This window comes from Alosa alosa, chromosome 11, assembly GCF_017589495.1.
Source record: "Alosa alosa isolate M-15738 ecotype Scorff River chromosome 11, AALO_Geno_1.1, whole genome shotgun sequence".
NCBI lineage: Eukaryota > Metazoa > Chordata > Actinopteri > Clupeiformes > Clupeidae > Alosa > Alosa alosa.
The window spans coordinates 13,476,415-13,546,961 of NC_063199.1; the positions used below are offsets into that span (position 1 = coordinate 13,476,415).

Consider the following 70,547-nt stretch of genomic DNA (forward strand, 5'->3'; position numbering starts at 1 on the left):
CCTTTTCCACACACCACTGAATCCCAAGACTTCTCTCCACAGGCAATTCACTATTTTCCAGGTCAAGATCTTTCACTTGTGCTCTGTCTGCCTGTGGGATGGACATAAGAACATTTAGGTTATTGCATATATCCATTTGTGCAAGCGGAAGCCTCCCATTGCACATGCAGTTTCTAGCTCCTTGCACAAGGACATTGCCTCGTTCTCGGTTGCCACTGATTTTAAGCAGTCAGTAAAATTGGACTTAATTGTCTCCATTGCTTCCACAGAGAAGAGATCTTTGAAGTCCTCTGCTGTCTGTCTGAGTGCGAAGCTGGCACAGCTTGGTGAAGATGTTGCACCAAATATGTGCACGGTCATTCTGTACTGTCTGAGTGGTTGACTTGTCACCGTTTGGCCACCAGAGAAAGCGCAATAAGTTGACATGTTTCTCAGCTACCCTCACCTGGTGGAACATGCTTGCTATGTCTGCCATTAATGCAACTGGCTCTTGACGGAAGCACAGAAGAACACCCACCAGGTTGCTAGTGAGGTTTGGGCCTTGAATGAGAACACTGTTCAAAGATGTTCCTTGAAATGATGCTGAGCAGTCAAAAACTACACGCAAAGTGCCCTTTTTTGGGTGATGTACAGCATGGTGTGGAAGAAACCAGACTGTTCCACTTTCCTTGTTCAAATCGTCATTTGGCACCATTTCTGCATAGCCACTTTCAATCACACCCTGTAGGAGGGCTGTGTATTCTGCATGGTATTCTGCATCTCTTTCTAATTTTCTTTTCAGGGAAAGAACGCGTTGCTGTGCCTGCTGGTAATTGTTTGGCATGTTTACATTCTCCTCCTTCAAGGGTAAAGGTAAGTAATAATGACCAGGTCTTAACAGCATACGGCCCACTACCTCTGCTGTTGATTACTTTCCAGGGTTCCATGAGTTTGGCAGCATTGGTTCCAATTAACAATTCTATTTCAGCATCCAGTTGTGGCAGTTTGACTTCTTGTAAGTATGTCCATTTCTGTACTGACTCCAGTTTGGGTATGTGGTGTTTCGACACTGGCAATTTTGTTTGTGTGTAAACGTCTGGGAGCTTGTGAAACTTGTGATCCTCCATACTGCTGACCTCCAGGCCATTGACTACACTGCTGCTGACTGCCTTCTCCTGTCCCATTGTTCATAGTAGAATTGTGCAGTTTTTTCCACAGGTGTTTAACTTTCTTTTCAGGGAATCAGTGCAGAACGTGGAGGAGCTACCGGGATCTAAAAAGGCGTAGGTATGTACAAATTGTTCTGAGTTGACAACTTTAACCTTTACAGGGACTATGGCTAGAGTGCATTGTGACTCACTGTCCTGCAGGTGGTCTTTTTCCACAGACACCTGTTGCAGATAAGGCATGATCAGCTTGTCCATCATCCTTTGGCTTTCCTGTGTGGATATGCAGAACAGTTGGGTGAGATAGTGAACATTTGTCACAGGTCATTCTATTGGAGCAAGTCTTACTCATGTGTCCCTTCTCCAAGCATCCAAAGCACATTCCATTTGTTTTTAAGAATTTAATTCTTTCATTGTTTTGTTTTCTTGCAAACAGCTGACAGTTTTCAAATGTATGATTCTTTCCACAGAATAAACATGGTTTGTCAAATGCACTCTTGTTTGTTTTTTGTTTATGTCCAGGTGTGTCATTGCTGTTGGCAGGTATATGATCCGACAGTGGTTGCAAAGCTGGATCTGGCATTGGATTTGCTGGTCACAGTTTGTTTTGTTTTAGGGGCCCTTTGGGTATCCACTGTGCTACTTATGTCTCCAAAGACCGGGTCTAGCATTGTCCTGCACTGCTTGTCAACAAAGTCCACTAGATCTTTGTAGGTCACTTGTTCATCCTTGTCATGTAAGGCACACACATGTCCACGCCACTTGTCTCTCAGTCTGTAGGGGAGTTTAGACACTAATTGTCTGAGGTTGGTGGAATTCTCTAATTTCTTTAGGCCATCTACACCCTGCATGGTATGATAGCAGCTGTTTAAAAACAGAGCGTAAGACCTCAGCCCATTACCATCTTCAGGTTTTATGACTGGCCAATTTAATGCCTTAGTCATGAAAGCAGATGCTATCTTGTGGCGGTTTCCAAACTTTTTTTCAAGTTGCTTTTTTGCTTCTTTGAAGGCTACTTTTGGGTCCATGTGCAAAACACTGCTTATAAGATCTCTAGGTTGGCCCTTGGTATATTGCTGCAGGTAGTAAAGACGGTCTGCCAGACTAGTTGTGTGCCTTTCTACACACTGTTCAAATGCATCTCCATCAAAAATTGGCACATTCCTATCTGGCAACAAAGACAGTGTTTGTTGTTTAACAAGTAATTCAGTTATTTCCGTTTGCCTTTTTAAAACATCAGCAATTTGGTTGTTGCCACCAGCAGCAGGAACAGACCTTTGTACATGAGCCGTTTGACTTTGGGGAGTTATTGGTGTCCGAACTGGTTGTTTCACTGGCCTCTGCGCTGTTGTGGGCATTTTATATTCGGTCGGTGTATCATATTGATATTGATATAGGCGCCAATATGTGAGCGTCTTTCCTCCGACTCACGCAATCACTCACCTTTGCCCTTGCTTCTGCAGCAGCTCACACTCCATGTCAAGTTTTCTCTGCGCGCTTTTATTTTGGCCTCCTCAATATCCAGTTATAATTTTTCATTTAACGCTTTACTTTTTGCTTTCAATGCTGCGCAGCCTGCCTCTGCGCGCTGCCAGTCTGCCACTACGGGCCGCGCGTTAGACCGTCTGGATGCAACACTCCCATATTCGCTATAGGGGCTTTGCTCTTTTCCCTTTGACCAGTTTGAGATACACCGTCTTCTGGGACTACCAGATCTTCTTCCTCCTGCACTTCATCACTGTCCATTTCGTAATGCCTTCCAGAAATGCGCTGAAACTGGTAGATTTCGGGATGAACCAATCAACTTGATCAGCCTCTCTCGTATTCATCCTTCATCAAACTTTGCACTGTGGCTTGCAATCTTAAACTCATTAAAGCTTCTTTCAAAAATGTCAATTTGCTTTAGCACATTTTCCCTTTCTTCTCCAGCAGTAATTAAAGCATCAATTTAATTTATTTTCCTTGTCAAATATCCAAGTTTTCCTCTTCGACTGCCTACTAACTGTAAAAGTTTCCTTTCGGCTTCCATGTTCTGTTGTTTTACTAAATTCTGTTCTTCTGTGCTCGGTTCCTCTTCTACTGGGTCTGCCATGCTCAATACAAACTCAAAAAGGTATTCACTTAATCAACTCAAAAAAGTTCAAAATCAGTTCTGTAAGTCTTAAGTCCCAAACACAAAAATGGCAACGTTCCAAACCCAAAGCGCAAAGTCTTTGCGAGCGCGGCGGCCCGTGTGTGCAGTGCCTTTTTATACTCACTGCACCGGTGCAACTGATGAGTGCAGTCTTTTCCTTTGAAGAGAATATCAAAACGAAAAGGAATGAATGAAATATTCGCAGTCCAGTTCTGCTAAAGTCAATTAATAAATCCTTCCAAGCATGCGCGGATCTACGGGGTAGCAAAGGGTGGCAGCTGCCACCCCTAGGACACAGTCTTGCCACCCCTGTTGCCACCCCATTTATGAATCAGATAATATTTTTTTAAGTATATTTTATGTTCATACATGTTGGTCTGAGAACTGTGAGAAGGTGTGAAACCCGCACCAAACTCCTCTCAAATAGAAATCGCAGATTTAGAATCCCCTGCCCCCTCCCCTGGCTTGCTTTTTGACACTATAATTACACAGAGAAAGAAATTCACATATTAAGACCCACATCATCCAAAACGCTCCGATTTGCCTCCCACCCTGTGTAATGTAGTGTAGAGAACAAAACATAATTGAACAAAATATTCAATGAAATCCGTAGAATTTTAAGTTTTGAATAATGTCCATGGCCCCCCTCCTGGAACCTCATGCCACCCCTTCGCCACCCCAGGAAAAAAATTCTAGATCCGCCCCTGCTTCCAAGTAAATGAATCCAATCTTCCAAACACAAGGAAGTAATTCCAGTAATTCCAACGAAAAAGTTCACGAATCCAAGTTCCAATCCAAACGAAAGAGTATTTCCAAATTTAAGTATCCAATGCAGACGATTTCTAATTATGCATCCAATGCAGGCGTTTTTCAAACTATGTAGTGTCCTTTTGTAAGCACTACATTGTGACGCCAAGAAGGTGTTTCAATTGTTTAAGAGACGGTTTATTCCAATGTTCCATTAAACTTAAAGTTTCTTCCATTTTCCAAAGTTCATCATCTTATCATAAAACGTCCATTTCCAAGTTTCCAATACAAAAATACCGTTCAGAAAACTACATAAATAAATATGCTACATTGAAAAACGGTTTCCTGCTGGCGTCTCTCTGTCCCTTTCCAAAAGCCCACGAGCCTCATGCTCCATGTGAGCTCTTTGTTCAAAAGAAAAGAAAACGCTGGCTGATTATTCACCTGGGCCAATTAAGCCAGGTGCCCAGGTGAATCACCAGCCAGGCTACCAAATCCAATGTGCAGGGACAAATTATGCCAGCAGGTGTCACACTTCCAAGAACATACATCAACAAACCAACTGTCAGGCCAAAAAGAAAATACCAAAACAAAACCCAAGAATGGCTCCTACACTTACATATTACATATTATATATACCCATATGTTATACTAGTAGCCTATAAACAAGACAATAAATACTGAACTGTAGAACCGTCACACAACTGATGGTGAAATCTGCTTTTGATAGAGCAGCTCCAATCATTCAAACTAAATCTAAAACCGTCATTAAGAAGTGTAGCCCTTAATATTCTTGTTGCCACAAATTCTCTGACAATGTTCTTGTGTCCTATACTTGTCTTGTCAAAATGGTAAAAACAATCTTCAGGAATGCATCAGACTATTTCCTCACCCCCAAATGAAGTTATAGTCCGCGCTGGACTGATGCTCATTGTGGATGTGATTGTTGTAGCACTTAATTTCAGATGAAAAATAAGATTCCGATAATTTTCAAACAACTAGGCTTTATGTAGATGAAAAACAGTGAAAATCAAGATACATGTTGCCAATGTAGATCTGCAAACCTCAAGGAGCCACCAGATATTTTGTGTTTGTTCCTTCTCATGTATCCACTAGATGGCAGTCAAAGTTTGAGGAGTTCCTCACAACTTCATTGACAAAGCTGTATTGGCAGAATAAATAAGGTGACATTTATGGAATGAGATTGAATGAGATATCTTTACTGAATCAGACCACAGGTTTTACACCATGTATCACTGAAGAGAGACATACTGGCTCTTGGATTTGCACTTGTGAGTAAATGTCATTAAAATGTCCTTCAATGTATAAATGACATAAGATTCACAGTATGTTGAGCATTTTCCAACTACTACTGTATACTAAGACAGCAAGAGTTGAATCTGCATGGTTAGGACAGTCTTTTATATGGAGCTTGGAAGTAAATGTCAAAAATATAATATATGGCCATTTATTCTCCCAAAGGTATATCACATGTAGCAAACCAAATGCCATAGAACATATGTTTGTGCAGATGTAGGATCAGTCACTATGATGATTGTGTTAGTTCCCCATTCGGCTTTCAATATTGAATCTCCTCGTTCTCCTATTCCCCTGCATTGGTATCAGATAGGAGAGGCCATAGAAGGCGGGGTTTGGGGGGGTAGGTACCCAACATCCTCTCAAACTCTATTGTTAGCCAGAGAGGTGAGCATTCATGTGGTCCGTTACTCCTGCTACGGCGACAGGCGCAAACTGAGCAACATGTTGATTCAGTGAGAAGGTCTTCAGACATCTGTCCTTTTCCTCCCTGTCTCTCTCTCTCTCTCTCTGTCTCTCTCTGTCTCTCTCTCTTCTCTCTCTCTCCCTGTCTGACTCTCCCTGTGTTTCTGTTCTCCTTGCAACACCCCTCACCCATTGGAATTTCAGAATTTGGAATACGGTCATTTAGAGATTGGACCTAGATGCTTGGTCTGTAAGGGACAGTCTGGCTTTCACGTGTCAGGACTACCTGAAGCTCCATCCTCCCTTCTCTGTGTGGTGTGTCTCTACCCTCAGGGGAGCCGTGGGTTGACACAGCCCGACTTTTCCGCATGGACACACCTGCCAGAGAGCCTGTCAAGACACCCACGTCCAGTACCGCAAGGATGTACCATCACAGCCTTTAGAGGATATCACGGATAGAGTCAGTCTGGTCTGGGTGTCTATTAGGCACAAGAGAGCTGGAGACATTAAAGGGTTCTGTGTGAAAAGCGGATAGACAAGAGAAGGAGCGAGATGCCTTTCGGAGGATTCGCAGGACTGAAGGAGCGGGTGCTGAAGCCAGGAAAGGAAGAGGTGAAGAATACTGTAGGAGATTCACTGGGGAACCTGCAGAAGTAAGTGTGTGTGTGTGTGTGTGTGTGTGTGTGTGTGTGTGTGTGTGTGTGTGTGTGTGTGTGTGTGTGTGTGTGAGAGAGAGAGAGAGAGAGAGAGAGAGAGAGAGAGAGTAAAAAGAGTGAGAAAATGTGCTTAGAAAGACAGCTTTGTCAAAAAGCATGTAATATTAGGAAGATAATAACTCCAAACAGAGAGGGGTGATGTACCAAAGGTCCTATAATTCTACTTAAGAAGTTCATGACACTTTATTCAGAAAGTTTTGTAAATTGTTGAAATATTGAGGAGATAAGGCCAATATCTCCTTTACACTGATGAGAGTGTAAAATGAATACAGATTGTTCACATATTATATTCAAATGGCTTTTTATCTCAAAATATTAATTACAAACACTTTATGACCATAGCTCACCATCACAAAAGAACTACATTTCCAAAATCAGTGGCAGTTCTTGGCAGATGCCTAGGGTGCTGAAGTCTGTGCATAATGTGGGCAGAGGGATAGCACAGCACACATGCATTTTTCAAAGCCGTTGTGATGGAGGGGGTGCATAAGACTATGCTTGCCTAGAGCTTTAAGTCAGACAGCACCACCCTATCATGATTTAGATCTATATGTGAAATTCTCCTGTATGTTGTGTTGCTGTGGAGCAGACTGGTGTATTCATTACTCTCCTCTGGTGAGGTTAAAATGAATGTTTTTTTTTTCAGTTTTGTAAAACAATATGAAAACATATGTCAAAAGTATGCCTAATAATCCTCTTTAAGCAACAATCTGATACATAATTTCACAAGGGCACAACTAATGTGGAAATTGCATTTAATAAATCGATTGCTGTCTTGTGTAGGAGATAAACGCTGATATCTCAGGTAATATCCGGTAGTGGTATGAAATTACTCCATGGGTGATTGAGAGGTCTTCCAAACACTCCCATATCCTTTTGTTCAGAGATAAAACACTTGCAAGTTCCCATCTGTGAAACTGGAATGAAGAAAATATGGATAGACTATAGCTTTAAAGTGATGATTACCAAAGGAAGTGATTATAACAATTTCTTTTGAAGGATCACCCCTCTGTTATATGATGTGAAATACTTTTTTAACTAAATGCATAAAGATATTTACTTGAAATTGTGTATTTAACAACCATGTCAATAACATGCCCTGTGCAGATGTAAAGACAGAGAGGCTGAAGGAACTATATAGGGAAGAGAGGAATTTAATGCCTTTAGGGTGACCTGGTCCATTTCCAGAAGGTAACTCGGAATTTATGGTGACGACCTTCATTATTTAGAGACTTATTCATTATTGATTATGGTATTCAGACTTTAAAATGTGTTGTAATTTGTAACCAAGATCTTAATGATAAATTCCATTCCACTGAACAGACAAAAACAAACAATACACACAATTTCACATACACACTGGAATGACATGTAATGCAATGCAAAGAGGGAAAGAGACAAATAAAATAAATACTGGATTTGGACACTTTTGACACTAACAGGGTTTTCAAAATTTGGTCTGTTATCATTTTTGTTATGCAATTACACAAAATTATTGCACAAATATACAGAAATAATATTGCTAGATGTAGAGAACACAAGCTGTCACTCTTAGGGCATTACATATGTAGTTTGATCCCGTTATGTCATTATTTGTAAATAATTAATGATAATTCATCACGTCTTTACATTATCTGTGTTATTCATACCTCAGTTAGAATTACAAAAGGAAGATTAAATATTAAACATGGACGTTAATGTTTTGAACAATCTGACAGGTGTCTATTGGACAGAGAGTCTTTTGAGCTGTGTGAAATACATAAGGTGTGAGGCATACTACTTCAGTTGGTTCTGTTACTGCTGTTTTTCTGTGTTATGAATAATAGTTAATAGTCTGATTTTATTTGACAGTTATTTTTGTACATACAGTTTGTTTTCATTTAAACCTTTTTACTGTGTGCTTTTTAATAAAGTTATTAATTTAACAATTTCAACTACTTTTTTTACCTTTTTTACCTTTAATGAGAACCAAGAGTGAGACTGGTGAGTGGAGAGATGTGGCTGTGAGCACCATTTCCTGTTCCTGATCACAATCAACTGTTTGGTCTATTCTCAGATAGGGTTCCTAATAAGAGTGTGTAAGTGTAAGATTGGTAGAGAGGCACAATCATTTGTTGAGAAAGTAAAGTGTTGAGAAAGCAAAGATGTAAAGTACAGTCTCTTTGTTCAATCAGCTTTGACTGTAACATTTCAACACAAATCCACTATTGTATGTGTGATGAGAGAGAGAGTGCACCAGGGAAAGTGCCTCACTCTTGCTTCATGAAAGAGCTGCCCTTTGACAGGGCCTCCATCAGCTCCCCTGCTCCACCTCAGTATGTCTGCTGAGGGAACTCAGGTGTGAGTGAGGGAGATCTGATGAAAGTCATTCCCGCGCGTAGCTGCAGACGATGAGAGCAGTAGTGAAACAGGTGTGAGGATGCAGGCGGGTGGATGGAGGTGGAGGGCTGACTCAGAGACGTGCCATGACCCTTACAGGAAACACACGTCATGATCGAGTCTCCTGGTCTCTCTCGACACTCCAGAACTCCCTCTGTATTATGATGAGAGAGTCAGGAGAGTGCATTACTTTTCTATGATTACAACTCCAGAGTAGTGCCTTGGAAGAATTGCAATAATTGCATTGTTTATACATTCACTGTTGTTCATGGTACAATGACATCAAATTTATGGTAATCAGGTATGTGTTAAACATGTTCGAGGATACTTCAGTGAATGGTGCCTGCTTAATAATCTTAGTGTCATAACAAAGTGAAATAATATGTTTGTAGTTGAAGTTATGAAGTATGATCAATTCACACTTTAAAATGACTCAACATGGGGCTTGCAGTGTTACAATGCCCTGCAGTCTCACAAAGGATAGCCTAATTGATTACTGTCCATCACAGGAAGATTGATGGGAGTAATGTGGATGAGGACCTGGTAGAGCTGACGGAGGATGGGCGGCCAGTGTCCATGCCAAAGCGCAGTGCCCCGCTGCTGGACTGCGGCTGCTGTGGGCTGCCCAAGCGCTACATCATCGCCATGCTCAGCGGTCTCGGCTTCTGCATCTCCTTTGGCATCCGGTGCAATCTGGGCGTGGCCATTGTGGAGATGGTAAACAACAACACCGTCTACATCAACGGCACAGCTGTCATGCAGGTAATGATCTGAGAAGCACAATATCAAAATAGTCAATATTCAGCACATTCAAAATAAAGTTTAAACTTGGGCCCTATAGTCTAAAGTCTAACTAAAGCTTGAACTTAATAACTGCAAAATCTAAATCTAAAGATCCAAAGCACAAACAGTGATGGGTCAGGTAAAAACTGTCGATGCTATTCATGTAGAAGAACTTTGCACATAAGACTGACTTTGCAGTTCGCCCAGCATTTAGATTAGGGCCTGAAATGTTGACAATGATGAGAAATAGGATATGATTTCAAAATGCACTGAAGTCCATCATGACTTTCTTACTCCTCAAAGTGTAATTTATTAAAGATCATGCTATCTGTGTGTTTTCCTCTCTATGTAACTTCTTCCTTTGTTGCCCAGCCAGCACAGTTTAACTGGGACCCTGAGATAGTGGGTCTGATCCACGGATCCTTCTTCTGGGGTTACATCGTCACACAGATCCCTGGAGGCTTCATAGCCAACAAGTTGGCTGCCGACAGGTGAGATCACTGCGTGGTGTGGCACTGTACTGTATGCCGTAATGATCCAAACACACCGATGGAACAGTAGAGTTAAGCACCACAAAGATGCATCCTAAGAGCAGCAGTGGAATAGCTGAGTGCTCTGAGAGGGTTAATGTTGAGCAGCATGCAGGTGAGGGGAACTGATGGCGAGATAGCGTCTGTGTAATAAAAGCTTCACAGGAGAGGAGGACACGTCATTGACAGAGTTAATAATGAAAGATCCTGCCTCTGATTTCGTCCCGAAACACCAGCCACGGCAATATTACAAGTCTCACTTACACCTTGTTTTGGAAAAAAAAATGGGAGAGAAAGTGAGAGAGCAGGAAAGCAGCAGAGGGAGAGATAGAGTGTGGGAGGCGATAAAGAGATCTCATCACCCAAGACCACCGGGGACTCAGGTTCGAGGCTGGTCTGGGCTGCTCTGCTAACCGTAGCCTACCGGAGTCAAATGTCCAATCAAGCTGACAGTGGGAGAACGGGACAGGGCGTCAAAGAACAGGATATGAGTGAGAGACGGCGAGGCGTAGTCATCGAGCAGAAGCTGACAACTGCTTCTCTGTTTGGTTTTAATTTGGTTTTAATGTGCCAGGCATGCAGCTAGAGACTACAGCATCTGGTGAAAAACACCCTCTGCTGTCATTCATGCTGATGCTGTCATATGGAAACAAGCTTTGTTATGCGCATTATTGAAGATCAGAATCAGAAGATCCCACAAATAACCAAAAATAAATGTATAAAATACAATAAGGAAACAATGTGGAAGAAGCAATTAAGTCTTTCTTCAGTGTATTCCACTGTAATAATTGTGTAGGTTAATGAGAATGGTCAGATAGCTAACCTTGTTGAATGGAACGCTATGGTATATATTTTTACCTCATACTTCTAAACCAGCACTCTTGTGCCCTCAACATATCCTCTGTAGGGTGTTTGGGGCAGCCATTGTCCTGACCTCTATACTCAACATGTTCATCCCGCATGCTGCGAGGGTGCATTATGGCTGCGTCATGTTCGTCCGCATCCTACAGGGCTTGGTGGAGGTGAGGACACAGAACATAAGCACTAGAATACTGACAAAATATTCATTAGTACTATTTACTTACAGATTATTGTTATTCAAGCATGTGTATGTTGTGCATTTGCTTGCACATACATCATACGCCATGACCTTGATCATTATAATCTGTAAATCTATATTAGTAAATAGAAGCTGTATATGGATATTATAATCTGCAATGCAATTGTAGCCTAATTGATCATAACACCAGATCATTGTAATTGATCATAACACCAGATCAGTTACATTGACTGAGAAATCGTGTGTGTCTTTCACATCTTGTAATGTATTAGTGGTGCTCTGGTGCATCAGACAAACAAAGTGTCCTGGAGACATAGTGTAAGCCTGCCAGAGTTCCTGCCAGAGTCACATGTATTATAGATGAGTGGTTGGTGTCAGTGAACACAAACATGTGCTGTGAGGCAGAGAGCTTTGCCATCAGTCAATACAGACTAATGTGTATGCAAATGTCTTATAAACACTGCACTTTCAACATTTCCTTTCAAGAAATGCCTACAACTATATCTCATATTTTAGTGAATTTCTTCCCTTCTGTCTTACATCGTGAAGACATAATTTTATTTAAATACTCTTACAATGAACTGATCAATAATATATTTGAGGCTTGAAAAATAATACTGATAAATTATACATTTGTTCTGATTAAAAGCACTGACAATTGTGACAAGTTCATTACCTAATGTTCACGTGGAATAACCCTCCCAGCAGGACTAATTTGCCACATACTCAGGTAGCACAGCGCCATGACCTCTGACCCTGCTCACATTGCTGTCACAGGGTGTCACTTACCCAGCATGCCATGGGTTGTGGGCCAAATGGGCTCCTCCGTTGGAGAGAAGTCGTTTGGCCACCACGTCATTTTGTGGTGAGTTGGAACCCTCCCTCGCCTTCCAAGTCTTTGCATGAGTGGAGAAAATCTACAAGTTTTGAAGCAAAAAGTGTTTGAAAACAATTATGTTTGTGATATGAATTCTATGCAGGGATCTCAACTTTTCTACATGAGGTATTTCATTGCCATATCAAAATCAAATGGAAAATAACAATGTTTTGAGCTTCGGCCTAGTAATCCATAAATAAGCAATTATGACTTCAGAGGATGCATTAATTCTGTTAAGGCTGTTTTCCCAACTGTTCATTCCCACTATGGTCACATGATTGTCTAGTGTGCTCATGAGGAGCTTGTAGGTGCATAATGATGAGACTGGACATCGAAGTGTCACTATTACTAGTGAAACCGAAACTTAATGCATACATCAAAGCATAGACTTATGGGTAATGTAGTCTACCGCTACAGTAGGTGCATGAAATGTGCTCCAGGGCCACATAATCTGACCTCTCCCTCCCAGATGATCCGTCCTGGCTTTAACCCGCCCAGCAGGCCGGCTGTGTGTTTTGTTTTGCAGATGACTGTCTGTCATCCAGCTCCCCCTCTCCACTTACCGCCACCACCGCCCCATAACACCCAGCCCCTCAATAAACTGCTACCATGGCAACCCATGCTTTTCAAAACCCTCTTGACATCGCGTCTGAATGGAGAAGGCCACACAGCGGTTCGCCCGCTCCTGTGGAAAAGGCGCTCGCATATTCAGCCAAATGAAGTGTCACTCTCCCCGCAGCCCACAGAGCACACTTGTGGTGCCATCCCACTCCAAACAGACATGAGTGTGTGTATGAACGTGTGTGCGTATGTGTATGTGTGTGTATGGACATGTGTGTGTGTGTGTGTGTGTGTGTGTGTGTGTGTGTGTGTGTGTGTGTGTGTGTGTGTGTGTGTGTGTTTGCACCAAGTAATGAAATATACATTACAACAGCTTTTCATTAAAACCTCATTTCCCTCACAAACACTTACCGTACTGTGGGGTGCAGGTGACGCCACCCTCGTGGGTTCTCCTCCGTCTAGCCTAGCCAAACAGCTGCTCTCTCACAAACTGCTGTGCCGCTGTTTTCAACCACATCTCCATTTTTACACAGTTGCCTCCTGATTAAAGTCTGAACATACAAATAAAATAGCATACATCTGTCATCAGTGAGAACCTGCCAGTCTTTCCCGTTCCTCCCCTCGCTGATGACAGCGTGGCTGATGTGTTGTGCCGTGCTGATTGACTGACAGGCCCCTGTGTGTGTGTGTGTGTGTGTGTGTGTGTGTGTGTGTGTATTAGGGTCCTACGCGGGCGCAGTGATTGCCATGCCCCTGGCGGGAGTGCTGGTGCAGTATGTGGGATGGCCCTCAGTGTTCTACATATACGGTGAGAGACACAAGACAAGAAGCAGTGCAGACACACAGTACCGGTACACACAGTACAGAGAGGAACTAGTCATGCCTCTGCCTGCTCTGGAGGACAGTTTTTACAGCACTGAACACTCAACTCTAATAATAAACATTGTATTTATACATTATGTTGCATATGTTTACACACAAGAGAGAAGACTTAGATATAGATACAGAGAGATTGAAGGAGAGAGAGAGAGAGAGAGAGAGAGAGAGAGAGAGAGTCTTCTACATTAAATTAAACTACATTTAAACTGCAGGTGCAGCTGTAACCACATTGTTCTCAACTTCTTGTCTTCGTCTTCCACATCGTATCTGATTTAATCAGAAGATTAATTGACTCAAATGAGCTTTCTCCTGCCTGTTCTCCTGGCTCATTCATCTTTCAGAACATTTACTAAATGGAACATCAGATAAACTGCAGGGCAGATCCCAAGCACTTTTAATTTACTCCCTGTATCTCTTCACTGAATTTCATTCTTTTAGAAGAGTCCATATTTCATGCCTTTGATAAATCACTAGTGTAAAAGTGAAAATGAATGATGCATGTTACAGTTATTACTATGTGTTACAATGTAATTACAGCATATTGCAGCATCTTTATGCTTTGGGCCCACACCCAGCATGACAGTGTAACGTGTGTGTGTGCTGCTCAGGTGTCTTTGGGATCCTGTGGTACATCTTCTGGCTGCTGCTGTCCTACACCAGTCCAGCATCCCACCCCACCATCAGTGAAGAGGAGAGGTTATTCATCGAGAGCAGCATCGGGGATGGAAACAACATGATCAGTGCCACTGAGGTGGTACCCCACAGCATAGCACAATACAACACAGTCCAACTTATGTAGTCCTAATAAACCAAGCTCATTTGATGCCTAGTGAAATCCAGTAAATACATTTTGTGAATGTGGCTTAGCACTTTACTTTGGCATGGTTAGAACATAGGGTATCTAATGAATTGATTCTGTGAACGTGACTCAGCACTTTACTTTGGCATGGTTAGAACCTAGGGTGGTTGTCTTTGTTTTCTGCCAGAAATTCAAGACTCCCTGGCGCAGGTTCTTCACCTCCATGCCTGTGTACGCCATCATCGTGGCCAACTTCTGCCGTAGCTGGACCTTCTATCTGCTGCTCATCAGCCAGCCAGCATACTTCGAGGAGGTCTTTGGCTTCCCCATCAGCAAGGTACATGATATGCATCACCAGACATTCCAACCTGCAAAAAGTAATCCCCGGCCCCTTACTTTTACTATTTATCATCAGGGAGCTGCTATCAATATGCAGGAGACTTAACCTTACATGTCAAGTCATGTCATCTCAAATTGAGTTACTAAAAAACTTAAGTAACTGTGGGTAGTCATGTATAGTAGATAGCATTTGTGGGTAGTAAATTGTATTTAATGGGTTGACTCACACTGACTGACTGAGCTGTCGGTCTTTTCCAGGTGGGGATTCTCTCTGCAGTGCCCCACATGGTGATGACCATAGTGGTACCCATTGGAGGCCAGCTGGCAGACTACCTCCGCACCCATAAGATCCTGTCCACAACAGCTGTCCGTAAGATCATGAACTGTGGAGGTGAGTGAAGTAAACAGCGCTGTGGATTCACCAGTGATGATGTGAGCAGTTTTCAGACTCGTAGAGCGATAAAGTGAAACAGGCCCATCTTTGTCACAGAAGCTTTCTGACAGTCCCGTAGTAACTTGTGACTGCTGCTGTACCACATATGCATGTCAGTGAGACTATTTCATTGAATTTGTGTTTATTATTGGATTATCTCTCTATATATAATAAAATTAGTCCCTTCAATTAGAAGTCTAAATGGTATTACTTTACATATTAAATACTCCACCCAGGGACGTTGAGGTGTTGATCTTGTGTGTGCAGGCTTCGGGATGGAGGCCACCCTGCTGCTGGTGGTGGGTTTCTCCCACACTCGAGGAGTGGCCATCTCCTTCCTGGTGCTGGCCGTGGGATTCAGTGGCTTCGCCATCTCAGGTAGGACAGGCTCTCATGAGGATGTCCAGGCACATAGTAAACTGGAGCTTGAAAGGCTTTTCTTATATGCTTCCTTTGTGTGAAAGAGCAATTTGTTTCTGAAAATGGTGCTGATTCATGTTAATAATCTAAATGTAAATGTGGCCTTTATGGTTCTATTATCACCTGGTGGAGTGTTACATGAAGTATGGTGTGTGGGCCTGTATTTCTACTGAAGTGATTTGTCTGAATAAATCCTCATGGTCATAGCACCCAGTAGGTTTAAACAGATTTATTATACCCCTTGAAAAAACAGTAAACTGTTTATATGCTCTAACTCTCAGTCACCCTTTATGCAGTAAATATTGTATTTCATGAAAATATAGATGTCTGTCAGAAGAATTTGTATGAACTTGTCATTCTTCACATTACTGTGCAAATCAGGCTTTAATGTGAATCACTTGGACATTGCCCCTCGCTACGCCAGTATCCTTATGGGGATCTCAAATGGTGTCGGCACCCTGTCAGGAATGGTGTGTCCACTCATTGTGGGAGCACTGACCAAGAACAAGGTGACTATTCTTTTGTGTGTGTAGATAGGTAGATAGAGAGATAGATAGATACTTTATTGTTCCCCAAGGGGAAATTCAGGGTGTGTGTGTGTGTGTGTGTGTGTGTGTCTGTGTTTGTGTTTAAAATTGACTATCCCCCAAAATACCCCATCAATTATGTATTCTTTGATTGACTGATTATAATACAAATTCATTTGTGTTGCAGACGCGTCTGGAGTGGCAGCACGTGTTCATCATTGCATCCATGGTGCACTACACCGGCGTCATCTTCTATGCCATCTTCGCCTCAGGGGACCAGCAGGAGTGGGCCGACCCTGAGAGCACCAGCGAGGACAAGTGTGGCATCATTGGTGAGGACGAACTCGCTGACGACAGCGAAGCAGGCTGCGACAGCTCCCTGGCGGCCTCGGCCAGGAAGAAGTCTTATGGCGCCACGACAATGGACCACGATTCGGGACGTAAGCAAGGCTGGAAGAAGAAACGAGGGGTGACCACACAGGAAGAGGAGGAGGAGGATGAGGAAGGCCAGTACCACTACAAGAACGGGAACTTTCAGGAACAATATCAGTGACACTGAGAGAGGATAGTCCATTGGATTATCAATCATTCACTCAGAAGAGTGGCAACATTCATCAGTAGACCCATCTCACCAAGATGAGTGATTTTAGAAAGGACATTTTTGCTGCTTCAATGAATTGACTTATTTACATATTTATGGCTGAATTCGACTATATTTTACTCCAAACACAAACAAACCCAATTCATTTTGTAGGCATCCTGAACACTGGAACTGTCTTTCCTGTAAATTAGCATGTTGAATCCTGTGACTGAACATGGTGCCAGATATGGTAAAGTCAGCTGACTTTCAAAGTCAAGCTTTGGCTACAGTTCTTGCTTTGCACAAGACTTTGAATTAAGCAGCTGGTGATTGAGAGAGCTGTGGTGTCAGTGATGTACAGTTTGCTGGGAATAATGGCTCCTCACTGTACATTACGTACATTACTCCTCACTGTACATTACAGTCACGTTTAAATCAAAATGCAGTAGATTTGACTTAGCAGTTGATTGTTGACTTGTGATGTGTTGATTTTTCCGTACCTCAGAAAGAGTTATTTGTTTGTTTACTCTGTAGAATTAATTCAAGTAGTTGTACATACCTTCTGATTCAATGTTGCAACTCAGATTCACTCCTTTTTCTCAAATCACAAATCCCTTTTATACATCACTCATATTAAACCCCCTTATATTCAAATATTATCACAGAAGGAGGGGGAATAGCTTTTCTTAAACAGTCTGAATGGAGACACGGAAACTAATTCAGAGACTTTTAGTGGTTAGGAGAATCAAAACTATATTATTATGGCATAAAGTATTTGTCTACACAGCTCAATATTCACTGAGATTGTAGGACAGAGTTAGCAAACTGTGAGGGTCTGTCTTGGTGCTGACAAAGCAGATGCACTTTTTTTATTTAACATTACTAATTTGGCCTCCATTGTGAAAAAACATGCTGTACTTAGATGCATTTGAATAGACATTAAATTGACGGAGTTAAGAAAAAATCAGTAGGCTGTCATGTGTGCTTTTGCTGAGGTAAAGGAGGTCATACTCTCTTTTGGTGGGTAGAATCATTCGCCCCCACCAAACACAATTAGTGTAATACTATTTATTGTACATAGGTACATTATGAACTATTGAGGAAACCATGTTCAGATTCATTAAATATACATGAAATAACACCTTGCAGCCTAAAGGGCATGATATACTCCTGACAATAACAGCAACAGATTATGGACCACCTGACCCTTAAGGCCACAGACAATGTGGAAGTCGGCAGGTTATTTAGTTTTCATTTTTGGTATTTTCCTGTTCAAAAGAATAATTCCTCTGTTATTATAACAACCGTGTTTCACCACATCCCCAGCCCTCTTTGGTTGAATCCTTCTCAATTCTGTATGAAGCGCAGTAGTAAGACTAGTGTGAGTAGTGCTGAATGTTTTGTGTCAGCTATGCAATACAAGCCATTTAGATGGTGGATGTGTGAAGTTGCCCAAAAGCACTGTTTATCTCCGCTACAGAAAGCCCCTGGTTGTAATGAACACTCCGGTTTCTCTGCCTTCTTAGCTTTAAGTGTGCTGTGGTGGACCTCCCATATGTTTCTGCTCGACTCTATTCTGTGGACCCACCCATCACACCCATTGGCTCATCAGGAGCAAACAATCATATTCTTGTATACTTAATGGTGCTGTGACAGAGAAATGTAAGACAGGATATTTAGCTTTATCATTCTATGTGGGGGCCTGTCCACTGTTTTGAATGTTTGACTATTTATTTAATCGTTTACATGACTGAAGAATGAGTAAAAGGTGGTCATCAGACCATAATGTGCAATTACTCCCTCCCCACGTTTGAGAACCTTTTTTTACTTGTGAAGAGATAAAAGACAGTTTCCCAATAATGATGTTACTCCAGATACACTCTCATTTATAAGGTTAAAAGTTCAACACCTGAATTGCAGGGAAATAAAGAAAAAAATATTTAAACATGTGCAGTGATAAAACAATTGATATAGTAGTTTGGTTCAGGTGAAATAGAAAGACAATAACATGCAGATAACACAGTGGATTAAAATACAGCTAAGTCTTAGCAAATATTCCTGACTCATGGCACAGTAATGAGGTATGCGGCAAGCATCACCATAGCACCAGTAGCTTCTTATCACTCAGGCTTGATGTAGGGGGGCTTATCAGCTAGAGATGTGGATGTCTTTCAAACAACACATTACACAGTATTTACGTTACATGGTTCAGAAGAGCCCACTTAGTCATTGTTAAGATTGCACAGGACTCTGTTTTCTCTGCTTTCCATCACTTCTGAGTAAACATCCTTCCGGCTTATCACACTCTTATGAAACATAGTAATTATTTTATACAAGCAGATACATTCTCAAATTAGAGTGCTTTGCTTTCTCTTTCGATTTCATGCTGTATCACTGACACTGTACCATTAATCTGACTTTGTAGTGAAGTAGACACTAACTAAACTGTGTGTTTATGAATTATGAATTCTTTAACAAGTTAGAATCCAATTGCTGGTTGCATCAACTGCTGCCATAGCATAGTATACTTTAGTTCTGTATACACTTGTTAAGTGTTTCACTTTATCTGCTTTTATGTGAGTCCTTCTGTAGATAAATCTCAGTAAGGTTCAAGGTCATGGACCTTGTTATAGCACACATTTTCAGACATTTATTTTGCCATTGACCTTGAAAGCTTTTATTTGAAAAAGGTGGTGAACCAACCTGTCTTCAGCTGGAAGAGCTGTTTGATTGTCTTCTCTATCTCTATCTCTATCTCTCAAATTGCCTCATCAAATTTTATGGTTTGGCAATGGCAACAGAACAGTAGACACAGTAAATTATTCCTGCTGATTTTCAATATATCAAAAGATATTCAAGGTTTTCTGAAGTATTTTCATGACGGAGTGACCTTTTTAAGACAGGTAATGGATAGGCAGTCCAGTTTATGACTGGTCTCTTTTTTTGGGAATGTATTTCTGTAGTTAGAAAGCAATGAATTCTGAACACATCTGTAGACCAACTAATTCCTCTGGCCCAGTGTGATCTATCTCGCTGACCAGAGACTCACAACATTTTTGGAAAAGGATCCAGGGACGTGTCCTTCTCACAAGGCCACCCCGGCACCCTCGCCACTGAAAGACGTGTCCGCAAACAGCCAGCAGCCAATGGCAAAGGTTCTGTTTATTTCGGGTATTCGTCTGTTGACACAGAAGGGCCTCTGTGGATGGAGCAAGAGCCAGTCAATGATTAAGAGGTTGTTTTTAGATGCATGCAGAGCTATGCTGCAGCAGGCCCCATCCCTAATCCCATAAACCACAGCATGTGTGATCAGAGCCTGAGTGGGGAGTGAAGAGGGACCCTTCACATGTCACGTGCCCATGAGGAAAAATGACCAGAGGCAAACTCCATTTACCCTGATAAGAGGCTCCAAACAGTTCACGAGGGAGGTTTAATGAGGCTCCATAGAGCAGAGTAGCTGAGTGGGTGCTTTTTTTGTTTCCCTTTAGGATTAAGAGGAATGCTACTTTCTCAGGGCAAACTAAAAGTAAACAAGAGTTTGTCAAGGTACACTAGCAGCAATCACCCTTGCCCAGTTAGGTGGACATATTGATGTCTGGGTGCAACCAATGAAATCAGCAGAGGTTTAGTTCAATCGTGCCACATGTCCTATTGATTCGAATGTTTTTTCAGCATCTGTGTGTAAGGTAAGATTGTGAGTAGTGCATGTTCAAGGCACCCGCGACTCTAACCAGCCTCCACCTGTCCTCCATCAGACACCATGCTTTGATCTTCGTGCTGACAAGAGATATCATACAGCAAACAGATTTTGGTTTGGATCAAAGTGAATTACGCTGTGCCAGTACTGTATACCTGTGTGCTAATTGGTACTTGAGATATTCCATAATGAACTGTAAATTAACTTTCTATTTAGTTTTTCAATTAATTGCCAGTCACATGGTGAAAGCATAATACTAGAATACTATAGTGATGGTTGATAAAATAAGCATGATAAGCATGTCAAAATAAGATGAATAAACAAATTCAAATAAGACTACAGTTTATGTGTGAGTATATGCGTTTATTTTTATATTGTGTGTAGGTCTATATGAGTGTAGGAGTAGGATGCTAGCATTCTTATCAGGCCTCCAGGGAATCATTAGGGTGTCCCTCTTTCCAAAATCTTTTTTTGCGGAGGTGGGGGCTGGTGATGGCCATTAGCACTGGGAGATGGAGGGCGGGCAGTGCATTTGTGAAGAGCGCAGATAGTTTAATTAATAACCACTGTCCCCTCTCGCCATGACCCCAGTTCGGCTGTGGTCTGTAGCAGCCCCAGACTACAGAGGAGAGATGCCTATTTGCAAATATTAATGGTGTGGCTTAAACGTGGATCTGAGAAGCCACCAGCGGAGGCCATTTTTACAGCAAAAGAGGAACTGTGGAACTCAAATGACAGGAGAACAAGGTGAGCATGTGGAATTCATGATGTTCATGGGGCTGCTCGGGCCCAGCGCTGCCTGTGGACTTGTTAGCGGAGAGGGGGATACGGACTCCGCTCGGAGGGTCTTTTTTCATTTCGCGTCAGGGTCTGCTTGCACTCCAGGGAAATTAAACAGGCTGAATTTCCTCTCTCAGAGATTAGATTTATGGCACAAATGTGTAGCTGTGATTTAGGATTCTCCAAGCCCGTGGCCTACAACTCTACTATGGTGTACCAGAGTCAGCAGGAAAATATTAAAGACCCCCCACCACCAGCACCACAACTTTTAACCATAAGTCTTTTGTAATAGCCTACTAAGTATTTCTAATAGAAAAGCACCTTGTCATGTCTCTGCCAATTGATAGGGTGACAGTGTTCAGGGGCTGCTGGATTGGCTCCAAGTGCAGCTACTCGTTTTAACTTGTTTTGTCATGTTATCAGGACTGGTCGGGGGACCTTGTGAGCACTGTTTTAGCAGTAGGGTTGTTTATTATAGATTGTTGATATACATTACAGGTTTTTATGTATTTAGATGACATATTATTGATATAGGTATGATTCTTCTGTGTAGTTGCAGTGTTGTCAGTGAATGCTGTCCAAGAACAACATTTCTAGTGTCCTCCCTTTGTTAAGCATGGCAAATTGGTGGGCTGACAGATGTATTAGGACTACTCATCTTTATGCTGTAAAATCACATAACTTAACAGTACAAAACAAAACATTAACCTACATGTAGGCAAACAGTAAACAGTAAATTATGCAGTGTGTTTAATCGAACAGCTGAGGTACTTGCCCAGTGTTGCTGTCACACGGGTGGTATGGTGGGGTCTGGTATGTCATGTCGAGAAGGCCATGAGGGGGGTGGTTGGGTTTGGGGTTGACAAACAGTGATAGGAGAGGAGGCTCCAGGCTGGCCACCCATGGTGTGTCATAATATCACACACAACCACCACGGACGCCGATCTTGAATACAGAAGTGTAGTGTAGGCTACACAGCTGAATATTTTGTGCCAGCAATGCAATACAAGCCATTTAGACGATGTATGTGGGAAGTTGCCCTCTACTACAGAAAGCTCCTGGTTGTAATGAACACGTCTGTTTCTCTGCCTTGTTAGCTTTGAGTGTGCTGTGGTGGAAATCCTATCTATGGACCCACTTACATCCATTGGCTCGTCAGGAACAAACGCCTATCATGAGTACGGAAAAGGGTGTAATTTGTACCATCCTATGTTCCCCTTCACTGAATTGAAGTCAGGAAGTACTAGGCTTACAGGCGTGTCGTGTGTGGAGGCAACCTGTCACCTAATGCTTTGTGCAGCCTCATCACCAAAGGCTTAAGGAGTTAAGACTCTCTGAGTCCAGCCTGAGAGTGAGACCTGTTGGCTGGGCCAAGCTGACCCTCAGGGCCAGGTCATCAGAGCCTAACTGTCCAGCAATTGGTGCAATGGCTCAACATGGAGGCATGCCTGGACATCATATCATACAACAGTTACCGCCAGTCTAACTATTTATGTATTTACTTTATTTTATCTACTAATGTTGTGCCTACGGCTGAACCACAGCCGTGGGTACATCCAGGGTGCGATTTGTAGGGGGGGATGGTGAGGATTTCCCCCCTCTGGTTTTCCTATCCCTACCTCTGCTAAATTATTTTTATCGTCGGGGGGACAACATTTATCCCCCTCTGCCCACCATTGATTAATGTTACTTCATATAAGTAAAGCGCTGCAACGTGAGAACAGTCTAGTAGGCTAGCCTACATAATAATCTGACATCAGAAACGCACCGTCACCATCAGCACTGATGCTGCTGACACAGTGGCTGCGTGATAATTTGGCCTTGATCGTGCAGGACATTTCAGAATGTCGAGTGTGTAATCCATCATAAATGGCTAGGTTCAATGGAAAAGTTAGCTGGACAAATTAAAGAAAACGAGAAGGATTCAGTAAAGCATAATAATGTTTTAGAACCTTCAAAATTAGAAAACTGATGCAACTGAGATGGAGGACAACTGCACGTAGAGTAGAACGTAGGCCTATTGTCCGAAGGAACCTACATTAAATGAGGAGATATTTGCTGAATGTCACAAAAATAAATTGCTTGGCATCGCTTATTCAATGGCTCTCTAACGAAACATCTGTAGTTTGCGGAGGACCAACGAGAAAGCACTCGTTTGATAAATCAGCCAGTAGTAGACAAATAACTTTTAGAAATAATCTGTACTGCAAAAACGAATGTTGGTGGGTATTTAAACTATCTAGCGGGTGTTTTAACAGCTGCAAGAAATAGAAGCTTCATGGTCTTTATGTTCTGGTTCGTAAATTATTTTCATAAAACTTCAAGTTGCCCTATAACTTTACTCTCCAAACTCTTCACTGCACTGTAGGCAATTAGCCTAACTGACAGTATGATAGGCTATTTATTTTCTGTAGGCTACAATAAACACATGTATTCTTTCAACTTTTGCAATATTACACACTTGGCTACTGAACGCAAATCAGCAGAGAGAATGCACGTAGCCTACGCAGCGTGTAGCGCAATGTGTAGGCTATTTGGTTACCAACTAACACTGTTAGCCAATTCACTAACTTAGGACTTCAGTGCCATCATATACAACGTTTTTTTACACAACAAATACAGAAAGTATGGAGGCAGCAAAAGTAGAGAAGTCATTTCAGATGGGGCAAGAACAAAGTGAATTTGTATGCTTGTCAAAACGTAGTCCTACCCTGCATTAGAGGAGCTGATCATCATACCAAGCACACTCGCTGTTTAAAGTCATACACCACGGTAAACTAAAACTAAAATGTTACAAAGGTGGCAAAAATAATAAAGGGTATTATTAGCCATGACATTATGAATCGTTCGTTCATTTTTTTTTTTTTTTTTTGGGGTTACAAACTTATTCAAAATCATCCACCCCTCTGATTTTTACTCAAATCGCACCCTGGGTACATCCTTATCAACCCCAATCTCACTCGTGCCATATTGCTTAAATACACTGTTAAGACCAAAGGTCACAAACCTATACAGGGTCTGAATTAGGTCAAAAGCAAATGGTTAGTTGAGGGTAAATCCCATTGGAAATCATGGACACATGGACATTATATACATTATACAAAGTCAATAAAAGTCGATATGAGTGTTAATAATAATAAATGGTATGATAAATAGTATTATAAATATATGTTTCATATTTTATATATTTTAAAGGTATATTTATAAAGTATATACTGTATTTATATTGTTTTAAATGTTATATTCATATTATACATTTTACATGTTATGACAATATGGTGGACCATGGTGAGATTATGGTACAATAGATGATGCAAGATGTGTTTTTTTGTTTGTAGTAGAGTATCACTCTCAGTATAGTGCTGTTACATGCAGGTCTACATGCCTTTATCATTCTTCTAATTGCTTTAATCATTTGTTCTGTCTTTCAGGATCCTTGGATATTTAAGATCTCTCCCAGACCTCTTTTATCTTCAAGCTCCCAGACGGATAGTTGTTTTTTCCTCTGCACTGAACCTGAAGTTTTCTGAATGAATGACTGGGTGGGCCCAGATGTCAACGTGGTGGGGCCACTGCAGGTGCCAACCAGCGATGGCTTCTGTCTCTCAGAGAGTTCCCACTTCTTTGGTTAGTGACTCCCCATCCCTTTAAAATCGTTCATCCGGAACTGAATGACTGCCCACCCCTTTAAACTCTTTCATCCTGTATTGTTCTATGTGAGTCGTAGTTTCGTATGCCTGAGACAGGGCGATGCCTGAAATAGGTGGTATTATACAATTTCATAGTGTGATGTTAGTGGAAAAATACTTGCTAAGTAATACTGTGTACTGGTGCAAAGTTCAAGTCTGCATTTGAAGAGTAAATGATGAAATACTAATATACAACACTCACAGGAATAAAGTAATTGATGCCTAGAGCTAGGAGTAGCCATAATGTCCTGATACTGTGTTGGAGAACTGACTGGAGCCTCCCTCATCTGGTCAGGCCACTGACTCTATCAAAGGCTCTATCTTTTAGAAAAGCCACACCTGTCTCAAAATCGCACCAGTAGACAGAGCCTTGTCACAGTGTAAGGTCCTTTGGCGGGGAACAAGCCAACCACCTGTGACAACGCACAAAAATGTGACTTATCAAGTTAATGAGCAACCATGGCAACCTTTGGTCCCCTTGGCACTCTTGAGGTAGGCAACAAAGTGCTTCACAGAAGCTGATCTTCTCTTCGGGGTAGTGGATCTTCTCCTGTGCCATGGAATAGGCTGAGCTTGGGTTGTCAGAGCCACTGGATTGAACAGGGGCTGGATATATTTTCTCCTTCCTTGCTGGGGTCACCTTGAGATGGCCATGGTCCAAGAGAAGTCCCAAGGAGGTCAGTGGCGGCACCCGAAGCCTGGTGGACATGCAGTTCAGTGTGTCTATGCAGTTCAGTGTGTCTATTGTAGTCTGATCAGATGTCGGGTCAATGACCATTCGTGAGCATGATTAATAGTAGAGGGAGAAACCACTGTGACATGTTATGGTTATGGTTATGATTATGGTTGCTTAGCAAGACGCTGTTGTCCAAAGCAACTAACAGAATATGAATATTAAAATAGTAAAAACATGTCTTTGGTTTATAACCTTACTATGATTAGAAACAATCAGTGTTTCTCCTGAAATATGAAAGCTCCATTGATTGTTTTGATCCATTTTCTGAAGAGAGATAACTGGATTACACTTACTTGAATTCACGGTAACAACATACCGGTATCTTCAATATATTACGTTTTAAAATTGATGCTAACTGTTACCTGTACATTAACTGTCATTTGAGTATTTGTTGATGTTTTAACTGGACATCAGGTAAATGTTCAGGTTTGACTTTGTAATGGCCATACTAATCAGTCTCTTGCAACAGTTCCTTACAGACAGCAGTGTCAGTAGCAAAGATTATGTAAGAGCCAAGACATCGCAATTCTGTGTGAGGTGGAAGAATTCAAATATTTTAAGGGCTTATTTCGTAATATGTCTCCACTAGAGGTGAACAATGGCGTTTGCATCGCAGCATTCACTAGAAACATTCAAACCCAAGTGATCTCTACTCTGTGCTGACTGCTGCTTTCTTGTGTTCCATCTCAGATATACTGGCAGAGCAGAGCAGCCCTCTTCTACAGGACCCCGAAGGGCTTCCTTTCACGTGCTATCCCAGCATGCAATACCCCACCATGGAGCCCACAATGTCGTCCCCTTCGTACTACTCTAGTCAGCACTACTACCCACCATACAGCTCAGAGGACTGGTACTCTCCGCCCAGCCTGTATGAACTGAGGAAGGGGCCCCTGGAGGGGGCCAGCTTTGAGGCTGAGATGGAGGAGAGCTCTGTGCTGGTGCCCAGCGTGTGCAAGAGGGCCCGACACACATCCCATCCTGGCAGGGTCAAAGGGGAGGAGCTGTGCGTGGTGTGTGGAGATAAGGCCTCTGGGTATCACTACAATGCACTCACCTGTGAAGGCTGCAAAGGTAAGGCCTGAGCTCATCTCCTGAAGTGGTCACGTTCAACATACTCTTACACAACCAAAAATCTCTAAAAAAAAACAGTAATAATCATGTAATGATGTAAAAATAGTGGGATTGATAAGAGCTGATGTGATAACATGTTATAAAAGGGCACTGAGAGAATGCAGATCTCGGTCAAACACAACATCTCACAATGTTGAGACTCTTTGTTCTGCATCTCGATCCGGATCTGCCATCATCCCTCCAAGTTTCATAATAATTGGCCAGGTAGTTTTTTGCATGATCCTGCTTATAGAAGGACAAACAAACCAACAAATGAGAATAAAAACCAACTTGGTCTCATTAGCGAAACGTTCCCCTGGGAACGTTTTCGCAAACCCAGCCAAACATACCACCAGGTACATTTCTGAGGTGCAAACTAGCCAGCGGGGGTGCTAAAGAGAGACATTTAGACGTTGTTTACTACAGTTAGTAGCCTGACGAGCCAGACCCACATTAAAATGTAGGGTCTGGGCACTCACCGTTCGCAGTGCTCAGTCCGAGGGGCGGGATAATCAGTTGTCTTTCAAATTCCCTCTGCCGCCAATAGGACAGCGCAGCGCTATGAGTCCCATCGTTTCCCACCAGCGAACTGGTTGGCTAGTTCAAGCGTTTGCCTACTTAATAAAAGCTTAACTTCGTGTCACACTGTTCGCCAGCAGCAACATCCATCTTATTTGTAGCAGGGATTTCAAGCCAAACCGTTTGCAACTCTGCCATCAATCATTATGTTAAGCCCACCCTATGACTCTATACCGCGATTTCATTGGCCTGATTAAGTTTCGATTTCTGGAGCTCACAAGTCAACGGAGAGTTAGACTAGCCCTGGCAGCAAATGTAATTTGTGGCCACTAGGGGCGCGTCTAGATTTCTAGGCTATACAGTTACTGTAGGTCTGGTCAAACTAAATTGTAGCTTACACAAGCTCAGCAGTATTCTTTGGTTACCAAACCAAAGTTTTGGATTAATAGTGCCTATATCTCGCTACGTTTTACAAAATATAAGGGCACAAACCCTGAGCTGCCGTCTATGAGCAGGGCAGTCATGGCCTACTGGTTAGGGCTTCGGACTTGTAACCGGAGAGTTGGCGGTTCGAACCCCGACCAGTAGGCATGGCTGAAGTGCCCTTGAGCAAGGCACCTAACCCCTCACTGCTCCCCGAGCGCCGCTGTTGTTGCAGGCAGCTCACTGTGCCGGCATTAGTGTGTGCTGAGTGTGTTTCACTAATTAACGGATTGGGATAAATGCAGAGACCAAATTTCCCTCACGGGATAAAAAGAGTATATATACTTATAGGCTACTTACTATGAGTTAGCTGCCACATCTTGTTTTTTTTGCGAGCAACCCGGGGGATTTGTCAACACGCAATTGTCAACACGCTCGACTTCCGCTCCGAGGTGCAGCTGTTCGCTGGTTCGAATACAGCCGTGTGCTGAGTCTGGTCTTCGTGCGTTGTGTTGAATTGCACGGCTCGGCCCTGCACACAGCCGAATTCAAACCCTGGTGGTACGTTTGGCTGGGTTTGCGAAAACGTTCCCAGGGGAACGTTTCGATAATGAGACCAATGCAAAAAACACAACTTCTTTGGCATAGCATAATTAGCTAGATTAAGGGTAACGGTGTCTAGAGTAGGTCTTTTTAGAGAAGTCCATGGTTGGCCCTGAGTGCCTGTCATGCCAGATGGCATCAAGAATGCATGAGCAGAGGTTTCCATTCACACTCCCTCCCAACACACTTCACATATTTGATGGTGCAGAGCCATGTGGAGATACAAAAGGAGAGATTATAAGCTTGCAATTCAAAAGACAAGATGGACATACAAGAAGGGGACCTGGAAACTCACCCATTGTCCCATTGTGTATGAGACCCATAGATTTGATGCAACTTAGAAAGCAATAATAATTGCTCCAATATTAACTTTCACGAGGACGTTTTCATGCAGAGGGATGACATCTGACCGTTGTCCTATTTGTAGCCGTGGCAAAATGCGCGCGTCACCGTGCGCGACTGCAAGTGTAATTCCACCTGTGCGTGGGAACAAAGGCTGGAGGGCAGCCTCGGGGCCCGGTGTCCTCTGAGCTGCGGGCTTGGCCGACTCCATGCGTCCTGTTCGGCCCGCCAGGCTCGGGTTCCCTCTCGGCTTTCTGCTGAATAAAGGCGCGGGCAACCAGAGCCACGCTGCACCATGCAAACTTAATGTGTGTCATTGTGTTCAGCACCCTACGCTAGAATGTGTAATTACCTGTGCCTCAACTATTTTTTGAGTCTGTGTGTGTGTGTGTGTGTGTGTATTTGTGCATGTGTGTGTGTGTGTTTGTGTGTGTGTGTGTGTGTGTGATTGGGGGCGATGTGACGTAAGCTATTGCCACTAGAACCTCTGACATGAATTTGGTGTTGTGATTGTGCTGGGGCTAAGTATCTCACTGAGGGCAGTAAATGTTGTGGTGCTGTGCTGTAGTTTATCATTCAAAATTACCCTAGGTAATATCCTGGGCAGCTGTACTGTAGTTCCTTATTAACTTAATGTGAGGCTGAAAGTGACACATTTTCAAAGGCATCTACAGTACCTTACACAATTACCAACCATGTCAGTGACACCATGAGACTGATGTTTATTCACATCTGGAAATGTTTGATTAGGTATCTGCAATTCAGATGCAAATACAAATTTCCATAGGAGTCTAATGGCATAAAGAACAGGAGAACAGACTCCGAATTTTTTTTTCATCCTAATAAAAGATTATGTCTTTCTATCGACCTTTTGTCCCATATTTCAAACAGTATTAATCACCATAAAGTAATAAAGTATGGATGCCTGGGGTGAGAGTGCACATGGCTAAGTTATGTATTTCTCACTGATTAATGTCAACTCTAGCAGTCATCACAGTTCTGATTAATGGTTCAGTGTTGTGAATACAATCACAGGTCATGTTGAGAATTTACTTTCCTGCTGGCTATATTGAGAATTTATATCAGATCTCAGTTGTTCATGTAACAGTGAGATTACAATCTTCTGACCTATGCAAGATGAGGGAGCAAACTGAGGTTGAGGACATTTTTACAACTACTGTAGGAGCCCATAATACCACAACTTGCAGATGTGCACAAAAAACAAACCCAAAATAATCATCTGTGTGGCTCTTTAATGTGAAACATGATATTACATAATGATATGCAAGAAATTAAACAAATATCACTAGCACGTTATGATATCCAGTAGTGGTCACCAGTATCAAATTACCTGTTAATGTTGCATTTAATATCATTCTAACAATATCCTTTAATATCCATGTGTGTGTGTGTGTGTGTGTGTGTGTTAGTGTCTATGTCTGTCTGCACGGTTTTGTGATATTTGCTCATGATAACCTCTGCTCACAGGCTTCTTTAGGAGAAGCATCACAAAGAACGCTGTGTACAAGTGCAAGAGCGGTGGCAACTGTGAAATGGACATGTACATGCGCAGGAAGTGCCAGGAATGCCGACTCCGGAAGTGCAAAGAGATGGGAATGCTGGCAGAGTGTGAGTACACATGCCCTGGAACACTAGCACACTTTTGTGGTGATGTGTAAGTACGTTGGCATCCTGTGTTTATGGTTTTACTGTAAGTTATGCTTGTACTGTACCATTGTACTGTAAACAGCATGACTGCTGGGGTATGGATCTTTAGTTCAGCTATGGTGTTGTTCATTGGCTGCTGGCATACACGCCTTTTCTGTATTAGGATAATCTGAGAAAAAGTGAGCTGATGCTTGGAAAGATGGAAACAGTTGGCAAAGTACCAGGCCCCGTGCCAAGGGGCAAGGGGTCTTTTAGTGTTTACTTTCTTTTTTGGAGCAGCATCTATTTGCTTGTCTGTGTGTGTGTGTGTGTGTGTGTGTGTGTGTGTGTGTGTGTGTGTGTGTGTGTGTGTGTGTGTGTGTGTGTGTGTGTGTGTGCGTGTGCACGCTTTCCAGGAAAAGAACATAACAAAAGACAAAAAGAAATGCTCTGCTTTAGTACCAGGAAAAAGCCACTATCTGTTAAAATAATGATATGTTATGTGATATTAGTCCTGCGTCAGTGGAGTGTAGATCTGGGATCACCACTGACCTGGCCATCTTGGGCCAAACTCCTCTTGTAATTTGGATGGGTTTAAAGCCACACTGTGCAACAATTCACCTCTTTTGAGAGAGGTTTACATAGGCAATTAATTTTTGTGTCAAATGAATGAAGAATGAAGATGGTGTGGTATATGGCATACAAGACATAAATAGAACAAAAGACATGCAAGCAAGCTTTATCAGTGCTAATTGCGCTATCGATGGAGTTCACAGGGTTTTTGTGAGCCTCTTTAGTTGTTGGTTCTTTTTCTGAGATCTGATGAAAAGGCGTAACATTTTACTCCACTGAAAGCGTACTACGCTAATTTTTTAAAACTTTTTAGTTCAAGTGGTGTGATGCAATGAAAACACTTTGGCAGGTTTGTAAGGAATTGTGCAGAATTGTATGTTAGGATCTGTTTAACTGAGGTTTAGGCTAGCTTCACTGTTGAGTTAAATTGCATAAACTGTTTATTGCTAGAACCTCAACAGAGCAGTTAATGAGCTATGTGTGCTGCATCATCTGATCATGTGTAATATGGGGTGTAGTCTGGAATAGAGCGTGTGGATTGTGCTTTGACGTGGTATGGTGCATGTTAAGATTCCTATTTCCCTGTCTTCAAAGATGTCAGGCAGTCATGCAATAAATTCTTGAAAAAATGCCTACATGCCTCCTTTGAACAGCATTGTGTATTGGCAACACACATATGCACACACATATGCATGTGCATACCACACACACATTTTTTTATAACTCAATGGCATCCGATCTTCTTTGCACACAAGTGTGTTTGTGTGTGTGTGTGTGTGTGTGTGTGTGTGTGTGTGTGTGTGTGTGTGTGTGTGCACGCCACAGAGTGAGCTCATTTCTTATTCTGTTGTGAATGCCACTGAGATGCAGCCTGTCACACAACACTCAATGGAAAGGTCCTGCCATTGTTGTTCCTGAAGGGATGATCTGGCTGGAGAGACTGAGGGAAGGTGAGAGTAGGATGGGGGATGAGAGAGTCGGGGTGGGAGGAGGTCAGGTTGGGTGGTAGGCTCAAGGAGGAATTCATTAAAGGGCAAAGACACTCGGTATACATTAGCAGGCCCAACCCCATCTTACTGAATAAAATACACACACAAACCCACATATGCACTAACTCACCCAGTTCCCTTATACTTATACACTTACACTTGCTCTTTTGGCTGAGGCTTACATTTGGGCTGCATGCTAGCCCAAATGTATGGAAATTAATAAAACTGGAGGAAAGTAGAGGAATTTTGAGCAGGCATTTGACAGAGGTGGAGGAGGGTGAGTTTGTGTGTGTGTGTGTGTGTGTGTGTGTGTGTGTGTGTGTGTGTGTGTGTGTGTGTGTGTTGGGGGTGCTGTGGGGCAGAGGGAGTCCTCCTGAGCTCCTGTTGCTCATGCATAGTGTATGGAGGTGTTTATAAATATTGTAGGCAGCAGGCATTTACAAACCTGTCTGTTGGCACTTTACAGTGAGTCAGGTCTGAGAGTATTTTCATGAGGTTGTGAAGGCTTGTGTTTCTTTGAGATAATAAACCATGGTTCCCCATTGTCAAAAATATTTTACCCTAATATCATTTAACAATTTATCATGTCTGCAGTATAGTACTGTAATTCATCAAACATGAAATTCAAATATGTCCCAAAGGAACTGATATCTGTCATATATTCTTGCCATTGACTTAGTCAGAGATATTTTGCTTTCCACTGCTTGAATCTGGTTTGATACCTCATCACTTAGAATTATGGAAAGTCTACTGCTACTTATTATCACTGTACCATCAGAAATCACATCCAGCATGTTAAGGGCGTTAAAGGTAACTTCCCTTGGTGCAGTATTTTCTGTTTACTCAAGACAGTTATGGCACTCATAATTATGGGTTGTCTTTTTCAGGTTTGCTAACAGAGATACAGTGCAAGTCCAAAAGGCTCAGAAAAAACACAAAGAGCTCTCCGGGGGAGTCGGCAGGGGATGACCCAGAGGGAGCGGACTGTGGCGACACCAAACAGGTCACCTCCACCACCAGACTCCCAAAGGTGATCCAACCTCTGCTTTTTTTTCACATTGAGGACACGTGCGTAGTCAGATTCGGGAAATTCACAGGAAGTTACATCAACATGTTGCTAAATGTCTGGCTTGAAAACATGCTGCCTTAAACCACATGTTATCAGTAGAGTGTGTAGGGGCGACTCAATGTGTTGATCCAGGTCACTCATTTTATATGTGAGAAGTTGGCAAGCACAGCAGTATGCTCAGGTTTTACGATAGTTGAGTGGTGTCATTCATATCTCAAGGATAGCGCTCAAACCGTTGTGTAATATTCGACCTGTTTGTGTTGGAACTAGAAATGAGACAACCATGGGGATGTTCAGTAGTATGATGCCACTGTGTGACTTGGTTTGTATTGATCTTCAGGAAAAAGTGGAACTCAGTCAAGAAGAACAGGCCCTCCTAAATTACATTGTTGATGCTTACAATAAACATCGAATTCCTCCAGATATGGCAAAGCAACTGGTATGTGGTTTTCCTTTGTGCAATTGGTAAAGTGCAGATTAAATCTCCAGTGCCTCCTGTCTTGAGTCTTTAAACAATAATAGTGTTACAAACATCAAGGAATACAATTCCTTTGTGCCACAGGAGTGTTGGCCTTCCAACTGAAGGCAGTAAAAGTCATTCCTCTGCCACTGTTCTCAGGGCTTATGTAACTTCCCTTATTGCTCCATTGAGCGGTAAAATATTGTCTCACCTTTTCTCTCTAACTAATCTCCCTCTCCCCACACCTGTCTCAGCTCCAGGAGCAGTTCAACGCAGAAGAGAACTTCCAGCTACTCACAGAAATGGCTACAAGCCATGTCCAAGTGTTGGTGGAATTCACCAAAAACATTCCAGGTTTGGAAGCCTTTAGTTGTATTCAAACCTGCTATCTATGTATCATCACCTGTGCCACTAATGGAAAAAAACTCAATATGCATGTAGACTAATGTATAGCTAAAGGAGTGTATTTCACCACAAACTCATTTTGGCTTTTCAATGTCCTAACATTTTCAATCACATGTGGCTTTATGGGCCACAGCCATGGCAAATGCAAAAACTACACTAACATACTTTGACAGACCACCGTTAGGGGAAAATGTTCATAAGCTGAACGTTCTTCCCACGGTTCTTTGATTATATTTTCCCTGAATCTTTAAACAGCAGACAAAGATAACTTGGTCCATCCATTCAGCATTGATAGTTGACAAACAAGACTAAAGTGATTGTGTTCTTGCTTTGTATTTTATAGATTACATTTTTGCTATTTTGCCATGTGATATGCTCCAATGTGCACGTTTGAACATGTTTATAGCACAAGCACTAATGTGATAGCAGGGATACCAACTTTGGTGTTTGGCTGGAGTGAGATTTTGTAAAGTCATAGTGTGAGCGCACAGCAATTTTCTTTTCTAACCCTAATTTTAAAAATGTCTGTCTGCTGTGCATAATCTCTGATTAATGTAAAAAAAACAAAGAAAAAAGTTTCTTTAAAATGTATAATTAATTCATTGATTGCACGGTTTTTCACCCTTTTCCGAGGCCAGGGGCGGTTTTAGCAACTTGGAGGCCCTGGGCAAAGGACAATTAGGAGATTGTGCATGACATGAACAGATGAAATTAACAGTAAAAAACAATAACAAAGATTGTTTGAAATGATTACAATTGAGGGTGGTTGGTTGTGTGTGTGTGTGTGTGTGTGTGTGTGTGTGTGTGAGCTAAATAATCACGGTTATTGCCTATTTTGCGTTGTGATTAAAATGTGCTGACTTTTTCTAAACCTACCACCAATGTTGGACAGAACTCACAACCGGCCTGTCCTGGCCAGTAGCAACAAAACTAAAGTTGAACAGAACAGGGCCCACTTCCCCGATAACGACGGAGACACGCTCTTAAGAGGGTTTTCTACAATTCATCTTACGATCGCTCGTTTGGTATTTCCGACTGTTTCCCGAACATGCTCGTATCGTGAACGCGCATGCACTGCTCTTAAGATGCTCTTAAGGGGAGCTGTCCACGTTAATAGTTCTGAAATATCCTCTTATTTGACGGTGATGTCAGGTGACTGCACGTCACAGCTATAGGCCTACCATTTAAACTTCGGATCTACACATTAATTCACATCAATACGAAAATAGAAACACTTTGACATCTGCATGTAAGCATCCCAAGTAGGTTATATACCACACAGAGACATAAATAATTGTAATTATTTTAAGATTAGATTGTTGCACCATGCAATATTTTTAAAAGCGGTGCCACTTAAGAACACGTTTGGACGATAAAGAAAGAAGTCGAGTAAGAAAGAGAGAGGAAATGTGTAGGCTTAGATTTTGATGCAGTAGGCTACAGACTAAACCACATGTTGCTTTCTCTGCTTTTTACCTCATAGGCCTAATAAAATATTCACATACATAACGATAATGGCAGCGTCTCGTTTCATAACTTGATTGCATTTTGTCCGCTTTTCATCACATTATTATGCCCATTAAATGTAGGCTATTTTGCACGCTAAAATCTGATTCATCACAGGTAAACACAATAAAGAATGGGAACGTAAAATGGATTATGTATTCTAAGTTGTAATTCCTCTGTATGTCCTGTTGGTGACCTCAGTGAGAAGTACTGTTAAGACGCTCTTAGCCGGTAACGAGTACTCTGGAGCACTCGTAGATCTACGAGTGTTTTCACGACGCTCTTTAAGATACCGATGGTTTCGGGAAACAGTCGGCAAATCTTAAGACGTTCGTGAAGAGGGACTTTACGCTCTTAGGCTTAAGATGCTTTCGGGGAAGTGGGCCCACTTCCCCGAAAGCATCTTAAGCCCTGGGCCCACTTCCCCGAAAGCATCTTAAGCCTAAGAGCGTCGTAAAGCATCGTGAAAACCCTCGTAGATCTACGAGTGCTCCAGAGTACTGCTTACGGGCCACGAGCCGCCTTAACAGTACTCTCTCACTGAGGTCACCAACAGGACATACAGAGGAATTACAACTTAGAATACATAATCCATTTTACGTTCCCATTCTTTATTGTGTTTACCTGTGATGAATCAGATTTTAGCGTGCAAAATAGCCTACATTTAATGGGCATAATAATGTGATGAAAAGCGGACAAAAATGCAATCAAGTTATGAAACGAGACGTTGCCAGAATAGTTTGACATTATCTTTGCTAAGTGAATATTTTATTAGGCCTATGAGGTAACAAGCAGAGAAAGCAACATGTGGTTTAGTCTGTAGCCTACTGCATCAAAATCTAAGCCTACACATTTCTCTCTTCTTACTCGACTTTTTTCTTATCTTCAAACGTGTTCTTAAGTGGCACCGCGAAAAGTTATTGCATGGTGCAACAATCTAATCTTAAAATAATTACAATTATTTATGTCTCTGTGTGGTATATAACCTACTTGGGATGCTTACATGCAGATGTCAAAGTGTTTCTATTTTCTTGTTGATGTGAATTAATGTGTAGATCCGAAGTTTAAATGGTAGGCCTATAGCTGTGACGTGCAGTCACCTGACATCACCGTCAAATCAGAGGATATTTCAGAACTATTAACGTGGACAGCTCCCCTTAAGAGCATCTTAAGAGCAGTGCATGCGCGTTCACGCTACGAGCATGTTCGGGAAACAGTCGGAAAAACCAAACGTAAGATGAATCGTAGAAAACCCTCTTAAGAGCGTGTCTCCGTCGTTATCGGGGAAGTGGGCCCAGCGTTAGTGTCATAAAAGTGGTGTGGCTCCTTTAAGATACAATGGAGCTATCCAACTTTATCGATACTGTAGCCTACATCATATAATTTTAATATTTACAGATGGATATATTTATAATTTATTTTCTATTTGGCCTCTTATTTAATCATGCATTGACCAATTTAAGCACAACTCAGTTTTAAGACACTTAAATGGGCCTACATGAATGCTTAGCATTTTGTGAAAATTAATCATTATGGCTATGCATTGATAAACTCCATGAGCTGTATATCCTCTGATTTTAATATTTACAGATATATAAGCGATTTAAGCACAGCTCAGTTTTAAGAAACTGAAAGCCCAAAGTTGGAGACCATGTCGAAATTTGCTACAATTTCAAAACAGGATTACACTGAAACAGTTTATTGTACATGGAATGCATTACACCTTTGTTTTGGGTAAGGTCTGCTGTCTGATATATGGTTTGTCACGTGTTGAGCGAAGAGTTCGTCAGATATTCCACCTAGATTAATTGAGATGAGCGCAGAGCTGAATGATATGATTAGGCCCTATTTCTTGAAAATAGAAGCCTATCTATGCCTTAAACTCGTCTGCCGTCATTTAGAAACAATAAGCTGTGGTCTAGTCTAGTCATCAACAGAAAATGAACGGATTGGAAAAAAAGAAGAATGGATTTGGCGTGACATTTCTTGCGTGAGAGCGTGAGATTGATACTGAAAGCGTGTGTCTCTGGTGTGACGCCAGATGCGTGAGAGTTGGCAATCCTGCACGTGAGGGCACTGAATGTAAAGACACTGGCAACAAAGTGGTGTACAACATGGATGCTAATTGCATTTCCTCTTGTGATTGTCAGGTTTTCAGAGCTTGGACCATGAGGACCAGATTGCGCTCCTGAAGGGCTCTGCAGTGGAGGCCATGTTTCTGCGCTCAGCCCAGGTCTTCACGCGGAAACTCCCGCAAGGACACACAGAGGTGCTGGAGGAGCGGATCCGCAAGAGTGGTATGACCTGAACACACACGAACAGACTGTAGGCTACTAAATTATTTTAGCACAGCTCAGAGTGCAGCAGTTTTTCCACACACTGACTCCAGAAACTGTCAACTTTTCTGACTGGGCTATAGCCTACCTACATCATCAAGCATCAGTCTGTTTGCATGGTAAACCGATTGGTGGTTTGACACTTTAAGGTTAGTCATAAATGATTCAATCTCTTACTCGAATAAATGTGACAGGAATTAAAGTCCTGGCTGTACAGTGGTGTGTGTTACACTGGTGGAAGCACACTGCAGACTCCTGCAGGCTCAATTTCAGCGCAGAGTGGCAACATCACTCTTACACAACATCCTTAGAAATGGCTTCAGACCTGGGGTTGTGTGGCCAATGAGAACTGCACGGTCCTGTGATTTTGAGAAGGTGAATGACATGCAATGACGCATGAATACAGACAGAGGTCGAATGGTGACAACTGATGTCATTATACACTATAAAATTAACCATGAAGAGGATGCAATGGAATTCTCATGAAAATATAATGACAAAACATCTCGGTGAAGCCTTCATTTAGCAAACTAGCATTGATAAAGGCAAACTATTTCCCCAACGTGCTGTGCACAGACACCCACAGGTTCTAAACACACACATACACAATACATGCTCTACATTGAATTCTGTGTAGTTTTATTGCTATAGAGTGTGATTGTGATCAGGTTTATGTTTAATGGATCGAAGGGGGAGTGGAGGTGGGCATATGCCTTAATCCAGTCCAGGAGACAGAAAAGGCTTTTGCCACCGTGTGCCAAATCTACACGTGTGCTGCCTGTGCCCCCCATTACGGCTGTTACCTCTCCCCATTATGCACTTCTGTATTTGACTTATGGCTACATCTAAAAAATGTTGAGCTCAAGACTTTTAACTGAAGGCTGCGAGTATCAAATATCAGAAATATTTGGGAAACTGAATATGTTTATTTAACGTCCCACTGTCAACCCTGTGCTATCAGGTTGATGCAGCTGAATGGAAGGTGAGTGTGTGAGTGTGTGTGTGTGTGTGTGTGTGTGTGTGGGGGGTTGTGTGTTTTGAACACGTCACTCTATTCCTCTGGTGAAGAGAAAGGCCAGCCTGGGGAGGAATGAGAGGCACTGTCTAAAGAAGCTTTTGTTCTCTATCTAAACATCAAGGGGCTATTGTCCTGCCATCTTTCTTGGTCTTGGTCTCCCCTGTCCACTTATGACATTTCTCCCGACTGAGAGCCCTGTGATGTCAAAACACTCAAGCTTCTTTCTTTTCATCCCCTGACTATTTGTTTATTTTTCACAAGAAAGTGACAGGTGTCAAAATTGGGATCTGGTTTGCCTTAATCTTTCTGAGGAGTTCAAGCATATTTTATTTTTCATTTCAAGGACATCTCCAATTTGTTAATACTTTTGACCCATCTGACTGTCGGTGTGGTGATAGGTTGGTCTTGGTGAGGATCTCCCACTGGAGCCCACGGGTCAGTTGACCTCATCCCTACCCAGAGCACAGAGACGTTGAGAGCTGTGTCTCTCAGATGAGATTGTCCATCACAGCACCGCTGCTTTGCATAATAAAAAGATCCAGCCGTGAGCAAAATAACAGTAATGATATCAGTGAGGATGATACAGACCTCAAACAAAACCAGAGGGTGGGACCCTCTGAGCCATCGTTTCAATGGCCTCAGTTGGGTAGGTTTCAAAAGGATTTTAATGGCTGGGTCTGAGCAATCATGGGTGGTGGCGGGAAACAAAAACATAGTCTAGCATTAAGCATGATGTTCCATATACTGTAATATCACAACAGGAGGTTATGATGTAATTTGGTGACAAAAATGACAGAACAGACTGAGACTTTTAGAGCTAGTGAGAACTACTTTGTATTACAAGAATGAGATATGGATAAATATTTAAATTAATATATAATTTTATTTTCTCAACACAGTGGGTCCCATTTAATTTCATGTGTGTAGAAAAACAAGGCAGAGACAAGGAAGACAACACTGCCACCTTGTGGTGAAATAGACTAATCACTACCACTCTAGATTCAAAGATGTCCTTGTGGAAATAACTGCTTGCATTCATGCCCAGCGGCCAGAGGTGGAAAAATCCAGTCATACCATGTATCTGTGCCATACTTAAACCAGCTGATTCTAATTAGCACAACTATTCAGCCAGGTAGAGCAGCTAATTGGTGAGATCACCTGTGTTAAGTGCACAATACATGGTTGGACATTTACCTTCTAAAGCTGGACTTTTCCACCTCTGCCAGCGTCTTACTGATTCCTGAATTTTCAGAGAAAATGTATTGGACTGACCCCTCAGTGTGCAATGGTCACATACTCAGGAAACATGTTGTTTCCTGGTAGACCATAATAAGAAAACCACAGGGTGGAAACCTTCATCTTAATATAACATTTTCTAATAAGTAAATATAACTAACAAAGGATCCTTGAAATATTAATAATTTAGCATAATTCTCCGATATACATTACAGTTCCAGGTAATGATTAATCCAGGTAATGATCCTGATGGGAAAGCATTTCCTCATTGCTCTGCCTCACGCGTCTCCAGTCAGCCGTGTCTAATGGCACTTCCCTCTCCCTCTCTGTTCCCTAGGGATCTCCGAGGAGTTCATCACGCCCATGTTCAACTTTTACAAGAGCATCGGGGAGCTGCAGATGCTCCAGGAGGAACACGCTCTCCTCACCGCAATCACCATCCTCACACCAGGTCAGCCCAAAGCCATGTCAAAATCACCATGCTCACACCAGGTCAGCCCATAGCCATGTCAAAATCACCATCCTTACACCAGGTCAGCCCATAGCCATGTCAAAATCACCATCCTCACACCAGGTCAGCCCATAGCCATGTAAAAATCAACACCTTTCCAGTGAACCAAATATTCTCGGGATCAGTATTATCTAACAATCAGAATCAAAATAGAATAGTTGTGAATTTTAGAATATCTTTTTGATTTACATAACATTCATCTAATTTCATTAGTTATTAATGCTGGTTAACTGACTCTCTAAATTGCTACACCTCTGGTATGCTGGCATGTGATGCATGATTACAGTAAAACATTATCTTGTTGAAATGACTGATGGTTAAATTTACACCCATGGCATTACTACAGTGGAGAGCAGCACTGCAATGTTGTGGAGCTGCCTCTTGTTGTTTCTATAAGAAAGATTAAAATAAAGTTTTTAAGTATTTAGTATTTAAGTTTTAAAGTAAATCAGCTTTCTAGGCCAAGGATACTTGCGTATACAAGGTATTTGGTCTCTGCATTTATCCCATCCGTGAATTAGTGAACTCACAGAGCACACAGTGAACACACAGTGAGGTGAAGCACACACTAACCCGGAGCAGTGAGCTGCCTTGCTACAGCGGCGCTCAGGGAGCAGTGAGAGGCCAGCCGCCTTGCTCAAGGGCACTTCAGCCATTCCTACTGGTCGGGGATCGAACCGGCAACCCTATGGTTACAAGCCCGAAGCCCTAACCAGTAGGCCATGGCTGCCCACAAAACTGTCATATCTCTTAGATAACAGGAAGACAAAGGAATGAATACCAGACAAATTCAGAGCAGACAAAAGGGCAAGAAAGCCTACTGTTCCACAGATCATGAACATGCACTGATGGTCTTTTGGAGTGTTTCACTGGCAGTAGAGTTCTTATGCATCACAAGTTCAGCTCTGCTAGATACTGTTTCATAGCGATAACATTTTCCTTTTCCCCCCAGAGCGGCCGTACGTGAGGGACCAGCCGGCGGTGGAGCGGCTCCAGGAGACCATGCTGGAGGTGCTGAGGAAGTTCTGCAAGCTGCAGCACTCGCAGGAGCCGCAGCACTTTGCCCGTCTGCTGGGCCGCCTGACGGAGCTGCGTACCCTCAACCACCACCACGCCGAGATGCTCACCTCCTGGCGCATGAGCGACCACAAGTTCACACCGCTTCTCTGCGAGATCTGGGACGTGCAGTGACCATGGACAGCCAGTAGGGGGAGGGATGGGGAGCGAGAGGGGGGGGGCGAGGATTCAGATAGATGGAGAGAAGAAAAAAAAGAGAGAGAGGGAGAGAAACAGGGAAGCAGATATACATATTGTGGAAGAAACAGATAGGCTATTGGAAGAAAGAAGAGGAGGATGGGAGGAGATGCAACTGTCTCAGCAGAAAAACTTTACACTAAAACGGGAAATGGAAATGCATTGGCTGGCGGTCAGTGGGAATGACTTGTGCTGTCACTACATGCTACTTGTACTATAGGCTACAGCAAGAAAAAACATTTAAGATAGTTATTACAAAAATTAGTTTTTATAGTGATAAAAAGGCCCCTTGTTCTGGAAGTAATGGTCTCTTATTAAATATGTTTGACTAGACTGTTTCGCATCAATATCTGTTTTTTAATGGCATATCAAGGCTAAGAATATTATTATTATTATTGTAACTCCAAATATCTCTTCAGCTATTATTTTCTCATGTTAGTTGGGGTCCACTCTTTTCCCTATTGGTTCACGTTTTTGTTAAAACCCGCAGAAGTGACCACTTCGCCTTTACGCAACTCAAATGTTTTAATACATGTTTTCACCTTTATTTCTTGGAAGCCATGTTTGGACATTGATATTTTAAAAGTATGATATCTAGCCTTTTCAGACTTTGAAGGATGGAAGACATGTTCTCAGCATGGCTGGACTATTAAAAATGTGTACTGCATGTCCATTGATTTTATATAAGGCCCTAGATTTGGACAAGTTATATTGAGAGTCTTGTTTTTTGTTTTGTTTTTTACCCACAAGGCATCAATCAGTATTTTGTCTGCAGATACAATCCTTTATTAGTGTTGTGCCAATATTTAAGGTGTCCTTAAGAAATACACATGAAGATATTAAGGACAAAATAATGTGTGATTGCATTTTTGGGTAATTTAAAAAAAGGTATATGTGGCTAGTAGGAACACAAAAATGTATGTGGAAATAGCTCAATGTATAAACATTTAGTGTATAAAGTGCCAATGTTGTACCATGTTTCACTCATAGATAGATAGGCTACACTTCTGCTCTGTTGTGTAGGACTAGCTGTTGATATCCCTAAGTATACATGAAACATTGGACACAGTGGGAAGGTCAAATGAGTGATGGTGCCTTTTTTTGGGTTATGAAGTGGGCGCCCTCCTTCCTCAACGTTTCGCTGATAGAGGGTTCTCCAGTGACTCCCAGGGTCCAGGGCTCACCCCCTAGACACCATCTACTCAGTTGAGGCCCAAGTGGAATCCTTCCTCTTAATCCAGAGCCACAGACTGATCCTTTTCAGCCGTTCTGGGGAGATCTTTCAGTGCTTGCCGATCTTTCAGTCCTCGCACTCCCATCTCCCGGAGTAGCCTTGATGTTGACTTGGCTAAAAAAATCGCTGCAGCCTACTTCGACTGGATGGACCTTTGCTTTTCAGCCACGTTGTTGCGCATCAGCTGCAAGCTCGGCAAACCTCAGTTTTTTGCGCTCAAAGGCCACCTCCACTGCATCTACAGGGTACAGTAAGCTCGATGATGTAGACGAGATGGGGTGAGGATGACCAAAGCACTAGATCTGGTCTGAGGTTGGTAGATGCAATCTCTGTTGGGAAGCAGAGTCTTTGGCCTAAGCCTGCCATCAATTTCCAATCACGTGCACCACCTAGCTGCCTGGTGTCATATGGTCTTGAAGTGGTAAGTCTGGCTGGACCTTCACCTTTCCGGACGAATGCTGTTGCCAATCGACAGACTGAAGGAGGTAGGTCATTGACGGACATCCTCCAACTTTCCAGTACTGTTTAGGTTGTGCCGCCAGGTGTAGCGGCCTTTAGTGAGTCTGGTCTTGCAACCCACCAGGATGTGTTTTACTGTTGCTGGCGACAGGCAAAGGGAGCATATGGGGTGCTCTACACACTGGCTGAGATTTTTGGGAGATGGCAGGACATCATAGGCTGCCTTGATGGTGAAGCTCACTCTAAACGTCTCCACCTTCCACAACTCTTTCTAGGAGATTTTCTCTTCTAGACTCCCTCCCATCTCCTCCACTGACTTTGCCTGGCTTGTGCGATAGCCTTTGCATACCTTGTTGCCTCCTCCTGTTGACTGTATCTCCTGCACCTAGTCTGCGACATTCTGACAGTGCAGCCAATTATTCCAGGATGGTGTTCTGGTCCCAAGGCCAAGGTCACTCCGTAGTTAAAGCAACATCAAAGAACTTTCCCTCTGTCGCATGCACGCTATTTGTTTATCCAGCACCGGCTGTGCAAATAATGATGCCCACAGACAACGTAGAATATGTTGCATGATTTATGAAAGTACGATATATCATACCTGTCAACATTTCAAGGTCATCTCCCAGCACCCTCCCGTTTTGTTATTTCTTATCAGCACCCTCCCGTAATTTGCATGGCTATCAAACTTCATTTGAAAATCATTGATCCATTCAGGTTGCCAGATTGTATATGAAATACACCCTACACATACACGATCACTTAGTTTCAATTTCAACCGTTTTGTCATAGGCTAAAACCTGGCAACCCAAAACCCAAATAAGGAAGAAGGGTGCCAACTGCGCAGCCTGAGTCTCGTCAGCTTAAAGCGGGCTAGTTGAATGGCCTACTCCAGAACTAGCTGTTGTGAAATTGTTGGGAATTTAATTGATTAACACATCACATAAACTGTTATTGAGTGTTGTTGATAGCCTACACTGAACTTGTTCCTCGAACCAAATCTGACAGCAAGCAGCTTTGAGTTTTGGAAGTAGGCTGCAGGCAGGCAGCTGGTGGATACATAACTGGCATGCGTAAGGTAATGGTAAGGTAAAAGCAACGACCGAAATGCAGTGTTGAAACACGTGTATAAAACGTATTAAATATGCAAACACTGATCCGGTATAAACACTGACCCCGACAAAAAATCTCCCGTTTTTGGAAAGCTAAATGTTGACAGGTATGCGATATATTGCGATATCAGACGCAAGTCAAATTTGTTATGTCTCATTCCATCGAACTCAGATCCGCTACCCGATCTGACAAACCTAGCCTACTTAGTGCGGTTATATAGCCAATAGAGGGCCGCGAAGCGATTGCAGAAGTGCGTTCACCTTGTTACAAGTTGATGAACCACTGAAACGATTTTGGAAACATTATTTTAAGGTACAAAAAACTCTTTGTCTTGCTTTAATTGCATTGCATACCTCTGCTTTTTCATTCTTGTCCCTGCCCATACATTGAACTACTTCCACTTAGATTTTCATATGTCTATTAGCTACCACATACCATTTTATTGTAAACGTTCTTTTATCCTTAATATCGGGGATTTCACACTGATGATATGAACAAGGTTTGAACAGAATCTGAGTCAGCGCAGCAATAGCCTTATCTGATTTGACACAGAGTGACCCATACCATAAAGAGAAGTGCTGACCAACACAATGTTTAAGATTTGTGAACAAATCAATTAGTCAATGAATGGAAATTGGAGAAAAACTAAAATTCAAAAATGTTGCACTTGTTTTGTAGAGTAAAGCTGGTGTATCAATCCCAGCATACCTGTCAACATTTAGCTTTCCAAAAACGGGAGATTTTTTTTCGTGTGTGTGTGTGTGGGGTCAGTGTTTATACCGGATCTGTGTTTGCATATTTAATACGTTTCATACACGTGTTTCAACACTGCATTTCGGTCGTTGCTTTTACCTTAACCTTACGCATGCCAGTTATGTATCCACCAGCTGCCTGCCTGCAGCCTACTTCCAAAACTCCAAAGCTGCTTGCTGTCAGATTTGGTTCCGAGGGCACAAGTTCAGTGTATCAACAACACTTAATAACAGTTTATGTGATGTGTTAATCAATTTAATTCCCAACAATTTCACAACAGCTAGTTCTGGAGTAGGCCATTCAACTAGCCCGCTTGCTTACGACAAGACTCAGGCTGCGCAGTCGGCACCCGCTTCCTTATGTGGGTTTTGGGTTGCCAGGTTTTAGCCTGACAAAAAGGTTGAAATTGAAACTAAGTGATCGTGTATGTGTAGGGTGTATTTCATACACAATCTGGCAACCTGAATGGATCAATTATTTTAAAATTAAGTTTGATGGCCATGCAAATTACGGGAGTTTTCCGGGAGAAATAACAAAACGGGAGGGTGCTGGGAGATGACCTTGAAATACGGGAGAAACCCGGGAAAAACGGTAGTGTTGACAGGTATGAATCCCAGGCCAGAGTCAGATGCTTATTTGCCTATTACAATGTGATCATTAGTTATTAACTCATAAAGATAATCTCATCAGGTAACTTCATTCTTTGATGGTAGGCCCATGCTCATTTGTGTGTTTGAGGACTGACTTGATAAGAAGCACTGTTGTGCTTTATTGCAATGGTGTGTTGTGCTGTGCACATAGTGATAGAATGAATGATCGATAACATCAGTTTCAGTCAGGCTGTCATACAGACATCAGTCATAAAAGACTAAAATGAAGGAAATGGCTCGCAGGGGGTGGCACGGCTCCTTTCCCTTACAGTTTGCTTCCTTGAGTTTGTTTTATTGCAGGGTTCTTTTTCTCTGTGCATAATAACAACACTCATCATACCCTCACATGCTTCACTCAAAATATACAGTTACCCCTCTATTGTCACGCTCCTGATTGGGCTGTTTGTGGAAAACTTCTGACTGACTGATTGAGAATATGGTGCTACACCATTAGTTAACACAGTCAAGTCTCTGGATAGTAAAATATTGCATCCTAAAATCTTTACTAGACTGCTTAGTCTTTTGGAAATATGATGAATTGCCATACATTTATGTGCAGATGTACTGTATATTTTATATGGTATAATAAAATAAACCTACCATTAAAATTATAGACAGTTAACTTCTTTGTCAGTGGATAAACTTACAAAATCAATGAGAGATCAAATAATTATTCCCTCCACTGTATATTGCACAATGAAACTCCAATAATGCTTATAGTCTTTGTTTTATGTGGAATTATACATGTAAAGCATCACAGGATGGTGATTTGAACATAAATGGAAATGGTGCACACTAACCTTTCCTGATCTACAAAAATGCTGTGATTATTAAGAATGTATCAACATAACAACTTATACCTCAACAACTTCATCTGTTTACTTAAGCAGATATATCAAAATGGACAAAAATGCAGTGACTTTGTGAGTGAGAACTGGACCAGGACACAGTCATGAGGAAAGTCTTGAAATAAGATAAAGAAGGAAATGTGAATCAAACACCTCTTTGGGTTAATGAGACAGAATCACAAATTGGGTTACTTATATGTCGCAATGACCAGTGGTTTCGGTTAACAACATGTAACAATTTCCCACTAAGAGCACCATTAAAGGCTTAACAAATTAGTTCAGGACCTAATTCATCTGTTTTATGTTTGTGCACAAAAGAATGGACTTTCGGTAAGGATATTCCAGTGGAAAATAAATACAATTACAGGTTTCAAATTACTTTTGTATTGAAAAAATATATCAGGAAATAAATGCCTTGTTCCTGCTTCTTGCATATATAGCAACCTTTATATTCATACCCTTAAGACTGACTTAGGTGAACAATTAACTTTGAACTCAGGGGTTTTACTGAGAGACCAAAATATTTTTTCTTTCCTTGTTTGGTGCCCATCACCCTTCCTTTTATGATCGCCCTTCCTTTTATGACAATTTATTAAGGAAATAGACAAAGCCCCCCCAACCCTTCAAAAAAGAGCATTTTAAGACGATTGTTTTCTATGGCTTTATAAAGAGGTGCCATGTCCAAGGAGCAGTCTAGGCAAGATCATGGAGGGAGAACAGACAGAGGCTGGTGTCAGGTACAAACTTACAAATCTATTTGATAATAATACAGGAAATGCTTACTTTCCATCATATTAAGCATCATTTTTACAGATATTTTATTAAATAGATTTTCTTTCTTTTTATTGTTCATCTTATTTATAAACATTATTGAATAAATCAATAACTTTTGATTTGATTGTAAATAATGACACATTATTAATAAGGCCTGGATGATTTCTGATTGCTTTCATTTTTTATTTTTGGTCACAAATGGTATAACATATTTTAACATCTCATACCAGAATAGCTTTTGTTTTGCTAACAATAAATATTTAGAACTATGTATTATTATTTTGTATGAACAAAACTGAAGTTTTCTTAAACTTGTTTGTTCCATTTCCATCCATTACAAATCACATCCCTAAGTAATTTTCCAACATTCTGTGTACCCATTTATTTATTTTTAAATGTTTTATCTGTTTACATCTGGAAGCTCATTTAAATATTGTTGTTTCCCATGCTTTATGTTGTTTTTGTGTCAGGAGGGCGTGGGATGCCTGCCGAGAACTTCCCATTATTCAGGATGGGCAGAAACCCAGAAAAAGAGTGAAATGCTTTCAGTGGTTCATATGCATAACTGTTGGCTTACTAGTCTTTGTTCTTGCATTGATAAGCAAGGTACGGCTGTTTACTCAAAGGGAGCTCACTATATGAATAACTATTTTAAATCTGGTTTTACATATTTTAAACTCCAAAAACTGAAAATATTATTTCTCTCTTCAAAATAGTCCAGCTTTTTGCTTCTGATTACCCTGGCGAGCAATGCGACAGAGACAGTGCAAACAGACCAGAAGCCTTTTGTTTTCTTAAGCATCGGCTGTGCTGTGATTGGGCCCAGTGTCCTTCTCTTCATCAAGAGCCTGTGGAAACTCATCTTCAAAAACTCTAACAAACCCAAGGGCAAAACCATACTGTGGGTGAGTGAAAATCAGCTCTTGTTAGATATGCGCAGCATTTAATTCAATCCAACCTATTGCACAACTTTCAGTGTAATTGGGTTTTCAACTTCAAGTGATTGGCCTCATTTTTAACAACAGGGAACAGGCTTACCTGAATGAGATTTATAAACTAGCACACTGGTGCCAGGGCAACAACCTTCTCCTAAATGTTACAAAGATAAATATATATATCAGCGTCTTTGTCATCAACGCCTCAATAACTTTAGACTTTTAAAGAACTTTTGAAGAACTTTTAAAGATCGACGATAGAAGGTTGTTCTTACAGGGAGTTTAAGAGCTGGTATGGAAACATTAGAGAGTAGTGAAGTCAGAATCTTCATGAGATTTATGCTAGGAGATGTCCCCAGTCAAATAAAGGATTATGCTGGAGTTTTATTGTGTGTTTGTCTCCATACTACACCCTGTGCTGCCTGAAGTGCATGTGATTGTGTAGGATCATAAAGTGTACTTTTTTTGTCTGAATGATTGTGCATGATGCATATTGGTTATTTTGGCTGTTTCCACAGGTGCTGTGTGTGGAGTCTGTGGTGGCTCTAGGAGCCGCTCTTCTCACTCTGGTCTCTATGCCACATTTCGACATCATCACCAACGTGATGCTGTTGAACAGCGTCAGTGTCCTTTCTGCAGTGTTCCAGGTGTGGGCCGGGTGCATCGCCCAAGAGAGGAAGAGGATCATTGCCATCCCCATCATGGCTATTGTGCTGATCTTACTGGGGTACTTGCTCTTTGCTCTTGGCTTTCTCCTAGAAAAAAGGAATGATCCTCAGATCGAGACTCAAGTCGCAATATCGGTGAGAACAGCCATACTTGGGTCCGTCCTCGTCTCTCTAAACTGGTGGGAGAACTACACCACCCTCTTTAACATTACCTTCTTAGAGAACATGTCGAAGGACATTGCCAAATCTCGGAACATGGTGTGCATATTGTCAAGTGCAGTGCGGGTATTAGTGACTGCAGCGGTAGTTGGAGCATATGTTCCATTATCAGGCCAAGACTGGTCCTCTGTCAAAGCCATCCAACCTGAAAACAGAACACTCATTCTTTGGCTGCTCTTCTCACAGATAGTGTCCTCTGCGTTGTGTCATTGGTTTGTGGTGGTGGCCTGCAAGATGCACGCCCTGAGAAGTAGCTTTGCCGTGCCCATGTACTTGGCTTCAGTGGCCGTCCTAGCTGTAATCTTGGGTCCAATGATCTTCATTTATAGAACATCGGAAGACACTACTACTCACTGTGAGAACCTGAAAGACATCCAAATCTTCAACAAAACCTTCAAAGGTCCAGAATGGGCCTTGAAGCTAGTGGTCGACAACACACAAACGCTGTGTGCCCGGAATGATGTGCAGGAGCTGGACAAGGCCACCCTCGCTTTCCTGGGCAGCTCCACCATTAACTGGTGGTTGGGGCTCATCCTGAGCACCATCTACATCTGGTTCCTGCGCATTCAGCGCATCGAGAGAACCCAAGGCCTGTTTGTCAGGAGGCTCTATGAAGGTCCTTTTCTAGAACAGTCCATGTTGCTCAACACACGATTTGAGATCTTGAAAATAAACAAGTCTAAAAGGTAAGTCCTTTTCTCCTTTCATTGTGTATTTGAAAATGAAAGTTGATAGATTTCATGTGAAATTATAAAGTACTTTTCTTGTCTGTCCTCCATAGAATGAAAAAGAAGGTGACTGTTTATTTGTGCGCTACGATGTGGCATGAAACCTATAGCGAAATGATGAAGATTATCATCTCAATGTTCAGGTAAGAGTAAATAGTAAATAATAATAATTAGTAAGCAAATTCCATTTCAGATATGTGTCTAAGCTACTAACCAAAGATACTCTGACTGACATCTTTGTTTTTACTAGATTGGACAAGTACAGGCCGAAGGGGAACCCGAGCAATGATGTGGGTTTTGAGTTCCACATCTTCTTCGATGATGCTTACAAAGACGTTACAGACAGCTGTGGACGGCATGTGAACGAGTACGCAGAAACTGTAGTGGAAGTACTAAGGGAGGTGTACATGTAAGTCAACATACAACTCCAAGCTCTCCACGACTGTGAATGGGCCCAGTTTCCTGTAGTGTACATCAACATGATAACCAGTCTTGTGTCTGAATCAATGTGTGCCACTGACCATTTGCCTGACAGAGTCTTCAGTGAGGATGACCCGAGTCTATTCAAACAGAGGCCTCTGCTGCCCAGTCAGAAGATCATCAACACACCGTATGGCGGGCGGCTTCAGTACATTCTGCCCAAGGGCAACACCCTCATGGTGCACTTCAAGGACAAGCTGCTGATTCGGCACAAGAAGCGGTGGTCACAGGTGGGCAAAGGCACAGAGATGAGGCTGCTTCCAAGGCTTTCTTTATTATATAACTTTTCCAAACATGCACCAAAGTCTAAACCACTCTTTTGACCAGTCAGATAGAGAAAAGAGCAGGTACTGATTAACAATCAGTTAGTTTTATATTTGATATTTTATCAATGATTAATTGAGAGCACATGATTTAAAGACAATGTCAATTGTCTTGTCCCCTTCCAGATAATGTACCTCTACTATCTGCTTGGCTGGAGATTAAACAACAAGTATGCTAGAGTTTGGGCAGGTTTGGGCAGGGCAGGTTTGGGCAAGTTTGATCAAGGAATAGATGAGAAGACTCTGGCAGAGGAACTAAAGGTAAAGACCTCAAATACACAAGTCCCACCTATATTCCAGTACAGTCATCATGTTATGAACCAGTCCAAACGAGGCTCTCCTTTAATCCAGAGAGAAAAGGACAACACGTACATCCTGGCATTGGACGGGGACACTGATTTTCAGCCATGTGCAGTGATGCTTCTTGTCGACCGGCTGAAGCAGTACTCAGAGGTGGGCGCAGCCTGTGGCAGGATTCACCCTACTGGCTCAGGTATGTGTTTCCAGGGCAACGCATATCAATCATACTGCTGGGTACCATTCTGTTCTGCTGTGCTCCTAGTTCAAATACCTGAGACTGATTCAACATATTCTGTGCAACATATATTTTTTACATTGATGTCAGTTCCTAGTTACAGTGTGTAATGTGTGCTGTGGGATGTATCCAGATGAAATGTGAGTGTGTGGTTATACGCTGTGTGTGTGTCCAGGTCCCATGGTGTGGTACCAGAAGTTTGAGTATGCGGTGGGCCACTGGATGCAGAAGACCGCTGAGCATGTGATGGGTTGTGTGCTCTGCAGCCCCGGCTGCTTCAGCCTGTTCAGGGCCTCGGCCCTCATGGACGACAACGTCATGAAGAAGTACACCACCAAAGCCACCGAGGCAGGCCACTACGTGCAGTATGACCAAGGTCAGTAAACCAACCTTTAGGAGCATTCCTATGCTCAGTCAAATCATACTTTTAAAGATTGCTCTCTGTGTGCTGTAATGCAGTAGAACAGCCTATGTGTTTTTGAAAACTGTAAAAAAATGTTGGTATGCTACAACCAAAAATACAGACTAGTCAGACTTATTTCTGACAAAGAACTGCCATGTGCTACTAAAACACGACTTTTAACTTACATGTGTGGACAGGTGAGGACCGCTGGCTGTGCACCCTGCTGTTGCAGCAGGGCTGGAGGGTGGAGTACAATGCGGCGGCGGACGCCTACACCAACGCCCCGCAGGACTTCAAGGAGTTCTATAACCAGCGGCGCCGCTGGGGGCCCTCCACCATGGCCAACACCATCGACCTCCTGGGCTCTGGCAAACTCACCTCCCAGAAGAACAGCTCCATCTCTATGCCCTTCATCCTCTACCAGATCATCACCATGATGGCCTCCATCTTGGGCCCGTCCACCATCTGCCTCATGATCGCAGGTAAAAAAATGAAAAGAATAAAACAATCTTCTTTTTTGAAGTAATTTCATGAAATGTGAGAAGACTGAGAAGAGATAGTGACAACAAAACAACACAGCACACTACAAATTGTAGCCTTCAATAGTTCCTGAAAATCCTGAAAATTAATCTTGAGCTTCTCTGGTTCTCCCTTTCAGGAAGTTTGATCTATATTTTCAAACTTGAAGCCAATCATGCCTTGATAATTGCAGTAGTGCCCCCTGCTGTCTACCTCGGGCTCTGCTTCAAACTGAAATCAGACACACAGATCAAAGTAGCTGGGGTGATGAGCATCGTATATGCCTTATTCATGACAGCGACAATTCCAACAATCATTGGTAAATTATTTTAGAATGAATTAATTTTATGTAAAAAGTTTGAGTTCACTCAGTAAAAATAAGTCTTCAAAATGTTAACAAGAATACATGACAGATACAGTAGGTTATAGTTTCATATCATCCATCCATTTGGGTAACAAAAACCAAAAACATCTCCCTGCGCAGGTCAGATGGTGGAGGAGCAGACGTTTGTGACGCCCGCAGGCATATTCTTCATCAGCATGGTGCTGATGTACGTCAGCGCAGCTGCGCTGCACCCCCAGGAGTTCTCCCTGGTGGTGTACGGCCTCCTCTACTTCCTGTGCATCCCCAGCGGCTACCTGCTGCTCACCATCTACTCCATCGTCAACATGAACAACGTGACGTGGGGCACGCGGGAGAGCGGGGGTGGTGCGGCCAAGACTCCTCTGGCGGCCCTGCAGCGGCGCACCCTGCAGGCCAAACTCTGCGAATGTCTCTGCTGTAGGGCCCCCCCCGAGGAGGAACCCAAGCAAGACATGGTGGCTCAGACAATGGCAGGAACTGAAATGCAAGAACTGGATGACTACCATGACTGTAAACCACAAGAGAGGTAAAATCACCTTACTGTGTTGTTTTATTTTTTTATTGTAATTATTTGAGCCAATAGCATGATATAAGTCTGTGCATTGTCTGATGTCCAAAACATTTTGCTCACTCAATTTAATACATTCAAATTGTAGTTCTCTGGAGCCTCCAGGTCCGTGTCCTGAGCAGAGTAAGTACCAGCAGATGCATATGACACCACCACTCACACACCATATTTTCTACAACAATTTAGATATCTGGTCAGGTTATAACCAGGCTTCTGCTCTCATCTTGTACTTGTCATTCCTTTAAAGACTGGATTGCACAGTTGCAGAAAAAAGCATATGGTTTTGGATTAGTTGAGAGTTACCTCACAAGGGTGAGTTCATTTTGAGCGCAACTACTGTGCATGGTTATGTTACTTCATGAGGTAAAACCCACTAAGAAATCTCTTTCCCTTTAGGATGAGGATGACTTTTGGAGAGAACTCCAAAAAAGATATCTGGAACCACTGGTGGAGGATAGAGACCAGCAGAGAAAAATAACAGATGATCTAAAAGAACTCCGAAATAAGGTGATTTCACAACACTTAAGTTTACTTCAGCAGTTATGGCTATTGGCTAGCCTAGAAATCTAGACGCACCCTAGCGGCAGCAAATGTAATTTGCAGCAAGGGTAGCTTTAGGCTTCTCGAGACTATGGATCTCACTCTATATCTCAAAAGTAATATGTTAAATCTATGTTGAAGAACATCATGTATTTTAGATGAACTTGAAAAAATTAAATAGAATATTGCTGTAAAAAAAAAGTCAAAACAGAGTGAAATCAAAAGAGGAGAGACACAAGAGGGAGAAAAGAATACAGAGACATTCAGCACTGTGAACATGGAACACATCAGGATAGTAATTTATCCTGACAAAGTCATACTCGCCAAACATTTCCAGGCTGCTAACCAAAGTGCTGTAGGTGCAGAAAAGTTAATCATTTCACTTGTGAATGAGGTCATAGTCAGTATATTTCATCCTCATAGGTCCAGGTTGAATGCTGCATGTACTGTAATGGACTTTCTTTTTTTTTTCCTTAGGTAACCTTCATCTATTTTTTCTCCAATGCTTTATGGCTGGTCGTCACATTTTTTCTTCAATACATTGGAGGCTCTGTCACCATACATATCCCAAAGATATTCATCAATGGTACCATTGACCCAGTCAAGACCTATTCATTAGACCCGGTTGGGCTAATGTTTCTATTGAGTTTTGCATGTCTTCTTATAGTCCAATTCGCTGCCATGCTATATCACAGGTGATTAGAAATGTGTCAAACTATATTATTATAGTAAAAAAAGTAATTGGAGGGTTTTGTGTTCATTTGTTGGCTGGTCGTCTGTGTTTGACCCTTTTAAAATATGTGTTTATTTACTGCAGAATTTATACCATGATCCATTATGTGTCATTTATTGACACTGAGACCAAATCTGGGCGAAAGTTACAGAAGCAACAATCCTCTGATGAGCTTGATGAGCAGGTACATATCAATTCTCAAGTTCTTTTTATCCAAGCTTTTTATTATCCTTGTTGGGCTGACATTGGTCACATTCTCTATTCCCAAAGGACCCTGACATCCTAGAAGCACATCTTTACAAAAATGGGCTGGGCCAGGAAGCACTATGCTTCCAGAACCCAACAGCAGTGGAGCGCTCAGTGAAGCTGGTGTAAGAGTTGAAATGGGAAACGCTGTGATCAAGACAGCCAAAGCTGGATTATATGTCCAGTGCTTTACCAGTCAAGTTCACCCTGATGGGTTGTTCACAATCAGGAGAAGCACTTTGTTTAAGGCTCAAAATTGCATCTTTTTACGGGATATATATCTGATAAAAGTTGGTGGAGGGCAATTGGTCATGTTGATATTGGGGAATATTTATGGGGGGGGGGCATTTTAAGATGTCTGTTTACAAGAGTAAAAATGTGCTAAAATATGTATGTCACCAGGATGAAAGTTACACGCAAGGTCGCTTCATTCTGAATATATGTTTTATTGTAACAATAATACCGCCAACTGGAAGTGTGTTGGAGTGAAACATGTAGTTTCTCACCATAAATGCAAGGTTAACTGTTTCTGTTTGTATACAATATTTGTAGAATTTATCATTGTTCATTGTGGCAACATAATGAATGACTCCACTAAGTTGTATCAAGGTCTTTGTTTTATATCATGTTGTGTGTTTCATTTTTATGCTATAATAATGTTAGTAAATATGCTGTGTAGAAGTGAAAGTCAAATTTAGGGTGAAAATGTGTATCCACGTACTTCTAATTCCACTAATTAGTAATACACAATTATCAAACATAATCATATTGGAGGAACACAGACATATAGACAAGTATGTAATCCCAAAATGTTAGCTTTAGGTTGTGAGAGAACCCACAATACAAACGTTTTTAGCCTTTTGATGTTAAAAAGGCTATCCAATAATTATTGTGTATGTGACAGAATGTTATTGCGTTCTGATGGCCTCTCTCATCTTGATTGTTGTACCTCTGCTTTAAAGCCCTTTCTTTATGTTGTATTCATGTCAGATATTAAATATTCATGCTTGCTGTGTAATTATTTAATGCAGCTGTCCATTTTGTGACAAAATGATCAAAAGTAATGATGAAATAAAGAGTAATGATGTAATAAAATGATGTGATGATGAAATGTTGTGAGCAAAAAAACAGTGAGCACATTGTACACATGAAACCACACTTCATTAAGTACTTTTATTTAAAGACTTGAGCAAGTGAGCAAAAACAGTATATGCCTGATGTGTTTAAATCAGTCTATACATAAAAAAGTAAACATTAAATCTCATAGAATAAATAGCTTGTGAACAATAAATGTATTTATCTATATTCCTTTGTCTACATTAGTTCATACTCTTACAAGCAACCATATATACCAATCTATACACTATTTACATTATAACTTTAGTTGAACAACTACTTTAGTTTATGAAGTGTTCTATGTTAAAATAATTTGCTCTTGGAAATTTTGGCTAAAGTGTTACTATGCTGGTAAACATGTTTTGCCCCACAGTGGGATACACAAATATAAGGGCATATTACAAACCTAAGAATCTACATTTCCAGACTCTCAGTTATGTGTCATTTGTACTACTTAGGATAATAAAATTGTGCAGGCGCAGCTTCTCAGCGGTCCATTGGATGTCCCTTAATTCTGAGTCCTGCCCTGTCCCACGGGGGCCACTGCGTAGACAAGGAAGCCGGAGAAGGTGGTGTAACGGCCCTGGTTGCTGTAGATGCCGTATCGGTCGTCCTGCTGGCTGTAGAGCCACACGCTGTCTCCCCTCTGCAGCAGCAGCAGCAGGCTCTGGCTCTGCATCTCCCGCCGCCGGGACATGTCCTCGTCGAACACCATGGCCTGCACCTCGCCCTTGCCCAGCATCAGCTTGACGGACACAGCCCTGCGTGGGTGCTTGCCCACGGTGAAGGCGAAGAAGTAGGCCCCCGGGTAGTGGCACGTGAAGTGGCCCGACGTCTTGTTGAAGTGTCCCCCGATGTTGACATACTCCACGTCGAAGGTCAGGGCCTGCTTGCTCTGCTGGAAGATCCTCTCCCCCAAGATGGGAGACGTCCGGGCCACGGAGAAGGCTGAGCGAGGCTCCTCCGCCAACTCCTCTCTCCTTGTCCAGCCGTAGTCCCCTGGTGGTGGACAGCCGGGAAACGGCAGAGCCGGCGGGGGAAGGTGGTTGTTGACGTAACCCGTGTTTGATGACACATCTGGGTAGACGAGGTAGCCGCTAAATGTGATGTAGGGGCCAACGTTGCTGTAAAGGGCGTACTGAGGGTTCTCCTGGAGCAGCAGCCACACAGTGTCCATGGCTCTCAGGCTGACCATCACACTCTGGCTCTGCACCTTGCGGCCTTCCTTGCGGTAGTCGTCGTAGGCGATGGCCTGCACCTCCTGGCCGTTCTTGACTAGCATGACAGACAGCAACTTCTTGGGGAACTTGCCAACGGTGAACGTGAAGTAGTAGACACCTGGGATGCGGCAACGGAAGCGGCCTGTGTCGGGGTTGAAGTCGTGACCCACGTTGACCAGCAGGCGGTCAAAGGTCACAGCACGCTGGGAGCCGCCTGTGATGCTGCTGCTGCGGGTGGCCGAGAAGGCCGAGCGCTGGCCGGTCACCAAGGGAGGAACATGGAAAGATCCGGCCAGTCCCGAGCAAGTGAGCAGATAGAGCAGGAAGGTCAGAGGCCGGGTCAAAAACGTTGATGTGCCTTGAGCTGAAAATAACACCAAAACAGGCCAGTGATGGGAAAATGTCAATAACAAATATGAGCATAAACATTAATGCCCTGCAGGACATGTTTAAAGACTTCCTAAAGACAATGTCAACAGGAAATCCTGTTGAAAGATCAAAGACAATGAAACAAGTCATCTGAGGAATGAGGGAAAAAGACAACTACATCAGTAAACCCCTTCATTACTGAAGTCCTTAGGCTACTCTATAAACAAGCCACATATTGTTTGGTTTACATATAACAATGGGAACACGATGGAATGTATAACAGACTGTGCTAAGGTATACTCAATGCGAAAGTACTTTTTTTTTCCCAAATCGGTGTGTGATGGTTTGGTTAAAATAGCACATGAGTGGGTTAGGAAGTCTGGTTTAGCCCTGTCAGAATGAATCCTGCACCTCAGATCAAGTGTTCAGTGGGAGCATCAGTCCTCTAATTCAGCTGGTATTGTCTGTTCTCTCTGTGCACTCAGAGAAGGCAATAGATTAGACCTTGGTTCATCTGGCCCTATGTGCTGGAACGCTGGAACAATGGCATATTTGGGAGGGGGTGATGAAGCCCGCGTGGGACTGGGAGTGAGGTGAAGGAATGTCTTTTAAAAGTATACCAACCTCAAATTGTTACTGCTTTACCAGGGGAACCTATTGTGTTACTGTTATTTTGTCAAAAATTGTAATCTTCATCACGGAATGTGTCAGTTGTTGATGGATAAATGGTAGCCTAGTCTTATTAATTGTGTTGAAGCAAGTACGTAAGCGAATTTGAAAATACTGTTTCAAACTCTGTTTAGAGTTAAACAGGTACTAATCAGGAAAGGTATGTTGAATGTTACAGCAAAGAATTGATCTGCTTAAAGCATTACTTAGTAGCATTACTTCTCTAAAATGAGTGGTTCAATACAGGAATGACCTGTTTGTTGGATAATTTAAGAAATTTCTCAGATAAGAAAAACTATAATCATATTTGAGTAACTGCTTTGAATCATTATGACCACCCGTTTCAGAGAGAGCATTGCCATGTTACATCTCATCCCTCACACATGATGGAATTATATATAACTATGACATTATGCTATGATATTTTAATTAACAATGAAACATGAAAAAAGAACAAAGGAATGAAAATTACACATCCTTTAACTACAAACTGGAACGTTTTTCCCAGTGACTAGGTTGTCCTTACACATGTCTCACAAATAATACAGAAAGAATATATCTCTTTTTCACATCATGTTGATAAACAGAGGCTGTCCTACCTGCTCTGGTGTGGTGTTGCTGATGCATGTCTGGGATGACTGGCGGCTTCCCCTCCTCTCTGGTGCTCTGCACGGTCTGCGTCCCTTTTCTGCTGATATGTCACCCTTTCAGGGGAGCAATGGTATCCCGACAGAGGAGGAGCGTATGAGCTGCAGCATCTCTGGACCCAACAAAGAATTCATGCAGACCTGTGACCCTGAGTAAGAAAGTCAGGGTTCAATATCTGGCTCAGAGTTATAACAAAATTTACCAGAGTTTGTTTAGCCAGTTAATATTTCTGTGTATGGTGAGCAAAATGAAAATGTTTTTACAGAGTATTATGTTTATTTTGTGAAGCTTGTCAAACTAAATATTAACCCAATATAATTAAAGGTTGCACCATAACAGGGAGATGAACACATACAGTACGAAAATCAAACTGATTCAAGCTTTATGGTTTTCCTGTGTGGATAGATGACATAAGCATCTCTCTCTCTCTCTCTCTCTCTCTCTCTCTCTCTCTCTCTCTCTCTCTCTCTTTCTCTCTGTGTCAATAAAAGAAACTGGGCTGTGAAATAATCCTCTTTGGAATTCAAAAGAAAAATACCATTCATTCTGGGACAGAAAAGGGATATGGCCTTTTTAGCAGCAAAATATGTAACAGCTATCCATAACCTGAGGGACAGCCAGTGAGGCCACCTATGACAAAAAGTCCACACAACTCTTTGGAGTGGTGGTCAACAGACCCAGCTTCAAGGGTGGGTGGGGTAACTGCTCTCTCCCTTCGCTACAGTTACATTTTGTCTTTATCTATTTCATATTTGTTATTTACTTTAACTATATCCTACATCCAACTACTGCTCTTATGACTGTTTGCTTACCTTATTGAACATGTCATGCAGATGTTGATCTTGTATTAGTCAGAGCTGGCCCTGTGGCTAGGTCCCATGGTCTCTGGAAATAACTTCCGAAATCCACATTTCCCTATTTGGAATAGGCCTCTAGCATCTTACAAAAATAAATGATTGCTAATGAAGAATGAGCTATTCTGTAGATTCTTTATTTTACATTAACTTAATCCCTATTGACTAGTTCTGCATTATTTTACAATGTAGGCCTGTTCAATTTACATCAACCTTTCTCTACAAAGGCCCACTTGGCCTATTCCTCCATTGTGGGATAAGAGGTATGAGCTCCAGTGGGAGTTCTGGGAATGAGAACAGCTACTAAGTTAACTTTCACCTGTGCCATAACCTGTGTCGGCTCCATTGGATTGTCATCTACTGTACCGTGCTTATAGAGCGCCAAAACATTACACATGTATCATGGCGCTTTACAGAATGTAGGCAATCAGAGAAAAAAGGAAAGAAAGGAAGAAAAGAAAAGAAAAGAAAAGAAAAGAAAAGAAAAGAAAGGGAGAGGCCCATGGGTAACAGGGGCGAGGAAAACCCCCTAGAATTGGAGATACATATAGGAAGAAGAAACCTTGAGCAGATCCACGACTCAAGGGCCTGACCCATCTGCCTAGGGCTCAAATAGTCCAGTGTTGGAATTATCCAGGGGAAGGGAGTTGTCAAGGGGCATGTGGTGGGTTGGCAGACGGGCCAGTAATCCGGGCAGAGTTGCCATAGGCAGGTGGTGGGTCGCTAGGCTGTACGGGCCAGGAGTCCAGATAGGGGGACAGACAATAGCTCTACACAGGGAAATGACATAGTCAAGAGTATGCATATAATTTCATCAGGAGAGCAAAATCATTTTTACATTGAAGTTAATTTACCATTTAATAATCTACTATAAATGCAAAAATGTAAATTTGTCTCCAGTGCATGGTCTAAAGCCATTTTAATGAAAATGAATAGCTATAGGCCAGGCCATGTGTCAACACAGCAAGAGCCAACTTAAACTGAGAATTAAGTCTTGTTCATTGATTTGATACTGTTACATTTATGGAAACATTATTTTATGTTTTATTCTACTCAATAAACTAAACGATTTAATGAACCTATTACCCATAGACAGTAAACCTACCACATTACTAATAAACTCGGTTAGATTAATGGACGTAACATTTCCGAGTCGTGACGCTAAACGCCGGAAGACGTGTGTGTCTCCGCCGTAAATGCAAACGAAGGAGTAGCACTGGGAGTCAGAGCAGACTACAGCAAAGACAAGATGGCAGGACTGCCCCGCAGGATCATCAAGGTAACAGTGCATTTGTATTTCAAGCAATAATTAAGATCTTTGTATTTAATTCCTCACAATCAATTTCGTAAGATGTGATGCCTCAGTCACTGAGTGAAGTATTGTGCAAGGTGACAAATGGGATAGCTATCGGTCGGTTAGCATATGCCTCTATGAAGGCTGTGGCTTGCTAAGTGAACTTCCGTTCAGCTAGTCCTCGTTTCCAGCCCGAATAAGGGTGGGTTAAAATTGAACTGGATGCAGGCTAAAAATGGCGGAGAAGTGTGGTGGTGGTCAGTCGTGCGTTGATCTTTATTGTCGTATGTGTTTAACACATTCTGATGTTTATACTTTGCCAATATTCGTTTGTGTGTGCACAATAGTTTGCATTGTCGCTAGCTAACGTTAGCTGACTATCCCTTGCTAGCTAGCTTCTGTTCTGCCTTAATCCATTCAGTTATTGTAGCTATCCTAGCTAACGTTAGCTAGCCCTTGTCAGTCCTGTAATGAGTTAGCTAGCTCTTGAACTACCTCTCTGGCTAGCTAGCTACTGTTATTCTATTGAATATCTTGTTATATTAAACATAGTCATCAACGGGTTTCAGGAGGTGCCGATAGTTGAATATATTGTGTATCACTCTTAATCAAATAATCAGATGCTCTATGATCTTATATTGAAATGTGCTCGTTTGGCTCCTATGTTGCGGCTAAGGAAATGACACTGCATGCGCTATCAGTTAGGTAAATGCTGTAAGTGACAAGTCCTGTTGAGCGATGTTTGGAAAAATAGTAACGATGCTGTCTAGTGATTGAGTGAACTCTAGTTCTGTCGTGTTCACTTCTTCATTACGTATTGAAAAACGCTAGGCCAAAATCAATGGTTTCATTCCAGTGGTCAACTCCTGAATGTTTGGTTTCGTGGTAACGTGAATCTAGCTTGCTACCCTATCTTTAACGTTATTGCGATATTAGTAGCTCTCAGTCTTAACCCTGTAACTGTCAACAGTTGTCCCCTCACACGAATCGTTGTAATAATGAGCATCACATCAGAAACTATTCATTGGTCTGGCAGCACTGAACTGCAGTGAGATTGAGTGGTTAGCACAGTGTATGAAGTGACGTTTGCTGGGGACGAAGGCGCAGTCAGTGGCAAGTTGGGCTGATTCATTATTTAGTGTGTTGAACTGTCAACTCAGTTTACAGTGTTGTGAAGTTTGTCGCTTGGTGCATTTGACACGTTGTATTTTATAAATGTTTGCAACTGCTTTACCGAGAAGTCTTAATAACCAAACTAGGTTTTTTTTTTTTGTGCTCGAGTTTCATTTTTCCTCAAAATATAATTTGTGTGCTCGCTCAAAATATTTTTCTGTGCTCAAATTGTGCTATTGCTCGCTCATAAAAGTGGAACAAATGTAACTCCATAAGTAACCAAACGAGAATGAATGTTGGAGAGAGAATTTGGTTTGTGCAGATGGAATATAGTAAAGAAGAAGAAGAATAGAAGAATTGTTATCTACCCCACGCCCATTGCATGCTTGTGTGTGGGTTCTTTGACATTTTAGGAATTCCGGTCCATTTTCCAGAGGCAGAACAAGCTGCACGAGCCTGTAGGGGTTAATATTGGTGTACAGGCTACTTTCACAGTTGTTTGTCCTGTGTGGTGTAGGTTCATATCTGTTTGTGTATATAGCCCAGCATGGATACTTGATGCATAGAGAGATGTATCAAAAATATTTGAGAATCAAAACATTTCCATAGCTTTTGATTTGGTTTACAATATCAGCTTGTATCAGCTTGATGAAATTTGACTGGACCTATATTATCCAGCAGCAACTGCCTGTCAAACTAGCTATGAGACAAAGACTGTTGTGTAATCAGGTTATGTGTGTGAGAGGTGTTCCTGGTTGTGCTGGTGGCATAGCTCTCTCAGGTGCGTATGTTATCCATCCCTCCTTCTGAATTCCTCATGTGCTATCCGATTCTCACAGTCCTTCTGCAGGAGGCCAGGCTTTCAAGAGCACCTGCAGGTCCCCAATGCATCTTGTTGTGAAACAGCAAGTAAAGAGGGGCTTACATTCAAGTTTATTACTTTTTTAGTTTTTTACTGTCCCTCTAGATTTGTGATATAATATGATGGCACTTTTAGCAGTGGCCATCCGTATGGATGCATTTAGTCAAAGTCCTTTGTGTACAGCCAGTGTTCAGCTTTGTCTACTTTGTTCATGGTTATTGAAGGACCTAGACATCCATAATGTCTGATGAAATTGATAGGTCTAGCCTACGTAATGTTGGTGAAAGCCAAACATATTCCTTTAATGGCCTTGTGTGCCTTGAAGTGAGGGTGCATTACTAAGTCATAGACTGTAAGGAACTTATCAACGGCTTCTGTGTTGTAAGTCTGTTTGTTTGAGAGAGGCAGTGTGTACATAGACTAGAGGTCTTTGTGCTATTCCTGCATGATTTCTCATAACATAGGGAGAATGGCTCTGCAGTGTTCGAGACAAGATCATCAGTTTTCTTGCTTTATTGAGTCCTCGTTTACGCGTAGGAAAAACATATATATTTTCATGCAGTTTGGTCTTTCGTTTACTTGAAAACGGATGTTTTATCACTGAAAACGATTATTTCTGAAAACTGAAAAGTTTCACTATTACATGTAAACGGAGGGAAACAGCGTTTTTGCATTGTGACATGTTCCCTCATTTGTTTGAAATCTCTGATTGGCCACCTCCTTGCTTGAGGGGTACACAACACCCTTCCCCAGCTGTTTTTAGCATAGGTGTGAACAGAATTATTTTTAAAAACGAAGGAGGGGAAAATATCCGTTTTTAAGAATACCCTTCTATGTATAAACGTGGGCTGAATTTGCAGTGTTTCCCATACATTGACTTATTTGTGGCGGGCCACCACAATATCAACATTGACCACCACACAATGATTTTCCAGGTTGTACTAAATTGTGCTTAAAGCGGGTTAGCCATGCAGCGCTAATTTGTTAAAAACTTTTGCATTCAAGTTAATTCTGCAAACCTACCACCAAAAATAGAATTAAATTCTGTGGGAAACACTGATTTGTGATCAGTATGTGCTCTTTAGTGTGGTGATCAAGATAATTATTTGTAATGATCAAAATAATTGTTTGTAACCTGTTTTTACTGAAGAGGATTTATACTAAAAGCCTCATAATATCCAAGGGAAATATTTAGGAATTGATTCATCCACTACAGGATGGCACAAGCCCTGATTCTCAAACTGAAATGAACAAATATTCACTAAGCAATAACCATTTCGCCTAAGCCAGCTAGTTACTACAGTGGTTTAAGACCTGTTCAACATGCAAAATAATCAACCTAAAAAAAGCTGCATTGAGCAACAAAAAAAAGTAGCCTATGTTTCCAGAGTTTAGCTTCAATGAACTCTAATTGCCCCTCCACCATGTGAAGCAGATCGAACTTTGCCAGAGGTGGTCACCAGGGGAGCAGAGCTCAGTGGTATATTGGCCTTTGAGTCAGTCTCCTGCTTCCATCAGACTTTGTTTTTGTTGACGGTGTCCTGTTCAAATGTTTTTCTCCTGTTGAAATTGTCTATAACCAGAGTCATGATTCATTGTAGTAGTTGTGGTGATTGGGGACAGATTTGCTGTATAAATCAGTGGAGAGAAATGATGACACGGCAACTCGTACTGAAGCCGATGTTCATGAGTCAGTGTCACATGCGGTGCCTGGGAGTGACGCCTAAGGTTTAAGAACATTACGTTTCTGAAGCTTTGAGGTGTTCGGCAGATATGAAGATGTGGCTTCAGTATAATTGATTCACAATTTTTAATTTATGTTTTTCTGTTTACGTCTACTCAAGGCAAAACATGACTCAATAATAGTTTTCTTTATTAAAACCAGGCTTTGCACTGACTGTTCCCCAGTAACTAGGGACCAATATGCAATATGTTTGTAGGCCTATCCTTTTGTGTAATGTTGCTACAGTTTACCGGCATAGCTGCTTGGCAGTATTAAGGTGACACACCATAAAAAAACAGGCGACTGCTTTAATGTGTCTAGCAAGGACCTGTTCAATGACAAGACCAATAGAATTGTTTGGTGTGGATGTTACGGGAAGAAAGTGACACTTCCAGGGGATCTGAGCCCAGTACCCTTAGTCTCCAGACACATCTCATAACGCCAGAGAACTTCTGGCTCTGCCGTTTGAGTGGCTGTAGAGGAAGCACTTGTCTCCATTTTGTACGTTTTAGTCATTTATCATTAATCTGACTTATTTAATTTGTCGGCCTGGCCTCTCTCTGCCTATTATTCCCTAGGCACCCCACCCAGGCAGTTCAGAACATTAAGATAAATTTGATGTAAGCTTACAGCTTATTTATAGGTTTTTCTGGTATATTTCTGTATGGTCGCCTGGATGAACATAGCCGAACCTGTTAGCAAATTTGAATTCTATCACAACCGCTGACAGACAGAGGAGTACAGTTAGTTGTGTTGCAGTGTTGTAGTACTCTAGTCCAGGACTCGGACTCGAGTCCGAGTCATGAGCTAAATTTACAGACTTGTGACTTGACTTGAGCACTGAATGACTCGAACTTGGACTCGGACTCGTACATTCAGACCATGCAGACTCGGAAATTGAGACAAGGACTCGACTTTTTTTTGTAATGTCATTAGGCTATAATTGTAATATGTCATTAGAATATTATTTGGTATAGGATTTTAATACCTAAATTATTTTTAGTATTAATATTAGTGCAAAGGAGTGTTACTGCTTTATGTCATACATCACACATCACGCCATGTTCCTACAATAACGGATGTTAACTTTAATGGCACAAAATGCCTGGAGACATGAATGCCTGAAAGGTTGTCAGTTTTGCATTTAATAGTGACTCGACTCGGATGAGTAGTGGACTCGACTCGAACTTGACTTGGAATTTTTTTTTAATGACTTGGACTTGACTCGGACTTGAACACTGGAGACTTGAACCTGGACTCGGACTCGAGGCATAGTGACTTGACTACAACACTGTTGTGTTGTCAACACAACCAAAGGCTGCGCTGACATGCATTTTAAAACCATGTTTACAAGAAAGATGTGTTTGCTGTACTTCTTGATTTGGGAAGAACTTAATGTACCAGTTTAGATTTAATATCTAAATCTCAATTGAGATTTGAGAATCGATGTGGTGTCAGCCAGGCTAGCTGTGTGGAGGATTTCGGTACAGAACGTCATTTGTATGGGACTCTGTGCTAGGATAACAGGAGGGCTTGATGTGGCCCCCTGTCTGCTATGCAATATGACTGCTAACAAGGCCTGGTGCTTGTGCGCGTGTGTGTGTGTGTGTGTTAGGAGACACAGCGCTTGCTGGCAGAACCGGTGCCAGGCATCAAAGCGGAGCCAGACGAGGGGAACGCACGCTACTTCCATGTGGTGATCGCCGGGCCGCAGGACTCGCCGTTCGAGGGCGGCACCTTCAAGCTGGAGCTCTTCCTGCCCGAGGAGTACCCCATGGCTGCACCCAAAGTCCGTTTTATGACCAAAATCTACCACCCCAACGTCGACAAGCTGGGCAGAATATGTCTAGACATTCTGAAAGGTGAGCCGTGACCTGCGTCGACACACACATACACATACTCACACTCACACTCACATGCTCGCATGTTGATAGACACCCTGTTGTTTTGCACACATACTTTTGTTTGTGATGCCGATTGTTTGTATTTATCAGGGCCTGTGACGAGGGCTATGAAGGATGCGCCTGTTTAATCTCCCAAAAGATCAGCGGACTCTCAGATTACATTTGTGACCTCTCACTAGACATGTGTCAGAGCTGCTAGATGCCACTATCCCACTGCGCTGCCCATACCACTCAAAATAGATGCTTAACTTGAAACTCTGCAATGAACTCTCCCTTCCTGACCGTACACTCCCCTCCTCTCTCCTTTCTCTCTCTCTCCCCCTCTCCCTCTCCCCTCTCCCTCATTCAATGCTGGTTATGTTTGTCTGTCTCTCATTCACTCAATCACACTTTACCACCACACACACAATTAAATGCTCTCTCCTACTGCCCATTGCAGATAAGTGGTCCCCAGCGTTGCAGATACGCACAGTGCTGCTGTCCATCCAAGCATTACTAAGTGCTCCAAACCCAGATGATCCTCTAGCCAATGATGTTGCGGAGCAGTGGAAGACCAATGAAGCTCAAGCCATAGAAACAGGTGAGGAGCACTGAGCCAGAGTGGCCAAGCCGTTGTTACTACGATACAAACATCTCTGTTGATGTGATGGTGACAGTAAGCCTGTAAGTGCTACTTGTCTAACATTCACTAATAATATTGCTGATGCTCAACACATACCAGCTGGAATAGTATTTTGAAAAGGTGCCAAGTGTGTTGATGTTAATTAAGTAAACTGACATATTGACTGCCACCTTATGTTTGTGTGGAAACTCGAATTTGCCTACTGTTGATTAACGTTAAAGACTGCATTCGGCACATCAGTACACATCTGTATTGAACCTAACGTCCTGTAAATGGTTCGGTACGAATATGTGTACAGTCACACCCCTAGTTACAACATCGGAATCATTATGTAGCTCAAAGGACCACTTTGCTGCTTTTCAAGTTATGTATTTACAGGCAACTACTTTTGGCGTCCTTTTCGCATCCATATTGATGTTATATGGTGAAGGACCTAAACACCTTTGTCCTTCCCACTAGCCATCTAAGTTATGTATTATGTAGTTCTGTGGTCAAGGGCAGAACACTCTGCGAAAATGTAAGAAAATTCTTCATGGCATCACCGTGCCAACTATACCGCCAAAACATGAGTTATCTGGTTTGACATGCCAACTGGGCAGTTGTTGATGTTGGCAAAGTTTGTGCATGCCTTTGAAGTAGTGTGATGGTTTTAGACCAGAATTTCATAATGCTACTATAATATTAAATCACAGAGACCTATTGTTATTGTTGTATATGCCTTGCTGTTGTTGTCAAGCAGGATTTGATCCTTTGTTCCAGGAAGAAATCTTTACAAAAAGGTTTCATGTTTCTTTTTAAATTGCTGCGCCATCTAAAATCGTTATACTTGTTTTGCTGTAAATATCTTTCAGAAGTGTAGCAAAACACCATTTTCAAATTTTAGTTAAGTTAATTAGACCTTTATTGGCTGGGTTGAGCCTCAGGGAAAGTGAAGGCTATTGTTTGAAATGTCTAGCACATAAATGCTGCAGAATTCAACACAGTTAACACCAGCTTTACCTTATCAGACAACCTGCCGTCAAGCAAGTTAACTCTGGAGTGGGAGTTGTCATGGCAACAAGCATGCACTCTGACCTCAGGTTATGGAAGAGAAAATTCCAGTTTTCTGGTAACTTGTGTGTGCAGATCTGAGTTGGTTGTCGACCTCATTTTCTCACGTACCCTTAGAAGCCATTGTTAATCACCGACACAAGAGACTTGTTCATGGCTGGTTCAGGTGTTTGTTTGGGGTGGGCATCTCGTGTTAGTCCTTGATGAGTCATGATGGTGATTCATCCAGAAGAAGACGCTCCACCCCAGGCGCTCATGTGGTGCTGGAGCAGCCAGAGTCAGTCAGACACATACCCGCAGGAAGTCCACTCCACACGTCTCATAAGCCTGTGCACAGGACAGGATCTTATATTTTTTGCCCCTCGTCTCATTAACATCCATTTTTATTTTTTTAAATGCACTTCTAAAAAGCAGTTTATGATTGGATTATATGGATGTTTTTTAGTGGCAACCTCAGATGATTGTTTATTGCCAGACTGGTTCTTCATGGTTTTGGTTGTATCTGTTGTTTCATCACATACAATGACTATAATTGTATGGCTGTTCATCATTTTAAATCACAATGTGTTTGTTTGTGTTTCAGCACGGACATGGACCAGGCTGTATGCCGGGAACAACATAGAAGTGTAGAAACGAGTTGAAGAAGAAGAGGATTATGTGGACGTCGAGTGTGAACACAACTCCTCATGGTCCGCCAAGATCTGTTCATTTGCATTTAAATGACAGTCTTGGACCAAATAAAACATCAAACAAAACATCTATACCTATCAAAAGAAATGTTACAGAGTATATTAGAGAAGAAAAAAACAATTGCAGACAATTGGTGAGTTTAAAAGCAGAAAAAAGGACAGATGGGGGAAAAAGAACCTACCTGAAATTTTTGTTCTTGTCCTGAGTCACTTTGCTTTGCTGCCCTGCTGCATGGGGAGGCTCCATGTGCTCCATCAAGGCTTTGGGTGTCCAGCCACAAGCCGGGTAGTATAGGTTTCAATGCGCTTCACTAGCACGAGCATAACATCCAACGTCATTTCCACAGTGGCTAATTGTGGGTGAGTGTAGAATACAGAAACTCTTGGTGTGGGCACTGCACACGTGTACGCCACCTACCCGAAGAGCTGCTCTCGCCTACGCTTTCCCACAATCCACTGCTGTGGAATCTTCATGTCACGCTCCTGCTATGGTCATTGATCTGTATTGCTGGCCACAGACATCTGCTTTAAACAGCACCTCAGCTAACCTGGGGAGGTGGGGTGGGGTGGGGTGGGGTGGGGTGGGCTAGGCTAGCCAGGTGAAATTTTTACTGTGTTTTTCCCCCCCTCTCTTTTAAAAGCCTTTTTTTTTGTTTTCTCTCTCATGATGCTGTTGATTTCCTTGATAGCAGCTAAGTAACCCTGACTTCCAGGCTACGGACTCATCAATGTTAGGAAGCATAGTGACTGATTACAAACTCTAGCTTGGCTTTTTAAAAAAAAAAAATATATTATTAATAAATAATAATAATGAGAAACCATACATGACTTGAAAACAAACGATTAAGCAGTGGCATGGCTGAGCAGAGCACTAGCCGGCCATCTCATTCAGTGCATAACCTATGACCGCTGTCAGTGTATAGACCTAACTTAGGTGTGTGACATTTGTGTGACTTCTGCCAAGGGAAAAGGTAAGGGCAGTGAATATGTTTATGTATTAGACAAAAAAAGGTGAAAAAACAAACAAACAAGTATATTTTGTTATTCTAGTGGGTCGTAGTATTTAATTCTGACCTCTTTGCCATTGCTGTACTAATTGTTCTTTGAACGCTCCACCATACTCCATCACCATCCAAAAGCACCTAGGCCCACGTGTCTGTTTTCTCAGTTTTAGTTGTTTTGATTTTTGTTTGTTTGTTTCGGACAGAACTACGGTTGCGTCTAGGTTGACTCTATGTCTGAGGGGTTATGGGCAGGAGATTTGTGGTCATAGGCGGGGTCGGGTGGGAGGTTCTGTAGAAGATCAGTGTAGGCTTTGTCTCAGTTGTTGATTGGTCCTTGGTTTAAAAGTCTGTATTCTCTTCACTGTTTGTAAATTCATTCTTTCTGTGGGAAGGGGACACAGTACTCCTGCCCCAAATGGAAGCAGCAACCGTCACCATACATACTTTTGTTCTTTCTGTAAATAAATCTGTTGATTAATAAGCCATTGTCAGTGTTATGGTCCATGATGGGTGGTATCTGCAGTGTGATATGTTTTGGATTTCTTATGAAAAACTGTTATGAGCAGAAATGAATGTGTTCAGGACAGCTGGGCAGTGGAAACGTCAGTATTTAACGCCTTTGAATTGATCACAAGAGGGAGCTGTTGAACAGTCAGTGTGTTTCAGGAAAAAAAAATGATCATACCAACTAGAGGAGCTTAAGGTATTTCTGATCAGTTATTCGCGATGTACAGAACACTACTTGCCTGTCGAGCAGTGTTTACGTCAGTCATTGTGTCGTGTAACC

The 70,547-nt window shown here is 42.1% G+C and overlaps 6 protein-coding genes across 8 annotated transcripts in view; 5 read left to right on the top strand and 1 right to left on the bottom strand.

Moving 5' to 3' along the window:
• Positions 1-5,739: 5,739 nt before the first annotated feature.
• slc17a8 (solute carrier family 17 member 8) lies at positions 5,740-18,427 on the top strand. The gene is made up of 12 exons (XM_048257283.1): positions 5,740-6,401; positions 9,353-9,605; positions 9,999-10,117; positions 11,064-11,178; positions 11,994-12,081; positions 13,376-13,462; positions 14,142-14,284; positions 14,520-14,669; positions 14,930-15,062; positions 15,372-15,482; positions 15,906-16,033; positions 16,239-18,427. The coding sequence occupies exons 1-12, from the start codon at positions 6,301-6,303 to the stop codon at positions 16,602-16,604; spliced, it is 1,794 nt and encodes a 597-aa protein (XP_048113240.1). The 5' UTR covers positions 5,740-6,300; the 3' UTR covers positions 16,605-18,427.
• Positions 18,428-20,927: 2,500 nt separating this feature from the next.
• Positions 20,928-41,496, top strand: nr1h4 (nuclear receptor subfamily 1, group H, member 4). Of its 2 annotated transcripts, XM_048258084.1 has the most exons (10): positions 20,928-21,075; positions 24,540-24,735; positions 26,224-26,604; positions 30,019-30,159; positions 32,627-32,769; positions 33,149-33,247; positions 33,523-33,622; positions 37,330-37,476; positions 40,107-40,220; positions 41,233-41,496. In XM_048258084.1, exons 2-10 carry the CDS (start codon positions 24,639-24,641, stop codon positions 41,469-41,471), a joined length of 1,461 nt encoding a protein of 486 aa, XP_048114041.1. In that variant the 5' UTR covers positions 20,928-21,075; positions 24,540-24,638; the 3' UTR covers positions 41,472-41,496. The 2 variants fall into 2 exon arrangements, with proteins under 2 accessions (XP_048114041.1, XP_048114042.1); XM_048258085.1 differs by lacking the exons at positions 20,928-21,075; positions 24,540-24,735 and adding an exon at positions 25,193-25,474.
• Positions 41,497-48,872: 7,376 nt separating this feature from the next.
• Positions 48,873-54,752, top strand: si:ch211-264e16.2 (chitin synthase chs-1). The gene is made up of 12 exons (XM_048257216.1): positions 48,873-49,223; positions 49,371-49,870; positions 50,163-50,321; positions 50,448-50,622; positions 50,842-50,976; positions 51,067-51,208; positions 51,426-51,626; positions 51,851-52,135; positions 52,312-52,491; positions 52,657-53,062; positions 54,462-54,561; positions 54,648-54,752. Exons 1-12 carry the CDS (start codon positions 48,873-48,875, stop codon positions 54,750-54,752), a joined length of 2,739 nt encoding a protein of 912 aa, XP_048113173.1.
• Positions 54,753-55,934: 1,182 nt separating this feature from the next.
• c1qtnf13 (C1q and TNF related 13) lies at positions 55,935-58,643 on the bottom strand. The gene is made up of 2 exons (XM_048257692.1): positions 58,597-58,643; positions 55,935-57,323 (listed from the first exon to the last, which is right to left on the bottom strand). Exons 1-2 carry the CDS (start codon positions 58,622-58,624, stop codon positions 56,248-56,250), a joined length of 1,104 nt encoding a protein of 367 aa, XP_048113649.1. The 5' UTR covers positions 58,625-58,643; the 3' UTR covers positions 55,935-56,247.
• A 2,021-nt stretch (positions 58,644-60,664) lies between these two features.
• On the top strand, positions 60,665-68,844 carry ube2na (ubiquitin-conjugating enzyme E2Na). Its single transcript, XM_048257813.1, has 4 exons — positions 60,665-60,778; positions 66,107-66,353; positions 66,835-66,975; positions 68,651-68,844. The coding sequence occupies exons 1-4, from the start codon at positions 60,749-60,751 to the stop codon at positions 68,695-68,697; spliced, it is 465 nt and encodes a 154-aa protein (XP_048113770.1). The 5' UTR covers positions 60,665-60,748; the 3' UTR covers positions 68,698-68,844.
• Positions 68,845-70,501: 1,657 nt separating this feature from the next.
• Positions 70,502-70,547, top strand: part of nudt4a (nudix (nucleoside diphosphate linked moiety X)-type motif 4a) — a 14,492-nt gene continuing 14,446 nt past the window's right edge. The window contains exon 1 of one of the 2 annotated variants that reach the window (XM_048256948.1): positions 70,502-70,547. This exon is cut by the window's right edge and continues 559 nt beyond it. The gene's annotated coding sequence lies outside the window, so the exon portion shown is untranslated. The other variant, XM_048256949.1, reaches the window with a different exon arrangement.

Coding starts and splice junctions, on each gene's coding strand:
- slc17a8 (XM_048257283.1), top strand. CDS start 6,301: ATGCCTTTCGGAGGATTCGCAGGACTGAAGGAGCGGGTGCTGAAGCCA. Junction 14,285..14,519: donor ACATGATCAGTGCCACTGAG/GTGGTACCCCAC, acceptor GTTTTCTGCCAG/AAATTCAAGACTCCCTGGCG. Junction 14,670..14,929: donor TTGGCTTCCCCATCAGCAAG/GTACATGATATG, acceptor GGTCTTTTCCAG/GTGGGGATTCTCTCTGCAGT.
- nr1h4 (XM_048258084.1), top strand. CDS start 24,639: ATGAATGACTGGGTGGGCCCAGATGTCAACGTGGTGGGGCCACTGCAG. Junction 26,605..30,018: donor CACCTGTGAAGGCTGCAAAG/GTAAGGCCTGAG, acceptor CTCTGCTCACAG/GCTTCTTTAGGAGAAGCATC. Junction 30,160..32,626: donor GATGGGAATGCTGGCAGAGT/GTGAGTACACAT, acceptor TGTCTTTTTCAG/GTTTGCTAACAGAGATACAG.
- si:ch211-264e16.2 (XM_048257216.1), top strand. CDS start 48,873: ATGCCACATTTCGACATCATCACCAACGTGATGCTGTTGAACAGCGTC. Junction 51,627..51,850: donor CTACGTGCAGTATGACCAAG/GTCAGTAAACCA, acceptor ATGTGTGGACAG/GTGAGGACCGCTGGCTGTGC. Junction 52,492..52,656: donor GACAATTCCAACAATCATTG/GTAAATTATTTT, acceptor CTCCCTGCGCAG/GTCAGATGGTGGAGGAGCAG.
- c1qtnf13 (XM_048257692.1), bottom strand. CDS start 58,624: ATGCATCAGCAACACCACACCAGAGCAG. Junction 57,324..58,596: donor GCAACACCACACCAGAGCAG/GTAGGACAGCCT, acceptor TGTTATTTTCAG/CTCAAGGCACATCAACGTTT.
- ube2na (XM_048257813.1), top strand. CDS start 60,749: ATGGCAGGACTGCCCCGCAGGATCATCAAG. Junction 60,779..66,106: donor TGCCCCGCAGGATCATCAAG/GTAACAGTGCAT, acceptor TGTGTGTGTTAG/GAGACACAGCGCTTGCTGGC. Junction 66,354..66,834: donor ATGTCTAGACATTCTGAAAG/GTGAGCCGTGAC, acceptor TGCCCATTGCAG/ATAAGTGGTCCCCAGCGTTG.